Raw genomic sequence first — 69498 nt, 5'->3', positions numbered from 1 at the left:
TCAGTGGTCAGCCCTCGGCTTCTCTGGACAGCAAGGAGGCGACATGCGCCACCTGTGAGCAGTGGGCTGTCAGGGCGTCAGCCACTCGGCCCAGTGGACCCTGAAGTTTTCAGAGGGACCATAGGCCTCAGTGTCCCCGGGCGACCAGGACACCAGACCACAGAGGCGCCAACCCCTCCAGGCTTGTTTTGTTTTCGTTTCTTTGGCTATGCCACGTGGCTTGCAGGCTCTTAGTGCTCCAACCAGGGAATGAAGCCAGGCCCTGGGCAGCGAAGGTGCAGAGTCCTAACCACCGGGCCGTCGGGGAATTCCCCACCCCTCCTGTCTTAAGGCAGGAGCCACTGAAGTATGTTAGGTGCGAGTGGGGGTGACCAGGACGCCTGGTCTGGGGGCTGGGGTCTGGGGGCCTGGGCCCCCTGGCAGCCCGGGGAGAGGGGTGGGCTGGTGAGTCTGGGGTCTGCAGGGGTGGGCAGCGAGGAGGTTGTCAGCCAGGAGGTGACACTCCCCCTCTACTGAACTTCACATCTGTACTCAGCAGACTCACAAGTTCTCAACCACTGAACTCATGTTCACACACACACACGTGCACTCGCACTAGCACACACATGCACACACACAAACACACATGGGCACACATGCTCACGTACACACGTGCTCACACACGCACACACAGGTGTGAACACACACACACATGAACACACACGTTCACACCCAGGCACACAGGCACACACATGCATGTCCATGCGCGCGCGCACACACACACACGTGCATATATGCATGCGCATGCACACCCATGCAGTCCCAGCCCCAGGAAGGCGTGGGCAGTCCCCACATCTCAGGTCACCAGGGAGCCTCCTCGGACCTCCAGCTGGCACTGAGTCCCACACGCGGCCTCTGAGCCTCGCCGTCCAGAGGCAGGGAGGGAGCGCACCAAGCCCACTTCAGCCGGGCCTTGGGACCTGTCCTCACCGCTGCGGACACACACAGACACCTCCCGCCCGGAAGCCGTCAGAACCAAGGGGGCCACCCTCAGCTGACCCGTTGCCCGTGGCTGTCGGGAGGCAGTGAGTCCAAAGGGAGCGGGCGGCCCACCCACGGAACCAGCTGCTTGCCCTCGGGCTGCCCTCTCCAGCCACACTTACCTGCCCACAACAGGGGCTTCAGAAGTGGTCCTCAGTCACGCGTGGAAGGCCCATAGGCTTGGCACGGGGCCCAGCCCAGCCCTGTTCACAGATCCTGAGTCCCCAGCAGGCCACCTCCTCTCTGGAAGGCACAGGTCCCCTGACGTGACCCTGCAGAGTCACCAGGATTTGGGCTCTGACAGTCCAAGGGGGGCTCTGAGCAGACTACAGCTCAGCAGGGAGGGCCGGGGAGGTGACAGGTCCTGATGGGAACCGAGGGAGCTGGCGCCTGGCCCTTCCTGGCGGGAGTCCACATCCCAGAATGGTACGTACAGCTCTGGGCTGGGGACCCGGGGGCTGTGGTCTGCATCACACGCCCTCTCCTTGGGGACCAGCCTGGACCCTGTCTGGGTGAAGCCCCAAGGCGGTCTGTGTGCTCAGCAGCGTTGGGCCCAGCAAGGGCCCGTTTTTCCTGGGCAGACAGTCCAACCCCGAGTGCGAGGACCTGCTGGGTGCCGCTCGGTGCTGCTCAAACCTCACCTTGTTATCGCTTCAATTTTCAAAATACTCTCTTCTCCCCAACTTGTAGGTATGGAAACCAACGCCCAAGGGATCAAGCCCCTAATGTTGGTTTACATGATACAATGGCAGCCCTGTGATTTTATTTTTTATTTAAAATATATTTATTTTATGTATTTATTAGGCAATTTGGGGTCTTAATTGTATCATGCAGGGGCATTGCAGCACAGACTCTCCAGCTGTGGCGTGGAGATAGAGTTGCTTTGTGGCTTGAGGGATCTTAGTTCCCTGATCAGGGATCGAACCCACATGCCCTGCACTGTAAGGCAGATTCTAGCCACTGGACCATCAGGAAGTCCCAGCCTGTGATTTTAACCTTCTAATCCATGCTCATTGTTGTTGTTCAGTCGCTCGGTCGAGTCCAACTCTTTGCGACCCCATGGACTACAGCACGCCAGGCTTCCCTGTCCTTCACCATCTCCTGGAGCTTACTCAAACTAATGTCCATTGAGTTGGCGACACCATCCAACCGTCTCATCCTCTGTCGCCCCCTTCTCCTCCTGCCTTCAATCCTTCCCAGCATCAGGGTGAGTCAGCTCTTCAAATCATGTGACCAAAGTGTTGGAGCTTCAGCTTCAGCCTCAGTCCTTTCAATGAATATTCAGAGTTGATATCCTTTAGGACTGACTGGTTTGATCTCCTTGCTGTCCAAGGGGTTCTCAAGCCAGAGCGATTCCACTCAAACTCAAGGTTGACAGGAGGAGGGGACAGAGTCTGCCTGCCTCAGAGGGTCACCTGCAGCACTGGGGCTCTCACATGCCCCTGACTCCACCCTGAGTTGGGAGAGATGCCCACAGTCAGCTCCCTGAAGGGCCACAGGGATCAGGCGGGGGCTGGTGCAGAGGTGGGTGTTCCTGCAGGGGGATGGGAGAAGGTGCAGGGGATGGCCTGATGTTGCTCCCCCGATGAGGGCCCACTGCATGTCAGACCCTCCACATGGCATCCGTGGCCAGTTCTGCAGCACACAGACCCAGGAATAAGATTTCTGACACAAAGGTTTACCCCCCTCCCATCACAGTGCCCAGTGGCTCCACACTAGATGGAAGACAAAGCCAAGACTTACTCCTAAGATTTCTCTGGAGCACGAAATCGACTCCTATGACCACACGGGAAACCAAGCCGTGCGTCTGCCTGTTTGAAAGGTGCAGGAGTGAGGGCCCAGTGAGACTGTCCAAAATTACTTTACTTTCTAAAAATGACTTTATTTTCATTTCTGAATAAGTAATACAAGAAAGACTCTTGTAATACATCACCGACTCAATGGACGTGAGTTTGAGTCAACTCCAGGAGTTGATGATGGACAGGGAGGCGTGGCGTGCTGCAGTCCATGTGGTCACAGAGTCGGACATGACTGAGTTACCGAACTGAACTGAACTGAATACAAGAGGGAAAGGTCACACATAAAGAATTCGGAATCAGGATGGCTCTGGACTTGACAGTGGCTATGCTGGCAACCAAAAGATGATGGCAAAAGCCCTGCAAAATGGGCCTCTGTCCACCCACCCTTTCCTGTAGGAAAATGCTTTCCAAACTAGAATTTTATACCCAGTGCGATAGACAGACTGGATGCTGTTTGGGAGTGTCCCCTACCCCCAAATTCACACGCTGGAACCCTAACCTCCTGTGTGCCGGTGTGAGAGGTGGAGTCTCCGTGTGTCACCGGGTCATGAGCGTGGAGCCCCTGTGAGCAGGACTGGAGGTCTTATACAAAGAGACCCAGAGAGCTCACTCACCCCTGCTCCGCGTGAGGACACGGCAAGACAGCGGCCTCTGTGAAGCGGGAAGCTGGTCTCACTCGCCAGATGCTGAGTCTGCTGGGGCCTTGATCTTGGACTTCCAGCCTCCAAAACCATCAGAGATATGTGCCCGTTATTTCCAAGCCACCCGGGGGCATTCTGCTGCAGCAGCACAGACACTCTGGGACCACCAAACTCCTGGTCAAGTGTAGGATAGGATGAGGCTTTTCAGATAGTTGAACTCTCCCCAGCTCTCCTGTTGGAAAGCCTGCAGAGTACAAGCTCCTCAGAGAGGGAATAAATCCAGACCAAGGAGGACACACCCCGTGTGTCTGAGGCCTGGAGATTTAGACAAGAGGCAGAGGATTTGAAGTTGGATTAACAATAAGCACATAACAGGGAGGGGGGAAGAACAGAACAAACAATGTAGCCATGGATAACTGTAGGGGAAAAAGATAAGGCAGGACAAGTAGTCACAGTATATTACCTGGCTCTGCTGTCAGTTCCATTTACACAGTCATGTAAATCTAGCCACATTCTTTGCATTGCAGGGCTGGTGATGGGAAGGAGGTGGTGAGGGAGGGGGAGTGGATAAGAGAAATTTATGCCTCTCCCCCATAAGGCATGTCAGTAGATGCCACATAAGCTGATGAAAACGAGATTGAGAAATAGGAGAATGTTATTTAGGAATACAGACATAAATACCAAAAGAAATGCCTTTTTTTTTTTTTTTTGGAGAAAGGGGAAGTGGCTGCCTCTGGGGAAGAAAAACTGTGGTGGGGGGCAGGGGATGGCTGTTTTTATAAAAGCCCTGGGAATTACTTAGCTCATCAGATTATGCACACATACAACTCAGATTTTAAAGCCCGTAAAGACAAGGTGTTCCTGTGAACGGCAGAAGGGGCACTCACTGCGGCTAGAGAGCATTTGGCCCCCGGAGGTGGGTGCAGACCCCGCCTCACCTGAGCGGCAGGCGGGAGGGAGGTTCCCTGGTGGAGATGGAGGTCCCAGAGATCACCAGGCGGTGTGGGGGCACCTGCTCCGGGGGGAGTGTCCCCCTCCCATAGCAGCTCGGGAGAAGACCCTCGGCTGAGGGGCCCAGAGGCCTTCAAGGAGTCACAGCAAGACCGACCGTGAGGGATGGGACCCAGGTCTTCCCCCTCTGGTCCCGTCTGCCCTTCCGTCCTAACTGGAGACCCTCGGGGTCGGGGATGGGGGGTGACATGGGCCTGGGCAATTGCTGGCGTCCGTCGCTGAGCTGACTCGGCCACCCCCGGGGCCACGGGGACTCTGCCCTCCTGCTTCCACCAGATGCAAAGTCAACACTGGGTTGTTGCCCTTTGGAGGATACGGGAATGAGGGCCTAGGTGCCTTTGTATTCTGAGAAAAATACAATATCTGGTCCCTCTGTCCCGAGCGTGGGAACAAACAACCCTCGAAGCATGTGTGTGTGTGTGTGTGTGTGTCTGTGTGTCTGTGTGCACGCACACACAGAATCACACTCTAGGCCCCATCTGTCCTTCAGGCTTCGGGCTAGCTTCTGGCAAATCCTCCAGTTGTGACAACAGCTGTGAACATTCTGCTCATGCCCCGTGAACCCCGGGGCCTCACAAAGGGCTCCGTCCTGCCCCCAGCCCCGTGCCATGTACCAGGCAGGGCTGCGGAGCGTAAGGGGTGTGGCTCAAGGGCTCCACGTGCGGGACCCTCTGCTGGGCCCCCCGGGCCTGCTGCTCAGAGTGTGACCCGGGTCCAGGGCCACAGGCTCCGGGCCAGACAGGGACAGGGAGGCTGTGCAGCAGCCCAGCGGGCCCATGGAGGCAGAGCCCGGAGCCCTCCCAGAAGCAAGGCCCGGGGCCGGGGCAGAGGACCAGCCTTCACGGGAACGGCCCCAAACGTAGACCCGCGGGTCGGACGCTCTCGGGGCGGGGCTGCTCCCAGACCTGCCCAGTGGCGGGTGTCCCCTCCGCCATCGGGAAGCAAACTCAAGCCCTGCCACTTGTCCCAAGTCACAGGGTCCGAGGGCTGGGTTTGGGCCCATCAGAACCTGCCTCCCCGCCACCTTCAAAATCAATCTACCCACTCGGGCTCGGCGTTCAGGAGACTGGCCATCACCCCTCTTCCTCTGACCATCTCAAGCATCTGACCAACAAGTCCCAAAGGCTCCACCTCCAGCAGACCTAGAACCTGCCCACCTCCCTGGCGGCTTGGGGCCACCGTCAGCTGGTACCTGTCTCCCTGCTCCTGCCCTCGTGGCCCACAGCCCGGCCCCATCCTGCCTTTATTCTCCCCGGAGCACGCAGCCCGGTGGTCTGTGCTTCCTGTCTGTGTTTCAGTCGACCTCTCCCCATGGGACGTCAGCCCCCCAGGGGCAGTGTTCTCTGTTTCCTCCCTACGCATGCACGCCTTTTCCAGAAAGACATCAGAGGGCAGGCATGGGCAGGGAGGCCCACCCAGAGCGCGGTGTTCTGATGGAGAAAGGAAGGGCGCTGACCCAGGGGCCCAGGAGGGCTTCCTGGAGGAGGTGGCGCTCAGCTACGTGGGCTTGGTCGCCCACACTCAGTGGCTCATATTGGCAAGGGCTCTCAGGAAGGCGCCTCAGCTCTGCTCTTCAGGACGCAGCTTTGAAGGCACATCGGATGAGGCCCTGCTATGCGACCTTGGGCCTTGGGAGCTACAGGCATCCATGCAGTGAGGCGTCCATCCAGCAAGTATTGACAGGACCCTGTCGTATAGGTGTGAGGCTTGAGGGGCCTGGAGAGGGGACCACAGAGCCCACTTCTGCAACAGAGAATATCCGTGGAACACAGGCAGGCCACCTGGGATGCAGAGATGCGGTAAAGGTAGGTCTGGGGAAGAGAAGCTGCTGGGAGGACAATGAGGGGAACAGTGTTGGAGGCAGAGGGAACAGCCCGTGCAAAGGCTCTGAGCAGAAGGCTCCGGCTGCCCCTCTGTCCTCGGAGGGACGTGGTGGGATGATGGAGTGGACAGCAGTTCCAGTCAGAGGACACGAGTGTGTGCAGGGCCCTTTCAAGCAGACTTTCTCCAGCATAGCTGTTGGTGTTGCTCACGTGGCCGCCAGTGGCCTGGCAAACGTGCCGCTGAAACCCTGCTTCATTGTTTGGGTTTGGGCTTGTGTTTTCTTTTTAAGGAGAAACAGCTGGGAGGCCAGGAGAGCATGGACATTTGGAGAGATTCCTGAGGCCACGGGCCTGGCCAGCGCTGGTTCCCCCACCGACTCCCGCGGGCCTGGACACAGGGCTACCCGGGAGAGCTGGCCCGCTGCCCCACCAGGCAGGGTGACAGACCCGCCCACGCAGGCCTCAGACTCAGGCTGGCACGACACTGGCCTCAAAGCAAGGGTCTCCCTCCAGGCAGAGCCGCTTGGTGTGTCTCCCACACTCTTGGGAGCCCAGCTCAACCTGGCCAGGCTGAGCCCAGGTCTGAGTCCTCAGCTGCCCAACCCGGGGCTCCACCCTGAACATCTGTGGGGCCTGGGACCACCCTCCATGCCCCAGAGCCCCAGACAACACCATGCACCCCGCTGAGACCCTGCACAGCGGCGGCCGGTCACCGCCTCCTGGACATGTCCTAGGAGCCAGGCCCACTCACTCCCCTAGTCTTTACAGAAGCCGGGCCGGGTAGGCGGCGCTGCCCACTTTACAGGTGTGGCAACTGAGGCACCAGCAGTTTGTGTCGCTTGCCTGCACCCCGGAGAGGGGGTCGGCACCTCTGACGCCGATGCACAAGTTCTCTCCCCTCCGGGGTGTGGGTCCAGCCTAGACAAGGGGCAAGAAGCAGCAGGATTCAGGCAACAGTGCGGGCCTGGGAATGGAGGCTGGCATTGCCAGCCGGGCTCCCACATCAGTGCCCCCCAGAGAGGTTTAGGGTGGGGGCCCCACCTCCCTCCACACTCCACTTGCTGCCCTCCCACGCCCAGAGCAGGAAGGAGGGTCCCCACATGCCTCAGAGGTTAAGCAGAGCCTCCCTGGGTGGGGGAGGCAGGCGGTGCTGCAGAGAGGGTCCACGTAGAGCTGGCCAAGGGGGTGGTGAGTGTCCTGGGATGGCTGGTGCTGGGTGGGGGCAAGGGGGGGACAAGGTGAAGGGTGGGGGTCCACAGACTGCCATGAAGGGCCCTACACGCCAGTCCAAGGACCCTCCACCTGACCCGGAGGGCTGGGGAGCAGAACGCGGCCCCTGCCTCAGGCCCAGGTGATGAGTGCTGTTGGGGAGGGGTGTGGGTGGGCATGGCGAAGGGCCTTCCAAGGGAAGGGGCCCCCCAGGGCCTCGTCAGAACCAGGCCCTAGGGGCCAACAGTGACCCCGGGGTGTCTGGCTGGGGGTTCCCATGGCCGTGCCCTTTGCTGGAGGGAGACCTGGGGAACAGAGGGTAAACTGACCGCAGTCGCCGGGGCGGTGAGATGGGCACCCGGGCTGCCGGCTGCCCTGAGCTCTCTGCGTCCAGCCTACCTCCCCCGAGTCCTGGCTATGCCATGGGAACGAGGGTCGGTCACTAGAGAGTGCAGAATAAAACCTGCCTTCAGGGTGGATCCTCTGAGCCGCCAAGAAACAGAGCATGTTAGAGCCATGGTGGGGGGGCGGGGTGTGGCGGTTTGTCTCTTCCCACCTATTAAAGTTAAATGCCCTGAAGCAGCATCGCCCAGGCCGGGGAGTGAGCTGGCAGCCACATCCCCAAGCCTCACTGTTGACTTTACGGACTGGGGTAACGGGTGTGAAAAGCAAAGTCACACAAGCCATTAAAACATCAATCATGTGTGCCAACCTCAACCCAGACCTCCCACTCTGGGAGGGCACCCTAAAGAAATAATCCCAAACACTGAGGGGAGGACACGCACACAGCCTTGTCCACTCCTGTCCGGGCCAGCAGCTGCAGCAGGAACCAGGAAACAGCCTCCTGTCCGACCGCAGGGAAATGGCAATGGCGACCACAGCCCCCCTCGCTGGATGCAATACCATGCAGCTCTTTAAAAAGATGGATGTGGGTGCTGCATGGAGCCACGGGGAATACTGAGTATTGAATATTTACAGAGGAAATGAGGAAAAAATCAGGTGAGCCCAGGAGCATAACTATGTTCAGAAAATCAGGTGTGGAGTGGAACGTCCCATGATGAAGGATTTGCTGTTTGGAGGTGAATGACTAGGGCTCCAGGCGACTGACTCTTCCTTGAGCTGAAAATTTTATGCAATTTGTTTATATTGTATTTCTGATTTTAAAATCCCTAAGTGGAGAAAGATGACGTCAGCTGGAATGCTCAAGACGGAACTTTGAGTTCACACGTGCTTCCCAGGCACAGCTAGCTAATGCATGAGACACGGGTTCAATCCCTGGGTCAGGACGATCCCCTGGAGGAGGGCAGGGCAACCCGCTCCAGTATTCTTGCCTGGAGAATCCCATGGACAGAGGAGCCTGGCGGGCTGCAGTCCACGGGGTGGCGAAGAGCTGGACAGGACTGAAGTGAGTGAACACACACATATGGTCCCTGGGGAAGTTGGGGTGCAGAAGGCGAGGGGAGGTCCGCCAAGCCCAGGTGACCCCTGCTGGACCAGGGGCTGTGAGGGCTCCAGGGGGTCTGACTCCGAGGCAGGGACAGGGTCGGGGGGCGGACTAGGAGACAGCCCCCCAGGGTAGAGATGAGCGCTCCTGGGAACCTGCTCTCCACAACCTGGAGCCATGCACTTCCCCAGTACTAATGAAGCTAGAGACCTCCTCCTCCTCCAGCCCATCGCCACAGGCTGGGTCCTCCAGGGACCAAAGTCTACATCTTGAAATCCTTAAGGAAAGTGGGTCGAGTGCCCCAGTGCAGACACTGTCAGCCCGATGGGAAGAGCACAAAGGGCCATGGGACAGAACCGCTGCAGAGACCAGGACGCGGACAAGCGCTCCACATGGGCAGATGTCCCAACGGCCACACGCAGAGGCGCTGCCCCGCCCCTCTCCCTGGGGCCACCAGGGAGTGCAGACTGGACCCCCAGCCAGCCACTCCTCTGGACCACCGGGGGGCGGAGTGCAAGGACGGGGCTGTGCGTGGGTGAGGCTGTGCGAGCAGAAATCAGTCCAGCCATTCTGGAGACTGTCCAGCAGGGTCGCCTGCAGACGCTGGTCCCCTTGGTGAACATGCAGCAGATACGAGACACATTCAGAGCAGCTCTGCTCACAATGACCCCAGAGTGGACACAGCGCGGATGCCCGTCATCGGGAGCATGGACCAACCACATGATAACCACGTGACGGAAAAACAGCAGGGCAACAGGACGAGCCATCCACAACCAGGCACATCAGCAGGCGACGCTCAAATGCAGCACCTGGCGAAGGGGGCCGGGCACCAGGCACACTCCGTGTTTCCATTCCCATCGAGAGGAGACAGGCAAGCTCCATCTGTGCTGAGTGGTCCTGGGGCCCCTGGAGCAAAGGACCAGGCTGCAGTTCATCTCCTCAGTCCTGGAGGCTGCAGGTCTAAGATGCGGGCAGGGCTGTTCCTTCCAAGGCCTCTGTCCTCGGCCTGAAGACAGCCACCTTGCTCATGGCTCATCTCACAGTCCATGCCTGTGTGGTCATCTCTTCTTGAAAGGACACCAGTCATACTGGACGGAGGCTCATGCTCAGAACCTTGTTTTACCTTAATCACCTCTTTAGAGGCCCTAACCCCAAAAGCCAGGCACACTCCGAGGTACTGGGCTTAGGGGCTGAATTTGGGAACACCATCCAGCCCGTAACACACAGCCGCCCCTAGCTGCAAGGGAGGCTGGGAAAGCAGGCCGATCAGGCCCAGCCGCACAGAGGAGGAAACGGCTGCAGGCCACACACACGCGGGCCTGCCGCTTGCCCCGAGGCTGGTGAAGGAAGGTCACAGAGCCCCCAACCCCCGCACGGCCATGAGACCTTCCAGTTCTGACTGCTGACTTGTTTGGGCTGTTTCCTGCCGCTGTTTCAGCTGGACAATATGCACGTGCTCTGCCATGACAAGACGTTTGCACAAAGGTAGCAAGTTGGGAAAGCCCATCGGCTTCCTCCACGGCCGGGGCTTCTGAAGCTCTGCTGGCACTGACAGCACCCCTAGCGTGTGCCTGGCATGGCAGCAGTGCTGGGAGCACAGAGGAGGGTCCCTCGGAGTGACTTTCCTGTGGAGCCACTGTCCAGAGGGCAGAGGGAAGGGTGTCCCAGGAAGGGGAAGCCCCAGCCACCTGCAGATGGGCAGCAGGCGGCAGCAGATGGGGCTGGAAGCTCAGGTGTGGGCCGTGGGCAGGGGCAGCCCTGGGGAGGCAGGAGTGGGTGGGGGAGGGACAAGGTCTGAACGGAGGGGCTGTGGGGAGTGAAGGCCTGAGGCCGAGACCAGGGATACTAGGCAAGAACCGTGAGCAGCTGGAGTGAGATGGGGGGCAGGGATGACACACCCAGAGGACACGCCACTTACACGGGTGGCATCAGTGGGCACACAGTCATTGTTGCTTATATTTTTAAAAATTGCTTTAAGAGCCCCCCAGTTTGCCAGCCCAGCAGGGCAATGGACCTCCCCGCCCCTCACCCCCACAGTCCCCGTCCTGCCTGGGGCCCTCTGTCTGCTTCTGCAGGCTTTGGGGGTGGGGCGCACACCTGCCCACTCACCATGGTCATCCATCCTCCTCGTGCTCCCACATCACCCGGCTCTGCACACCACCCCTCCTCCACCCCAACCTGGCTCTGGACTGAGCGCCCACAGGTCTGCCCAGGCCACTGAAGGGGGCCCAAGAGAGTGGGTCAGACAGGACCCACTGCCTTGTCATGTGACCTGGGGTGAGGCTCATGACCTTGCTGAGCCCACCTTTCGAAATCTGGGGAAGCGGGAGATTCAACAGGTCATTAGCTGAGGGGCCTGGCCCAGCCTCAGGGTGCAGTATACAGTCGGCGCTCACCAAGAGGCAGACTGACTCCTGCAGCTCACCTGTGGACACTGAGCTCGGGGGAACCTGAATGGTTAATGTGCCGCCTGGTGAGAGGCAGGGAGTTTGCCAAAGGAGTGCTGTCAAGAGTTCACCAGGGGCTTTTTGTCCCAAGACGTTCTCCCATGGGCCTGGGCCGTCTCAGAAGCCCGCCTGCCTCCCAGGCCTGGGCCTGACTCACAAGCAGGCTGATTAACTGGACAGTCGTGGCCTCACAGGGCGGCTCCGCACAACGCCCAGGCTCGGTGATAAGGGACGGCCAGGGCCCTGCGTCTGGGACGGATCAGCCGCCGTGGAGAGTCGGCCCTGTTTGCGGGGGACAGCTGTGAGCTCCAGGACCACCAAGAGCAGGGCCTCAGAGATGAGCCGCCAGAGCGCGGGTGTGAGAAGTGCAGGGCCTGCGGGAGGTGGGGCGGGGGGCAGGAAGGCAGGCAGACCCGGCCTCCCCCGGGCGCCCAAGGTCAAGGGGTTCAGGAGCCGCTGGCGCTGGAGGGCACCACCCGCAGCAATGCAGGGGAGCCACGCACACAGCAGCAGCCTGCCCGGCCCTGGCGGCTCTGCTAGGCCCGGCCACCTGCTGGTGGCACTCAGACTGCTCTGCGTCCCAGATTGTCCCCACAGCGCCTGGGAGCGTGAGGACGGATGACGGGCTGCAGCCAAGAGCACCAGAGCGGCCAGCCCTCTCTCTGCGGGGCGGCTCTGGGTGCAGTGACCGGCCAGCACGCCCAGGTACTCACCTGTGCAGAGACCACACAGCAGAGGCTTAGTGCATGCCTGCGTGCTAAGTCGCTTCAGTCTTGTCTCTCTGCGACCCTATGGGTTACAGCCTGCCAGGCTCCTCCGTCCATGGGGTTTTCCAGGCCAGAACACTGGAGTGGGTAACTGCTCCCTTCTCCAGGGGATCTTCCCAACCCAGGGATCGAACTCAGGTCTCCCCTATTGCAGTCTTTACCAGCTGACCTACAAGCAAAGCCCAAAAAATGCTTAGTATGTGTTTGTTTAATAAGTGGTTGCTGGCGCAAGAGGCGGGACGGAGTGGTGAGGGCGGTGCTTGGAGTGGGACGAAGCTTTCATGGAAGTGGGGAGGGGCTGAGGGACTTGGGGGCGGGGCTAGGCAGGGCCGGCTGGTTGTGGGCGGGGCTGGGTGGAAATGGGGGCGGGGCTGAGTGAATTGGGGGCAGGGTGGGGAGGGGCTGGATGACTGTAGGCAGGGCTGGGTGGAGCCAGACAAAGGTGGGGGCTGGAGGATGGGGTGCTGGTCCTTTTCATGCCTCTCAGCTCAGTTCAGTTGCTCAGCCGCGTCCAACTCTTTGCGACCCCATGGACTGCAACACACCAGGCCTCCCTGTCCATCACCAACTCCCGGAGTTTACCCAAACTCATGTCCATTGAGTCGGTGATGCCATCAACCATCTCACTCTTTATCGTCGCCTTCTCCCGCCCTCAATCTTTCCCAGCATCAGGCTCTTTTCAAATGAGTCAATTCTTCGCATCAGGTGGCCAGCGTATTGGAGTTTCAGCTTCAGCATCAGTCCTTCCAATGAATATTCAGGACTGATTTCCTTCAGGATGGACTGGTTGGATCTCCTTGCGGTCCAAGGGACTCTCAAGAGAATTCTCCAACACAACAGTTCAAAAGTATCAATTCTTCAGTGTTCAGCTTTCTTTATAGCCCAGCTCTCACATCCCTATATGACTACTGGAAACACCAGAACTTTGACTAGACAGACCTTTATTGGCAAAGTAATGTCTCTGCTTTTCAATATGCTGTCTAGGTTGGTCATAACTTTCCAAGGAGTAAGCATCTTTTAATTTCAAGGCTGAAATCACCATCTGCAGTGATTTTCTTGCCTCTGAGACAGAGCTTATCACCCTGGAGTTTTCGAGGTTGCTTCAGGGAAGAGTGGCACTGGGTCCAAGGCTGAGGGTTGTTGAAACCCCTGTGGTCCCGGAGCGCAGTGGGGAGAGGAAACCCCTCCCCGGTGGCCGGACCGCGGTGGGGCGCTTCTGCAGCCTAGCTGTGGGAAGACATGGAGCAAACACAGACCAGACAGTGTCTGAGGCCAGGAGCTGGGCAGGACGCCCGCACCTGCTTCCCTCCCGTCCCCACAAAGGGCCCTGTGTCCCCCCAGCTGGACCCGTGTCACAGCTCTGAGCAGTGTTGTCTCTGGTGCCTGTGACCCCAGTGGGGTGGGATGGCCCAGTCTGCAGAGTGGTCACCGCCTTCGAGGCTGCACGTGGAGGTGAGTGAGGGTCCTGCAGAGGTGCCAGCAAGGCTGCAGTCCTCACCCCTCCAGGACATCCCTGGGACACAGGGTGCCTTCCTGGAAGAGCCCACCCTTTCTAGGAGGAAGCCTCAGTTCAGTTCAGTCGCTCAGTCGTGTCTGACTCTGTGCGACCCCGTGGACTATGGCACACCAGGCCTCCCTGTCCATCACCAGCTCCCAGAGCTTGCTCAAACTCATGTCCATCGTGTTGGTGATGCCATCCCTGGCCCCCAACCCGGGCTCCTGGGGAGACTCTCCCAACCTCGGGCCTGGAACATGCCCTGGGGGCCGGCCGGATGCCCGTGGTTCCTCGCGGTCCTGGGGAGGATTGTCACCCCAGCTTCTCGTCCTTTCCACTCCTAACACCCACCCATCTACCCACCCAGCGCTCTGGACAGCACCTCCACACTGGTGGAGGCCCTGCTGTCTCCATCACCTGGAGAGGGAGGAGAAAGGAAACTTCTGGAAAGATGATTTCACAGCAGACCACCCAGACAGAACACCAGGCAGCTGGTCTCCTCTCTCACACCCTTTTTAGCACACGGGCAGAGGGCCTGCGGTCTCCTTTGGACTTACAAACATTAGCTCTCAAGGGAGGGGCTCAGCCCCCAGCCGGGAACCTCCCCCCTCCCCCGGCGGGGGCTGTGGAAGCACCTGGGGCTGTAGGCGGGCCACCTGAGCTCTCAAGGAGCCACGTCCTCACCTGGAAAGTGGGGATAAACCACCCCTGGAATCAGGTGGCTGCGTTTCTCCCCAGAGGCAGCCCGGCACGCTGTGGACCAGGGGACCTGAGTCTGCACCCTCCTCGCTCTGGCCACCACCCCCACCCCCAGCTGCAGGCAGGGGATGCTGACTATAGATCGGGCACCACCTGGGCCCCGTCCCCAAGCAAGCCTCGCACACACCTCTTCCCGGCTCCCCTTTCAATGTCCCCATTGGCTGGCACCCACACACCCAGGAATTCCCTGGACACGCATCGTCCCTGTCCCCTCAGCCTCTTCCCTCTGGACAACGCTAACAGAAGTAGAAAACTGCACACTCTGGGTGCAGAGTGCCCGCCGTCAGAGGGACCTTGGGCCAGCCACCCAACCACCCTCTGAAATGGGTGGAACCACCTGGCCGCTGGCTGGGCTCACAGACATTGCGTGGGAATGGGTCCTGTGTGCTAGCTTGCCTGGGCTTCCAAACCACAGAGACTGACTCCCCACAGCCCTGGAGGCTCGAAGTCCAAGATCAAGGTGAGGATGTCTTCCGAGGCCTCTCTCGGTGTGTAGACAGCTGTCTTCTCCCAGGTCCTCATGCGGTCAACCCTCTGTGTGTGTCTGTGTCCTCATTCCCTCTTCTCAAGAGGACAGCGGTCTGAGCAGGACCACGTGTGTGACCTCATTTTACCTTAATCACCTCGGTAAAGGCTCATCTCCAAGTACGGTCACGTCTGAGTGCTGGGGTGGGGCTCTGGTGCATGGATTTGAGGGAGGGGTGCACAATTCACGCCTAACACCTTGTGTGGTCATTATTTTAGGGAAGTGAAACTGAAAGTGTTAGTCACTCACTCATGTCTGACTGTTTGTGACCCCGTGGACTGTAGCCCGCTAGGCTCTTCTGTCCATGGGATTCTCCAGGCAAGCATACTGGAGTGGGTTGCCATTCCCTTCTCCAGGGGATCTTCCCAACCCAGGGATCGAACTCAGATCTCCCACATTGCAGGTGGAGTCTTTACCATCTGAGCCACCAGGGAAATACAACTTTAGGAAAAAGAAAAGTGTTAAGTCACTCAGTCGTGTCCGACTCTTTGTGACCCCATGGACTGCAGCCCGCCAGGCTCCTCTGTCCATGGGATTCTCCAGGCAAGAATACTGGAGTGGGTTGCCCTTTCATTCTCCAGGGGATCTTCCCGACCCAGAGACCGAACCCAAGTCTCCTGCATTGCAGGCAGATTCTTTACAGTCTGAGCCACCAGGGAAGCCCTCCTCTAGGGAAAGAGGACATCAAATCCGAGGTGCAGGAGCATTCTGGCCGCAAGGGAGCCCCGGGACCCCAAGTCTTCCTTGACGAGCACCCCCCTCTTCAAAGGACACCGAGGACACTCCTCCCCACGTGCCGCCCTTCACACGCCAACTCCCTCCTGCATATCCCCTCCTGTAAGCTCCCATGGAAGGCCGGCATCTGCTCCCTGAATGGCCAGGGCTGAGCATGACCACCACGGCTTCCTTGGCCAAGGTCAGAGTTTCTGTTCACGAAGCCCGTATCCAGTGTTCTGTCGTTAGAGGCACGATTTTCTACATGGGAGTAGAAATGCACACCCTGAAAAAACCCTGTTACTAAGGCTGACAAGCGAGTAGCTCTGGAAACAGCATCTGTTCATTTAATAGGGCCAGAGGGGAGCAGCGGCTTTGGCTTTTCTTTCCTGTGTGATGATTTTTAAAGAATTTCAACCGCAAGGATATTGCAAGATGAAAAATGGATTTTACACTGGCAAGTGGGCTCTGTCACGCCATGCTGTATTCCAGCACTGTTCTCACGGTGGTTCACACACCCTGCCTGCTGTAGACAGGATGCTTTGGTCCTCAGTGTGAGGGACGTGTCCACTCCTCCACTCACCTCTCCCCCCCCGGAGCACCTCATGGGCAGGGCCCTGTGAGAAGCTGAGCTAGGAGACCATCCCTGGTCACATGGATCCAGGAGGGAGGCAGCCCCACCCAGGGTAGAAACCCCTGGCTCCTGCCGTGGAACGGGGCTGACCAGGAGCGGCACGCAGCCAGTAGCAGAGCTGGAAGGGCGGGTGGGGGTCGGCGTGGGCTCAGAGCAACAGCACAAGCCCAGGGTGGAGACAGGATGGATGGCCCACGTCTCATACAGGAAGGGGGAGCAGCCCCACTTGCTGGAGCGACAGGGACCACAGCTGTATACGCCACCACTGGGCACTGGCCCACAGGCCCTCCCTCAGCAGCAGCCAGAGCCACCCGAGTCCCCCTTGCGTCATTATTTCTTTTGTTCATTCATTCGTTCATCACGCAAGTCATTCACTCATTCATTCATCCATCTACCCACCCATCCCCCCACCCACCTACCCATCCCCCAGCCATCCATCCCCCACCCACCCACCCACCTACCCATCCCCCAGCCATCCATCCCCCACCCACCCACCCACCTACCCATCCCCCAGCCATCCATCCCCACCCACCCATCCACCCGTCCCCCACCCACCCACCCACCCACCTACCCATCCTCCACCCACCCACCCAGCCATCCATCCCCCACCCACCCACCCACCCACACACTCCCCCACCCACCATCCATACCTTCCCTCCAGGGCTTGCCAAACACGTCCCCTGTGTGTGGCCTTGAGCCGGAGCTGGAAACAGATGATTCAGACCTAGTCCCTGACCTCAAAGAGCTTCCAGACCAGTGGGAAGACTGTCTACAAACGAGTCAGTGTGTCCAGAGCCCTGGGCTATTCACGTGTGGACGGCAGTGTGTCCTGTAATGACTTCTGGCAGATGAGTGACAGTTCAACAGGGCGAGGGCCAGGCCATACACTCCTTAACCTTGACCTTAACCCTTAACCCTGGCACCCACTCGGACGCTCCTGGTGGGGGTGCGTGCACCCCTTTTCTGGGCATGAAGACTGAGGCCGGGAAGTTAAGGAACCACCCATGTAATTCCACCCATGTAATTCAGTCTTCAAAAGCCAATTCTTTTTTTTTTTTTTTTTTAAGGTTTTTTTTGATGTGGACTATTTTTAAAGTCTTTATTACATTTGTTAAGGAGTTTGGTGAAAAAGTAGCCGCAATTTTGAACCATGAATTTTAAGTCCTAACTAGGTTCAAACACATCTTAATTAATCATTAATGGGAACCATTACAATCAACATATTTTTGCCAATGAGAAATAAGGTTTTTAATTCCTGTAGCATAAAAATCCGTGCTTCAGGATTGGATGAACTCTTGGAAAGCATTCCTGCCTCCGGCTGGTTGTGGAAGTGTTTTCCCTGCAAAAAGTTGTCGAGGTGCTTGAAGAAGTGGAAGTGGGCTGGCGAGAGGCCAGGTGAATACGGCAGGTGAGGCAAGACTTCGTAGCCCAACTTGTTCAGCTTCCGAAGCCTTGGCTGTGCAATGTGCGGCCAGGCGTCGTCGTGGGGAGGACCTGGGCCCTTTCTGTTGACCAACGCCGGCTGCAGGCGCTGCAGTTTTCACAGATTCGCCGAGCGTACGTCTCAGATGTTTTTCACCAGGATTCAGAAAGCTGTAGTGGGTCAGGCCGGTAGCAGACCACCACACAGTGACCACCTTTTTTAGTTGTGAGTTTGGTTTAGGGAAGTGCTTTGGAGTTTCTTCTTGGTCCAACCACTTAAGCTGGTTGTCGCCGGTTGTATAAAATCCACTTTTCATCACATATCACAACCCAGTAGAGAAATGGTTCATTGTCGTTGCATAGAAAAGAGAAGACAACACCTCAAAACCTGTTTTTTTGATTTGCGGTCAGCTCACGAGGCACCCACTTACTGAGCTTTCTCACCTTTCCAATTTGCTTCCAGTGCCACGTGACCGTAGAACGGCGCTGAGTTGACACTGACATCGACTCACTGACACTGAGGTCTCCGAGAATGTCCCGTGTAGTTGCAACAGGATCCGCTCCAGTGAGTCAGACGTGACTTAGCGACTGAACACCACCACAACATTTTATTTAAGAATGTATTCCACTATCAAACAGCTGAGCTCAACAATGCAAAACCAGTTGCTTCTGCACCAACCTCAATACAATATGACCTTCGTTTTATGTTTTGGTTTTTTGGCTACGAGGCATGTGGGATCTTATCTCCCTGACCAGGGGCTGAACTTGTACCCGCTGCCCAGCATTGGAAGGTGAAGTCTTAACCACTGGACCACCACGGAAGGTCCCCCAAAATAATGCTTTCTCAGGCCCTTCAGTGCTCAGAGGTTTTTCTGGGCTCTTTTGGAAAATAAGAGCCACCTTTGTTCAGTACCAGTGTGCTCCGTGGGCACCACGGCAGGGTGGGGAGGGCACGGGGCTGCTGATGTCAGAGGTCCTGAACCTCCTGGAGAGATCGGAAGCTGAAGGGGAGCGGAGGACGAGACAGGGCGGAGAGTCAGAACCCACCCACCGGCCATCGTCCTGACCTGGGGCAAAGGAATCATGGGTGGAGATGGCCATCAGCCTCCTCCATCAGCCCCCGCTGTCCGCAGGGTGCTTGGGCCTGAGGGTGGACAGCGTGCAGAAGCGTGGGGCAAACCCCCCACGGGCCAGGCAGCCTGGGAGCTCCACTGCCTGTAGAAAGAAACTCTTTCAAGTAACAAAGTGACAACGTAATGTGCATACAACAGGGAGGTCAGGATGTAAGGATGACCAGATCTTCAAATCATTATGCATTTTTTATCCTTTGGAAACACTTCTTTGATGGAAACTTCTAGTTCCACACGAGAAAGTAATAAAACTGATTTTATTTTCCTTCAAAATCTTTAACTATGCCATTCGGGTGGTCCACGGTGCAAATTAGTAAAGTTACGATATGATTTGATGACGTGAGAAAGTCAAACTTGGGCGAACAAAGAATTGGACTGGCATCGTTCAGGGGTTAGTGACGCAAAGCCTTGGAAGAAATCTCAGATGAAGGCAAAAGATCACCCGGCCAGAAAAATCCCAAATTACAAGTAGTCAGCTTCATAATCAGCATATGAAAATAGAAGTATGCTAAAGCTCTAATTATCCAAAAGTGTTCAGTCTCTCAGGAAGATATGATTCTATGTATAAACTTTCTTTTCACCCAGAAATAGGGATGACCCAAAGCAGTCCTGCCCTTTGGACGTGACCCGTCCTGGTGGGACTTGGGGCGGGGGGCGGGGCCAGGCCAGGATAAGCTGCTCCAGCCCTGGACTCAACAGGACAAGCAGCCAGGTAGAACTGCGGGCCTGGGGCTTCCAGAAGTGAACTTGAGGTCCAGGTGTTCATGGCTTCGCCAGATTTAGCCGGTGCTATTACAGCTTTGGTTTCAAACTTCCTATGACGGGCTTGTTGACCGCAAATTCCGCCCACCAAGATGCCCGCTCCAGCACCTTATTTTCCTGAAGGACAGCAGTCCAGAGATTTTTATAGAGCTGTAAAAAATACATACATGATACACACAGATGGAATAAGAAAGACTCTGAGCGTGTCAATGCAACTGTGCATTACACAGGAAGCTCCATCACTTCCTGGAAGCATTTTAAGATGATTTAAATTCAATTTGCATAAGCCCTTTCTTTGTCAGTAGAGAAAAATTGGGAAAATACAAACTATTAAGGTCCCTAATGTACACTTATGATGAAAACATCCTGCTTGGCCTTCTCTTTGGAAATTCTCATGGAAGGTGGATTCTGCAAGTCGACATTGATCATTTGCTCTGAAATCTGTCCTTTCGCAGCCACGCGGCTGGTGGGTGGTGGCATGGCCAAGCAAGCAGGCTGGCGGCTGGTCCTCTGGGCCCCCAGGCCTGGGCAGGCCTGGTCCCCTCTCCGCCCACCCCGCCAGACTGAGCCCCCTAAACCAGCCAGCCGCTGCCTCTGGGCCCCCAGGCGGGACTGGTCTCATTAGTCATCCTAGAGGAAGGTCGTGAGCGTGCAGGCAGTCGCCTGACCCGTCCCTGCTCCCAGCACGGCCAGCGTCCAGGCCAAGGTCCGTGGAGGCAGGAAAGGGGCCAGTCTTGCATCTGGCTGACGTGGACAGATGTTACTTTCGAGAAGCTGCCCTCTCTGCACCTGCTAAGTGCGCTCAGTGGTTCCGCCCGTGTGCTGCTGTTCCTGGCTCCCAGGGAGACAGACAAGGCTCTCCCGGGTCATAAATCCGAGGCGACACCGCGTGACCTGGACGTGGCGCTTCCCTTAAAGACGGAGCCTCGGCCTCCGACAGCTGTTTGTCCGTCTAAGGTGGATTTCCTATCTCACACGGCACCCGGTGTGGGCTGTAGCCCGTAACACTGGGAGAGGCACGCGCCGCGTAAAGCCTTCTGCCGGGCGAGGCCCCGGGGTACTCTGGTCTCAGTGTGGAGTCTAGGGCCCCACCTCAGGCCAGGGCAGGATGGCACGGCCTCCCCTACTCCGCAGTCGCCCACCCGCCAGTGAGTCAGGGCTGCCGCCTGCAGAAGCACCCCGCCACCCGTACGGGGCTAGCGTTGCCGGGAGCCCGCGTCACAGAGGCCAGCTCCCCGCCCGGGGGCCGGTCAGCACGTCCTCCTCATGCTCCCGCTGGGCCCCGGCCACACCAGGGACCAAGGTTCATACTCTCCTGCCTTCCCTCCAAGGAGCCCATCTTTGTTACCTCCCAGCTGGGCCAACTCAGGCGAACCTGCCTGTTCCCTCCAGAGGCTGGGTCTCTCCCAGACGCCTGGCCCAGCTCGACAGCCAGAGGACAGCCAGCTGTCCCCAGACATGTGGTCCCTACCTTCCTGACTTGGTGGGGGGCTCTTCTGACCTGCCCACCCCAGCACCTGCACTTCCATCCCAACCCTGGCTGTGGCTTGGGCTGGGCAGAGGTCCAGGCACCTGTCCCCTGGACCGACGGCAGTGTCCCCTGAGGACAGAGGGCTCCTGTCCCCTTGGAATGTTCCCTGGGGACAGAGAAAAGGTGCCTGTCCCCCAGCGTTCAGTCTCCTGGGTCAGCAAGATAAGCCTCAGGAGAAACAACACGATGGCCATGGGCCCTCACCACGTGACTTTAACACTGAAATGCCACGTCTCCATGGAAACACAGGGACAACCACCCATGGGTGGTGTGGAGCCGGGGAGCAGTGAGCAGACCCATGGGCGTTGTCTCGCACAGGCCTCTCCACGTGGTGGAGGTCACACAGGGCTGCCTGTGGGCTCAGGAAGGAGTGCTGCGAGGGTCACACTGCAGGACAAAGTGGGGGACCCACCTGCCGGGGGGACAGGGGCGGCGCTTCACCTAGAAGCTGGAGGAGACCTCTTAGAAGAACGGCATTCCACTTAGAATGGAAGTGGGAATGCAGGTGCAAAGGCCCTGGGGTGGGAGTCAGCCCCGAACCACAGAGAGACGGAAGGACAGTGGGGCTGGAGTCTGCAGGGCGGGAGGGGGTATGCGGCCACCCTGGAGAACCAGGCAGAGGCCAGCCTGGCGGCGGGCGGGAGCGGGGAGGGATCTGGTACCACTTTGGTGTGGGGGACTTCAGGGCAGCTTTAGGAGCAGATCTACTTTAGAAGCAATCGTTCTGGAGCATGCGGAGGAGTGGGGGCAAGGGAGGAGCTTGGGAAGCCAGCTGGGGCCTGCCCCGGAAACCCAGGCAGAGGGGCGAGGGGGTCAGAAGGCCCAGGAGTGGGGCGGGCCCTCAGGAGAGTGTGCAAAGACCACAGCTTCGCACAGGCCCACGCTGACCTCGGCATCATGGCCTAAGAGAGTGGCAGGGCCACCCTGTCTCTCAGGGAAGGGCAGGCTGGGGGCGGCTGACCCGTCCACGACCACCCCAACTTCTCCCAGCCGCTCCCCCTCCCTGCCGCCCACGTGATGCTGGAGACGCCCCCCGCCCCCCCGCCTTGCCCCAAGCCCTGTCACCATCTCAGCTCTGCCACAACTGCCCCGGGGCCCGGAGCGCCTCCCACCACCCACGGGAGGAAAGCCGCTCTTCATACCTCGCCATCTGCTCTGCCAATCGGTGAGTCCAGGATGAAGTCCGGAGGGGCGATGACATCCACCAGGGCAACAGCATCATCTTTCAGCTGTTAGAAAACAAAGTCCGTACACTTGGCAACGCCCGGCATCTCCATGGCAACCACCGAGTAACAGAGCCTGCAAAACCCACAAGCAATGGTAACCCCAGCAGACGCAAGGCTCCATTCCTCAGGCACCATCTTTTCGTTGGCCTGGGTTACAGGTTCCCCAAGTGTGTGTCTGAATATTTCACCATGTTGCTATCCACTCAAGACTTCCAACGTTTTCTTTTTTTTCCAACAAGGCAGGGACTGCTCGTAAAACTGATGATTCTGTGGCTCACTAACTGGCAACTGTCTTCAGAGGTTTGTCTCTGAACCCTAACTGATCAGGGCAATGACTGTTCCAACAGAGGAAAATATGTCCAGGAAAAAAAAAATGTAAGAGAAAAAGCATTTATAAGCCCCTGGAAAAGCCATCACCCCAATGTGCTTTGGCTTGCGGTAGTTTTATTACTCTCCCACCCCGTTACACAAATTATTCTACAATATGACAAGTGGAATTTATATGAGTAGACTCCTAAGAATTTTCTTGAAATGCAAAAAAACATTTTTTACTTAAAATAATTGTGAGATGCCATACGCAGTATGTGTGCTTAGTCACCCAGCTGCGTCCGACTCCTTGTGACCCCGTGGACTAACAGCTCGCCAGGCTGCCCTGGCCCACAGAATTCTCCAGACAAGGATTCTGCAGTGGGTAGCCACTCCTCTCTCCAAGGGATCTTCTGGACCCAGGGATCGAACTGGGGTCTGCTGCATCACAGGTGAGCCACCGGGGAAGCCCAAAGATAAAACAGAGGACGGCATGCCTGAACGGGGGCTCGAACCCTGGAGCCTCAGGTTAAAAGTCTGGTGCTCCACCGACTGAACTATCCAGGCCCCATGGCTGAACCGAGCAGAACGCTGGAGCCAGGGCGACTGGAACAAGGTCAATTAAAGCGATCGCTGGGCAGAGAGTCACGAGAGGAGAGGAGCCCAGCTTCAGGGTTCAGGTGCTGCTCCACAGTCCCACACACCCTCGGCACCAAGGTCCCAGGGGGTCGCTTCAGGGAGAAACAACAGCAGAGGTGGGTCCTGCCCTAGATCGGGGGTCAGCCAGCGTTTCATTCAGGGGGGCCGCGGGAAAGAGCCTGTCTTTGCAGGCCGTGGGGGCCACTCAGCAGAGCTGAGCGTGAGACAGTGAGGACACCCCGATAGACGATGCTGCTCCAGGCCCGGACTGGAGCAGGGAAGGAGCCGGCACCCCCTGCCCCAGCCCCGAGGTGGGACCAGGACTCAGGTCCGCCAGGCAGCTTGGGCCCAGGTACTGCCCTCCACCTACCCCAGCCACCAGCTCCACAGTCCAAGCGTCACGCTGCACAGCAAGAGGAACGACGGCTGTTGTTTTTTATAAAGGCAACTCAGCCCCACAAAACGCAGGAGAGTAAACTCCCCTCCTGTTTAAGTTGACATGGCCCGAGCAGACAGAGCGACCCCAGAGACACCCTTACCCAGAACCCATGTGGGGAGAGAGAGGCACTTAGAAAGGAGCCTGCGGGGAGAGGGGCTTGATGCCAACAAGGACATCACCTGAGCTGCCTCAGCTCGGAAGCACGGGGAGGAGCCCAGCAGCCTCTCACCCGTAACTGAGACACTTGTGTACGTATATCTGCCATGTATACCACAGACAACACCACAGATGGAGTGCTGGGGGGGCTTTGGTTCATGTCTGATCATCCACAGCAGAGAAGTGCCTCCAACTGCACTGCTTAATACAGCAGCCAGGACACATGTGATGGCTGAATTAAAACTAAAGAAAACCCAAAATCCTTGGTCACGCCCGCTGCGGTTCTACCCCTGGCAGCCCCAGGTGGCCGGTGCTGACCGCACGGGACAGCTTGGCCCTGGAACCTGTCCCTCCCTGTACCAAGCTCCAGTGGACAGAGCACTTCCAGGACGGGACGTGGGGCCACCTGACTCCTCTGGGTGACGAGGGCAGAAGGACGTAATAAAAAAAAAAAAAAAAGAAAATGCCACGAAATGAATTTAAACTGGAGGCTAACTTGAAAGGCCGATGTTGCTGTAGAAAGCATCAGGTGAGCTGGGTGTGCACGAGTCCCTCAGAGTGGTGCTTCCTGACTGTTCCGACATAAGCACATTCTCTGTCGTTTTCTTGGGTGTGCTAACGGTGGCACCACTTTGGCTCAATGGACACGAGTTTGGGTAAACTCTGGGAGTTGGTGATGGACAGGAAGGACTGGCGTGCTGCAGTCCATGGGGTCACAAAGAGTCGGACACGGCTGAGCGACTGAGCTGAATGGTGGCACACACAGGAATGAGTGGGAAGCCGAGGTCACCAGATATTAACACACGTGTGATCACATGGAAGTCATATTCAGACAGAAGGGCTCACGACTCACCTGTGCACACAGGGCCAGGATGGCGCTCTCCAGCACTTTACCTGCATGCTCACCGGAGAAGTAGCCGCCTGAAAGCACAGGGGGGTGACTCTGGGGTCTGGTTCCCTCACCCCCAAGGGTCAGTTGCTCAGCCGTGCCCGACTCTTTGGACTGTAGCCCACCAGGCTCCTCTGTCCATGGAGTCCTCCAGCCAAGAACACTGGAGTGGGTTACAATTCCCATCTCCAGGTGATCTTCCCGACCCAGGATCGAACCCGGGTCTCCTGCACTGCAGGCGCATTCTTTACCATCTGAGCCACTGGGGAAGCCCAAACCCCCAAGTTACCCACAAATGGCACACACATCGTGTAACGGCCCATTCTGTGTGAAGATGTCTCGCTTCTGCGGCCAGGGTCCCGCTGCGACCCCTTTCCAGAAAGGTGAGGCCGGGCCTGGGGTCTGTGTCCTTCTCCCGGCCAGTTCACTGAGCAGGCGCTAGTGGGGGGGCGGGGGGCGGTCACGGCCGGGAGCTGGGGATGCTGAAGCCCAGGAAGGGCGGCCGCAGGGGGCCGGGGTGGAGGAGGAGGCAGGGCCGGCAGGCAGGAGTCCACGAGAGTGGACAAGACCCCAAGCAGAGCGCTGGGCGGGGAGGCTGGGCGGGGTGGCAGGGGCCTGCAGGCTCAAAGTGGTGTCGAGGGGCATGCGGGGGCGCCTGCAGCCACCAGGCGATGGGCTGGAGACCCACCCCCTTGGCCTCGCCTCCCACACCCAGGCAGGCGGTGCTGCGCTGTCTCATAGGTGTCTCACAGGAGGGAGCCCCGAGTCTGCTGCAGAACTGGCTGGTGTCTCATCTTTGCCATAGAGAACAGAGCCCGCTTCACTCACAGAGGGTGGGCTCCTTTCCCCGCACCCACCGCTCCCACCAGGGAGCCTTGTATACCTCAACTGGTAAAGAATCCACCTGCAGTGCAGGGGATGTGGGTTCGATCCCTGGGTTGGGAAGATCCCCTGGAGAAGGAAATGGCTACCCACTCCAGTATTCTGACCTGGAGAATTCCATGGACTGTACAGTCCATCGGGTTGCAAAGAGTCAGACATGACTGAGCGACTTAAAAAAAAATGGGGTGGGCAACACCAGCCCCAAGGAGGAAAATGTGGGTTCTTTGCAAGGGGAGGGGAAAATGTACTCCTCAGACAGCACAGACACACGCCTGGGGCATGAGCAGGTACCCAGGACAGCTCTAGTATTAACACGCCATGGGGATGCTTTGGGAAAACGTCTAAAAAATGCTCCTTAGAAGGATAATGAAGACAAAGTTTCAAAGAAACTCAGGTTTATCCTGTTTCCACCCATCTTCCAGGAATCAGCCCTTCATCACCTCCTCCAGGAAGCCCTCCTGGGTTGCCCACCATGGCTCAGCCCTACGGGCACCATCCTGGCGCTGCTGTGCCCCTGGTGGTTCCCCCCCCTACCCATGGCCTCTGGGCTCATCTGCTCCCCGTGACGAGCGCTCAGTGAGCCGCGTGGAAGGAGCGCACCACGCGGCTCCGGGGTGGGGTCTCACCTCGGTAGAGCAGGGCGGTGTGCTGGCTCAGGGACCACAGGGCGTAGAGGGCGCTGAGACGCCGGAGCACGGCCCGCAGCGGGGGTGGCACGCGGGGCTGGTGCGTGTGCTCGTGGAACCTGCGCACGACCGTGAGCTCCAGGAACGCCAGGGCCAAGGGCCGGCAGTGGTACACCTGCAATGGCGTGGTGCGCGCGTTCGGGGAGGGCACACGGGGGTGTGCGTGCCGGCAGCGCCCGGGTGAGAGGGCACAGCCAGCCGTGGCTGGGCAGCGCCTCTGGGGAAGGCCGGCAGGAACACAAGCCCGCCTGCAGCAGCTGCTCTGGACCTCGGGCCCAGCGACCCCGCTCAGCTCAGCGCTACCTGGGACCTGTGTGACCCCACAGCTGACACAGCCACCAGGGGCTCGCCCGGGTCGTCCTGGCCCTAGGGACGGGGGCGTCCCCTGGGAGGTGGGCTCCCGAGGGCACAAGGTCGCTTCTCTTGCACTGGGAACCACAGAGGTTTTCCACACGATCCCCAGACTCACCTGAAAGCAACGGCAGCCCCTCCTGGGGCCCGGCCCCGCCCCGCCCCCCAACTTTCTCAAGGAAACAGCCCCTCTCTCCCACTCCCATCACGTCCGAAACGGAGGGAACGGCTCCACGGAGGGCCAGCCGGGTTGCACTCGCGTGTGAGTCCCGATGCTGGCTCGGTTTGTGGAAGCAGGAAGTCACCACAGGTCTTCTAGCCCCCGCTTTTTCTTTTTTAACCAATAGCCAACACATCTGCTCATCATTAGCTTTGCTTGCCAGCTTTTCTTTCCCCTTCTCTAGTTTATCAGTTTACTGGGTTTGGTTTTTTTTAAATTAGAACAATTACACATGCATTTCTAATTTGTTATAATGAGCATGGTTGCTTTTGAAATTAAATCATCCAGCAAAGAGGTGACCCGGGATTGGGGAGGAAAGAGACCCCTATTCAATGCCTGTATGACTTTGCCCCAGAATTCCTTGGTGGCTCAGACAGTAAAGAATCCGCCTGCAGTGCAGGAGACCTGGGCTCAATCCTTGAGTTGGGAAGATCCCCTGGAGAAGGGAATGGCCACCCACTCCAGTATTCTTGCCTGGAGAACCCCATGGACAGAGGAGCCTGGTGGGCTACAGTCCATGGGGTCGCAAAGGGTCGGACACGACGAAGCAGCTGAGCACACATGTGCATCAGCCAGAATCCAAAGAACAGGGTCCAGAATATGGTCCGGGGAGGCCGTGAGTCGTGGTCGCCAAGGAGGCACGGCTCTGGGCTCAAGGCCTCCTCTGGACTTTCAGGGCAAGCAGTGGGTCCTCACTTCTGAGGCCAAGGCTCTCCCAGGGACTGCCTGAGAACCAGGCACCCTCGGGAGGGAATTCAGGGGAGGATGTTCCCCAGGCCAGTCTGCCTGGTCTGATCCGAAGACCCCACTGCGCCTCCGACGCCACCAGGTCACATGGCCTGTGTCCGTGTGTCCTGCCTGCAGAGCTAGCCGGGCCTTCAGGGCAGCTGCCCTCTCGTGCACACCATGTCGTGGGTACCCTTGACTTTGGAGGGAGAGACGCAGAGAGGGGAGCATGCTCACAGGAGGGAAGCTGACGAAGCTGACCCGGGCCAGGCACGAAGCTAAGAGCCCCCCAGGGCATCACCTCAGTCCGCCCTGGACCCCGAGGGTGAAAGAAGGTCAGGCCGTTGGCGACTGGTGGAGACACACTTGGCGCAGGGAGGCCAGCCCCCGTGTGCGCCCTCAACCTCTGCGAGAGCGGGCGTCCCTGAATTAATGCCCACCCCCCGATGCGCTCACATGCCATGGGCTCGTCTCCACTTGGGGAGATTCTCCCAGCAAGTCCCAGCCGAGGACTGAGTCCAAACTCTGCCCTCCTCTACTCGCTCCTTCAGCTCTTGGGAGTCAATGGGCCAGCTTCCAAATCCACTTGGCTTTTACGAGCATGTGCGCACAGGCAAGTGGCTCCCATCCGGGGCAGAGCATCTTGGTCTGTGAAGAGGGAACATGAGGCAGCCGGCCCGCGGGCGCTGCCGTGAGGAGCAGCGACTGACCTCATGGGTCCAGTGCCTGCACCGTGCCCCACGAGCTCCTCTCCCCGGTCTCAATCCCTGGAATCGGACACGAAACAGGCTGCTGTGTGTTCCTTCTGGGAGAAGTTCAGAGGCCATCAGCCGCCTGGGGACGCGGGCCCTGGGGGTCTGCCCTCCATGACCTCCTTGCCCAGGCCAGGACCATGCTCCGGTGTAGACCGTGTCCACAGCTGACCCCAGTGACGGCACCATGGCCAGGCTGGACGGCTCGCCTGGCTTCTCATCGGGCCGCCAAGCTGCTGTCTGAGAATCCCAATGAACAGCTGTGGAGGACATGGTGCGTGGGCAGCGCATGGGGGCCCTGGACGGCCCAGGACAGGGACCCAGGAAGGTGGGGCGTGGGGGCCTAGAGGGTCATAGGGATGCAGGAAGGCGGGGCGTGGGGGCCTAGAGGGTCATAGGGACGCAGGAAGGCGGGGCGTGGGGGCCTAGAGGGTCATAGGGACCCAGGAAGGCGGGACACGAGGGCCTGGACGGTCACAGGGACCCAGGAAAGCGGAGCGTGGGGGGCATGGAGGGTCACAGGGACCCAGGAAGGCAGCCACACTGGGCCAGGGGCACGCAGGAAGTGTCTGAAGGGAGACGCGTTAGAACAGAGATTCCCAGAGCCACAGAGTGGACCTGCTCCCCGGACTGGAGGCCCCACTGGCTCAGGGGTTCTTGGTCAGGCCCAGTTTGCCCCTCCAGGGTATCTGGCACCATCAGGAGATAGTCTGGGGTCGTCACAATTCAGGGGTGTTGTTGGCATCTTAGTGAGCAGAGGCCTGGGTGCTGCTGGGGCCCCCCAAATCACACAGCTCTAACAGCCACAGGGGAGAGCCTTGTTCCAGCTCCTGCACCCTCTGCTTCCCTCCCGAATCCTCACACTCAGCGCCCACCCTTAACTTCTCCTGGACGACCTTCCTTGCCATCAGAGATCTGCCCACAGTATTAACAGACCTGGGCCAGCGCCCGTGAGGGGTCCTATGAGGTGCCTGTGCTGGGGCCGTGGTGGGGGGCACAGAACAGAAACTCTCGGGGGCAGTCCTAGCCTGCACAGCCCAAGCTGCTCCATAACCAGTGTTTCTGCCACTCCGTGATCATGAAGAACTCCCAAGAGATGCCGGCAGCTGGACGCTGCAGGCCAGGAAGGCCCGCTCCCCGCTTCCCGAACGGGTTCCTCTCTCACAAATCGTCATCCCCGATAAACCTCCAGGCCCAGGAAAAACATTCCGACCCAGGTATCAATTTCTGGTGTGCTCTGATTTCCAAGTATGTTTGCGTTTTAACAAGTTATGAATAAGCGTCAGTAGCTCAGTAGTGTCCGACTCTTTGCGACCCCATGTACTGTAACCCACCAGGGCCCTCTGTCCACGGAATTCTCCAGGCCAGAATACTGGAGTGAGTTAGCCTTTCCCTTCTCCAGGGGATCCTCCCGACCCAGGGATCGAACCTGGTCTCCCGCCTTGCAGGCAGATTCTTTACCAGCTTAGCCACCAGGGAAGCCTAAGTTATGAATACTTCAGGCAGAGACGAGCTCTGAGCTGTCCAAGTCTGGACACCAGCCACACAGGGTAGGGGAAAGGGATGGGCTCAGGGCTCAGCTGTATTGCTGGTCCCGGCAGCAGAGGCCCGAGAGAATGCGGCGGTGCGGGAATCAGGAGCAACTCCTGAGAAAAGCAACTTCCGAGACAAACACGTACCTGACAGTCGTTTATGGCTTCGAAGTCGCTTTTCCCTGAGCGCTTCTCTCGACTGAGCTTCTGGTGGCTCTCACGGAGCAGGTAGCAGACCAGCCACTCGTATGCCGCCAGCGGGACTTCAGAGTGAGAGACGGAGAGACCCGTGAGTGCAGGGCGTCTCCCCCTGCCGCGGCCCAGCCTCATGCTGAGTGAGAGGGGTCCCACCCGCCTCCCACCCCTCCGTGGTGGTCAGGCTGAGACAGGCAAAGGGGGAGGGCGTTTCCTGGCTCTGCTGTGAGGCCGGCCCTAGTTCTACACGGTTCTAGCAACCGCAGAGTCCACGAGTCATGGAGCCCCTTCTGGGGTTGTTGCTGTTCAGTCAGTAAGTTGTGTCTAATTCTTTGCATCCCCATGGCTCCTCCATCCTCCACTGTCTCCCGGAGTTGACTCAAACTCATGTCCATCCAGTCGGTGATGCCATCCAACCATCTCATCCTCTGTCACCCACTTCTCCTCCTGCCTTCCATCTTTCCCAGCATCAGGGTCTTTTCAAATTAGTCAGCTCTTTGCATCAGGTGGCCAATGTATTGGAGCTTCAACTTCAGCATCAGTCCTTCCAATGAAAATTCAGGACTGATCTCCTTTAGGACGGACTGGTTGGATCTCCTTGGTGTGCAAGGGACTCTCAAGAGTCTTCTCCAGCACCACAGTTAAAAAGCAGCAATTCTTCGACGCTCAGCCTTCTTTGTGGTCCTTTGAGGGTAACCACCTCATCCACCATGAGGATGCAGAGTCCAGATGAAACTCAGACCTGCACAATATCAGGGCGACTTTCTGGCAGGTGGTGGACGAGTGGCGCCCCGTCCACCTGGGGGGCCAGGCCCCGGGCCCTGGGCCACACCTCAGGCCTCCTCCTCCGGCTCTTAAGGGGAGAGGAGAGGAAGCTGCTGACAGGGGTGTGGATGGACAGGGACCGGCTGGAAGGGGCTGGAGGGAGACCCCCATCTTCCCAGCCCGGCCCAGTGCTGTGCCTGCATCTGTGGGTCCTTCTGTCTTCACATCTCACTGGTTCCGAGGGCTTGGGTGACTGAGAACACCCAGCCCGGCAGGGCTGTTCCTGCGTCCTCCAGTGAGGACCAGGAGACAAGGAGGCACGCAGGCACACATCGAGGGAGCAGGGGGTGGGGGTGGGGTCTGAGCTGGCTGCGAGGCTCTGGGTCCACACTCTCATCCCCTCCCCAGGCAGAGGGCCCATGCCTGAGGGACCTACAGCTGCTCTGGGCTCTGGACCCCCAGGACCGACCTGGGGGCACTGGGCCTGGACCCAGAGGCTGGACACAGGGGCCCTGGGATTTCCCTCCGTGTGGCACAGCCTGTTCCCTGGGAGGACATCCCATGGTACCCACTGCTGCAGACTTCCAACCGCTTCGTGCTGCCGTATCTGTTAACAAACCGCGCAGCACAGCTGAGCTCTTCATTAACGAGCACACGCTCCATCTCAGGCCTGAGGAGTCAAGGGCTCAGAGGCTGCAAGCAGCCTGACCAGCTCACACAGCACGTGTGAGCCTAGCAAGGCAGGCTGGGGGTGCGGAAGCTGACACAGGGCACCCCTCCCAGAGTTCTGCCAAGTATGGTGGCTGGAATGGGGCCCTCAAAGTCACGTCCATGTCCCGACCCCCTGAACCTGTGAACGTGCTCTCACTTGGACAAAGTGTCTTTGCAGAGAGGGCTGCTGCTGCTGCTGCTAAGTCGCTTCAGTCGTGTCCGACTCTGTGCGACCCCATAGACAGCAGCCCACCAGGCTCCCCCGTCCCTGGGATTCTCCAGGCAAGAACACTGGAGTGGGTTGCCATTTCCTTCTCCAATGCATGAAAGTGAAAAGTGAAAGTGAAGTCGCTCAGTAGTGTCCAACTCTTCGCAACCCCATGGACGGCAGCCCACCAGGGTCCTCTGTCCATGGGATTTTCCAGGCAAGAGTACTGGAGTGGGGTGCCATTGCCTTCTGCAGAGAGGGCACTTCCTCCTAATACCATACGGGGAAATGGAGGATCAGAGAGGGTAAGCATCTAGTCCGAAGTCACACAGCTGACTCCAGAGCCTGAGCCGTTTCTCTGAACACAAGATGCAACGCACCCCCGACTGCCCTGTGACCCTCTGACCCACACAGCGGTCAGAGCAGCCAGCCCACTGAGTGTTAGTGGCTCAGTGGTGTCCGACTCTTTGCGACCCCATAGACTGTGGCCCACCAGGCTCCTCTGTCCATGGGGATTCTTCAGGCAAGCATGCTGCAGTGGGTTGCCATTTCCTTCTCCAGGGGCTCTTCCCAACCCAGGGATTGGACCCCAGTCTTCGGAATTGTAGGCAGATTCTTCACCGTCTTAGCCCCCAGGAGAGCCCAGCCAACCCACTGCACTCCAATTATCTAATATTTTTGTGAGTGAGGAGCCAACGAAAGGAAAGAACTGGGTCTCATGTGATCACGTGATGTGCGGCTCCCCAGCGCTCAGGCCCATTTGTTAAACGCATCCTCGGCACACACGCACCCACAGCACATAAATCAGGCAGCGGGCGGAGAGCCGCCCTGCCCCTCCCGCTCCAAATAAACCTTCTAATTCCTGAAGGGAAAAAAAAAAAATCTCCTGACCTTGCAAACAGGCCTCGCTCAACCCTGGAAAGGTCCCGAGTGTCCCGTCCTGCAGAGCCCCAGGGTCACACGTCACTCGTGGGACTTCTACCAAAGATGCAGCTGAGGCCCGGCCCCGAGGTCTTGGGTTTAAATGATCAAGCACCCTGAGGATGAAGGGAGGGCCATGAGCTTCGGGCTCCCTTCTCCCCGTGGAGAACGTCGTCAGGGTTGCTTCCACGCCAAGCCTCTTCTGCCAGATGAGTTTTGCTTGTGCTCTTCCCTCCAGAAGATGTTTTCACTTGGTTGGAACGAGTGAAAATTAGAGCACTCGCAGGAAAAACAGATGACGCTGCCCTGGCACCCTTCCTGCTGCTGTGCACACAGCAGCTTCTGCGTTCACAGTGCCGGTGAGAAGGGCGGGGGGCGGGTGTGTGTGGCAGGCCTGGGTGGGGGTGGGGGGTGGACACAGCAGGCCCGGGGGCACAGCAGGCCCCGTGACACGTCCAAGAGCTGGCCGACCACGTGTTTATGCTCTGATTTTACCATGGGGGACGGCTTTGAGGAGGGGGGACATTCCGGTGGGGTGGACGTTACTAGAATGATGAGGTCATTTCCTGGGCTTCCTAGAGCAACATCTGGGGGCTCCAGAACCATCAGAAAGACCTTTGGGGGTGTCCCAGCATCATCCCAGCTCTTTAAAAAGAGAGGTGAAGAAGGTGTACTGTCAGAAAAGCTGTAGCAAAGGGTGGTGAGGGAGCCGAAGCAGCGACGAGCAGAAGCGCCTCTGCTTGAAGCTGTCGATGAAAATGGAGGAACGACCCGCTGGCAAGTGGGCCCAGTCCGGGTCCGACGCTCTCTCTGGCCACGGGCGTGGACTGGGCGGCCAAAGCTCCTCTCCTGGAGACCTGGGCAGCGGCGCGGCTTGGCAGGGCCACACACACACCCCCACAGCCCACAGCCGGGGATGCTGTGCTGGGTCACGTGCCCTTCAGGTGCGTGGAGGCGGCTCCTTCGTCCAGAGGACCGCGGGGGATGAGCACACTCTAAGCCAGGTGCCCTCCCGCCACGCCGAAGGCTCTTTGCTAACAGTGTTTGGGGGTGCGTAACGGCGTCTCGACAGTGATTTCTGTGATGAAAACTGCGGCTGGCACAGGGTGGGGTGCCCGCATGTTGCGGGCTGGTCCCGAGCCCCGCGCGGAGCCGAGCGCTGTGCCGGTTACACCCACGTGTCCCCACCCGCCTCACCAGCCAGCACAGGCGGTGCTGTCCCAGTCCGCGGCGAGGCAGGACGATGGGGGACGCGCCCAAAGCCCCGCAGCTGGTGCGGGTCCAGCAACAGGCCCAGCACCCTCCATCTCTGGCAGCTGGGCTGCCTTTCCAGCTCCTGGGTGACCGGCCAGAGGGTCAGCTTCTGCCCACCTATGGGGGAGGGAGGGCAGCGTGTGCCTGGGGGTTGGGTAGGACCACAGAAGAGGGCCCCGAGGTGCTTGGCCACAGGGGTTCTGGGGGGGCAGAGGGACACACGCTCACTGAATCCCACAAAGCGGACGGTGAGGACTTTGCAGGGCTCTGCTGTGGCGTGAAGCTGCTATTGTGGACACAGGATTTGACAGAAAGACGCGTGGGCCCTTGGGGGAGGAAGGTGCATCCTTCAGACATCATTAACTTGCAGTAGGGAGGGGAGGGGCTGTAACCACCCCTGCTCTTTCTGTGACCTCTCTCCTTGACCACTCACTGTGAAGCCGGGAGAGGGGGGCAGGTGGGAGCCGGGACTCCAGGGAGGGGGGAGCAAGCTCCCTTCTCTCCATTGCTGGCGTCAGCACCTGACACAGGGAGGTGTCCGCGGATGAATCATCATTGAATGAATGAGGTGGCAAAGCAACAGGCTGCTTCCCGCCAGGCACAGCGCACCTGGAGACAGGGAAGGGCGTGTATTTACCTGAGGAGTCCAACAAGTCCTCGGGGCTGGAGCCCTCGAACCTCCTGCCAAGGATGTCTGCATAGCCATCCAGAAAGTCCACGGTCTTCAGGGGGCTCTCGATGCGGGCACCACCTAGGGGCACAGCCGGTGACTCCAGGGAGAGCCAGGGACCCCCCACCCCAGGGCGTGTCTGGAAGACGAATCCCCCTCCCCCACACCGCCACCTGCCCCGGCCCGTCACTTCAGAAGCTGGTCCAGCCCCATCTGATCAATGTTTCCTGCCCGTAAACACAGACTCCACCCTGGCGGAAGAGCCGGCTCGGGGGCCCGGGGACGCCCCCAGGCCGCAGGCCGCAGGGCCGGCCGCCTCACCGGGGCCCCGGCGGGCCAGCAGGCCGAGCAGGTAGCGGCTGGTCTGCTGCAGCAGGACGTTGTTGTCGCCTTCGTACGTGCAGTTGGGGTCGTTGTCGTCTCTGAGGTCGCCCAGACGGTTCACTGCGAGGGGGTGTGCGCATCACTGGGGTGCGGGCGGGACAGATGCCCCCAGCCCTGCCATCTGGGACTCTGAGGCCAGGTCCCAGGCCCGGCCTGACTGGACGAAGCACTTCCTGCCCTCTCCAGGTGCAGCTCCACCCCCCGCCAGCGGCGTGCCCTACCCGTCCGGCTGCTCCCTCTTCAAGGACAGACTGGGAGCACCCCAAGTTTCCCGGGAAGCCCTGTGCTGCACTCAGGAAGCACCCACTGCCACCCGCGACGCATCACCCCCACGAGCCTCACGGATCACCTGCAAAGCTCCCTCTGGGAGGCCACCGACAGAGCGGGCCGTCTGGGAGGGTGCCCGCCTTCCTCGTACAACTAAAGGCACCCTTCTCTGTACACAAGACGTCAAATATCTGAAGACAACGCTTCTTTTTCTCTTGCCTTTCCTACCAGTGAAATAACCCAATTCCTTCGCAGATTTCATAAAGGATTCTTCCCAGACCCTCCCCACCTAGGTCTTTGGTGTACTAATAGAATGTTCTCCAGATGTGAGGCTGAGATGGGAGAATGGGTAGGACCCCTAACTTCTCACACTCTCATACTGCTGTGAACAGCCCAAGAGGGTGTGAAGGTGCTCTGTAGCAGGTATGAGGCTTGTGGTCGCCTATGACACCCTGACCGTCTTCCACTGACTGGCTGCCCCATGCCACAGTTAGAGCACTGAACGTGAATACCTGAAAGCGACCTTAGAGAGACAACTAGAAACTGATATTTAAATCTAGATTAAAGGGCTTTACATTTATCCCTGAGTTTGGCCCCACTGGCTTCAGCCCAGAAGGAATTATGTGATGATACTTGATTCAGTCATTTCTGCTGTCTGCGGGCTGCATGATTCAAGCTCCTCATTCTAAACTATTTATAGCGTCTCTATGAGCTATAACAACAAACAAAAACTACAAAGAACAGTGCACAGAAGACAAAACACACGGGTGAGGAACTTCTGTGGCGCCGTGGTTACACACACGTCAGAACAGAGAGCGGAGAAGCTGAGGGCCCCCCCCCACACGAGGAGGAACCGGGATGCATCTTCACCAAAAGCTCACGGCTATCTACAGAGTGTCGCCGAGATGCTCAGACTCAACCAGGGGCTACAAGGCTGCAGAGGAATAAGCTGTCAGGGCAGGTCTCTGCCAATTCCACTGGCATCTCGCCTGAGTCACCAGACTTTACCCATCGGTGACTGAAGGTCAGCACATGGGAAGTTAGGCAGGTGAGCTGCAAATAATAAGCAGGACTATAATAATAACGGGTTTTTCTGATGGCTCAGACGGCAAAGAAACTGCCTGCCATGCAGGAGACCGGGTTTGATCCCTGCATCGGGAAAACCCCCTGGAGAAGAGCATGGAAACCCACTCCGGTATTCTTGCCTGGAGAATCCCATGGACAGAGGAGCCTGGCAGGCTCCAGTCCAAGAGCTGGACACGACGGGTTGACTAACACTTTCACTCTCATAATAATAATAATAGACCAGAGTAACGGGGCACAGGCCGCCTGCCCCACATTGTCTAAAGCCTTCAAGCGTATTCATTCACTCGCTGCAAGAACCTCTGTCGTGCCATGCTCTCATCAGCCCCATCTTATGGAGAAGAACACCAAGGAGCGGTGTGCGGGGGCAGCTTGCCCTCAGATACGCAACCAGCGGCCAGCAGAGGCAGAGACAGAGGACACAGGATCTGGGCCTGGCCTGTGGGTCACCTGCCCTGTGCACCACCCACCAGCTGCTCAAACAGCCGCCGGTGCCAACAGAAGTGAACGCCAAGTCTCAGAGTGCTTCATGGGAACAAAACGTGCCAGGGTACTGCCAAGTCATCAACCAGAAAGTTCCAACTCAGACGAATGCACGATAAGCTCCCTTCCGTTCTGGTTTCCAGTCTCCACGCTGCCTCGTGACCCCCAGGTTTCGGCCAAGGAGCATCAGGTGGCAGGGAACCGAGGGATGAGACGAGGGCAGGGCCCGGCCAACCTGCTCTGGAAAGTTCCAGACGGTAAATGTTTTAGGCTCTGCCGAGACATCTCAGCTCTGCAGGGGGAGCAGGAACACGGCCACAGGAAGTGTGTAAACGAGTGGTCACAGCCGGGCGCCGATAAATCACTATTTGCAAAAATCTTTATCCACAGAAAAAGCCTTTGGCCCAAAGGCTGTTGTGTGCTGACCCCTGGCCGTGTGCTGACCCCTGGTCGTGTGTTGATCCTGGTCGTGTGCTGACCCCTGGCCGTGAGTTGACCCCTGGTTGGTTGTGCGCTGACCCCTGGTCGTGTGCTGACCCCTGATCTTGAGTTGACCCCTGTTGGTAGTGCATTGACCCCTGGCCATGTGCTAAACCCTGGTCGTGCGCTAACTCCTGGCCGTGTGCTGACCCCTGGTTGGTCGTACGCTGACCCCTGGTTGGTCGTACGCTGACCCCTGGCCATGCGCTGATCCCAGTCATATGCTGACCCCTGGTTGTGCGCTGACCCCTGGTTGGTCCTGTGCTGACCCTTGGCCGTGCGCTGACCCCTGGTCATGCGCTGATACCTGGTTGGTCGTGCGCTGACCCCTTGTCATGTGCTGACCCCTGGCTGTGCACTGATCCAGGTCATATGCTGACCCCTGGCTGTGTGCTGACCCCTGGCTGTGTGCTGATCCCTGGCCGGTCATGCGCTGACCCCTGGCTGTGTGCTGACCCCTGGTTGGTCGTCCGCTGACCCCTGGTCGTGCGCTGATCCCTGGTTGGTCATGCGTTGACCCCTGGCTGTGTGCTGACCCCTGGCCGTGCACTGATCCCGGTCATACGCTGACCCCTGGTCGTGCCCTGATCCCTGGCCGGTCATGCGCTAACCCCTGGCCGTGTGCTGACCCCTGGTTGGTCGTGCGCTGACCCCTGGCCATGTGCTGACCCCTGGTCTTGAGTTGACCCCTGTTGGTCGTGCATTGACCCCTGGCCATGTGCTAAACCCTGGTCGTGCGCTAACTCCTGGCCGTGTGCTGACCCCTGGTTGGTCGTACGCTGACCCCGGGCCGTGCGCTGATCCCAGTCATATGCTGACCCCTGGTCGTGCGCTGACCCCTGGTTGGTCCTGTGCTGACCCCTGGCCGTGCGCTGACCCCTGGCCGTGCGCTGATCCCTGGTTGGATGTGCGCTGACCCCTTGTCATGTGGTGACCCCTGGCTGTGCACTGATCCAGGTCATATGCTGACCCCTGGCTGTGCGCTGACCCCTGGCCGTGTGCTGACCCCTGGTTGGTCGTCCGCTGACCCCTGGCCGTGTGCTGATCCCTGGCCGGTCATGCGCTGACCCCTGGCTGTGTGCTGACCCCTGGTTGGTCGTGCGCTGACCCCTAAGTCACATGGTAGGGATCAGGACAGAAACCAGCTCACGTATCTCTGAGACCTACTGGCCAGGTAGCCGTGTCCTCCACATGCCTCGCGGCACTCCTGGATCCCCCGCTGGGCCGTCCACGAGGCCAGGGGCTTGCCGGCAGATGACAAGGCGTGGATCTCGCGTCCCAGCTCGGCCTTGGGAGGGAGAGAAGCCAACAAGATCAGGGGAAGAGAGGCTCCGACCCCGGAGGGCAGGGGACAGTCCAAGCTCAGCCTCAAAGACCTACACCCCTCCAGTCTGACCCCAGGTGGCTGATAACTGCAATAGCAGGAACCCAGTTTTAGCTTAAGAAACAGGATTCATCTACACATGCATACCCTGCGGTCTAGCCACACAGCTTCCTCGCACTGAAGATAAACCACCGCGGCAGCTCAGTGGGTGAACCCTGGTGGGGAGGCTGATTTGGGAGGAACACGCGTCATGACTCCGTTTATATGAAGTTCACAGCGCGAGCCTGAGCAACAGCTGTTTAAGCTCCCGTCGTTCATGGGGAGACGAGGAGGAACCCCAAGGGATGGGACTGACACGGCGCCGACACGCTGCCCACACGCTGCCCCCAGGGGAGAGGGTGGGGGGCAGCCCCAGAGGGCTACAAAGCCCTGGCCATTCAGGGCCCCCTGTGCAGGCCCGGCTCAGGGTCCCTAGCTTTAACACATCTAGTAAGCATTCTTTCTCTTCAACATGATCCTCAGTAACAACAGTTACAATACAGACACGCCGGCACACACACCTGTTGCATAGGGTGATGTGCTTTTGCAGCATTTTCAGCTTCACAGAAGCGCTACCTTGTAACCCATGCCTGGGTTGAACTACTTTTTCTGAGCTTCAGGAAAAAAAAAATAGATCATGGTGACACTTGAAAACATTGTTAACAGGACAATTCCATTGTCAGCTGGCAAAACTTCAGTGACTCATGTTTGAGGGAAAAAAAAATGCATTAGCTCCACATTCCTGATGAAACGGTCCTTGGGGTCACGTCAGCCTGACTGTGCGGCTGGCTGTGCACCCTGCCAGCCCCCCACCCCTTCACCCTCCGCCTCCTGACGCCTGGGTGTCTATGCTGGATATTCCAAAATGTGCTAATTCGATACAGGCTTTTCAGGGCGTGGTTGGTAAGCCCGCCCTCTGTAGCATTTCTGATGAATTTTCAGATGCACTTGCGCTGTGACTTTTCGCAATGCCCAGGAGGCAGAGTGAAGCAGAAAAAAAATCAACACGTGAGGCGTCCACACACAGAAATGAGCAGAAGACCCTTTCTGTGCACAGGGGCTGATCTCAGCAGGTCTGCACGCTCGCATCTGGCACAAAGCCACGCCTGTCAGCTCACATCCAGTCAGCTGGACGCAGACCTTTTGTGGGGTTGTTTACCAAAGGATCAGAACCGTGAAATCCACGGAGGGGGCCGGTAATGTGGATTTTGCAAAAGCATCCTGTTCTCCAGAAGAGAACAACAGCTGAACTCACAGACAGGAACCAGGAGCCGTGTCAGCATGTCCTTGAGAATGGGGGATGCGGACACGTGCCGAAAAGGCCCCCGTCCCCTCGACGGGCTCGGGAGGACACGGCCCAGGGGTCAAGTCGGACGAGCCTGCGTCATCCCTGCAGATCCACACCCCCATGTTGTTTTGAAAGAAAGGCTGAGCCCGCCCTGTTCAAACCCAGTGAGATTTAAATGAGGATGAACGCTGCAGAGAAAAAGCAGGGGGCTCTCACCTGCCTGACGCTCCGGTCTTTCCCCAGGAGGCCTTGCTGAAGCTCCCCCAGATCCAGGAAGAGCGATTTGAAAAAGTGGTCCAAGGCGTAGGCAGCGGCCAGGTACGGCAGTAAGCGCCATTGCTGAAATGGACAAATCCCCGCCTGAACACTCCGTGTCCTCAGCAGGGCGGGGGCGGCTGGAACCCACCCCCACGGTCCCGTTAGTGCACAAGGCCCTTCACCTCTCCCGGACGCCCCACCCCCCCACCACGGCACCTGCCCCCTGATGCCCGGCCACCCCGACAGGCCCGCTCAAGGAGAGGCGCCCACGGGCACTGCCCTGCACTGCTCTCTCTGCTGTCTTGGCCATGTGATCCCTCAGCCAGAGTAAACACTGAACCAGAATACAACTGAGACAGCCAGGTCACCGTGCCCGAGCACGGGGCCAACCTGGCAATGCCTTGCCCTTTGTGAGCCTAGGAGGAAGACAGCGATTGCCCCTGGGCCAGAAGGGGAAACAGGCTCCCGGAGGCTGAGGGAGCACGTCCATTTCAGCAGCGCATGTCTGCTGCCGCGAGGATGGAGGGGGAGGCTGAGAGGGCCCAGAGCAGTCACCACCACCACCGCCAGCGACCCCTGCGTGTGGTCACCGTGCCGCCGCCCTAACGTGGCTCGGCCTTGCAACCACCCACAGCGGGGTGTGATCGCCGCTCCAACGTGCAAAGGAGAAAACCAGAGCGCAGAGAGGCTTAGTGCCTTGCCCAGGGGCGCACAGCAAGGGCGGCTGGACTGGGGCTAGAAGCCCACGCGTGGGGCTCGGGTGGGCTCAGCTGACCGCTGAGGCCAGGCCTCAAGCCCAGGCAGCGGGGCATGCTGTGACCTCACGAGGACCACGGGGCCCAGCGGTGTGGTGGACGCTGCGTGTCGGCCAGGCACAAACTAGGCACGAGGCTCTTCCTCGCTTGCTCATTTGGTGTTAAACCAGGTTCGTGGTCCTAAGGGTTAAACACATTCGATCCAGTTACAACGTCCTGAAACTCTCACTCAAATGCGCCTTTGCTCACACATCAGTGGGCCCAAGACTGGGGCTCGTCTACCTGCTGCCTCTGGGGCCCCACCTGTGACCTGGGGACCACCAGCCCACCTGGTGCGCAGGGCAGCTGCGTGGTGGGCATGGAAGTGCTGGGGATGCAGAGACGCTGGTGGAGGCATACTGTGATCCAACGCCACGCCCAGCCCCACCCCGGCCAGCTGACCAGGTGATGCTCGGCTTGGGGCACACCCCCTGCCACTCGAGGCTGCCTTGACCGTGGAGGGCCTGGAGAGGGGAGTGTCCCCTCTGCTAAAAGACGCCACCATGAACACCGCTGCCCACTCAGCCACGGTGTCCCAGGATGAAGGGATGTGCCAGAGCACAGCCTGGATGTGCAGGGCCCCAGAGACAGGGTGAGCGTGCACACCTGGCCCCCGCCCCGCCTCACCAGAGCGCATCCTCCAGGCCCCTCATTTCAAGTAAAGACCATCGTGGAGCCCATCTGTGGCCTGCGAGGTTGCGCCCCTTCCCGGGGCCTGGCGTCACACTGTAACTCCAGAAGAGGCCCGGTCAGCTCCCCGTGACCCAGCTGTAGAGACCCGAGAGAGGCGGTGTGTTTGCACATGGATGGAAAGCCAGTGAACCCACGCCCGCAGACGCTCTACCTGCATCGGGTACTGCAGCACCGGGACTTCCTCCTTGTCCGTCGGCCCAAACTGACGCCTGGTGGCCGAGAAACGCAGAGCAATGGACACGGCCAGCTTCAGGTTCACGACGGACGTGCCCACGATGGCGACCCGGCCAGACGACAGGCTACCCAGGGACTCGCTGAAGTGCTGCCCCACGTCCTGTGGGAGGAGAGCAGATGGCAGAGGACCCGGGACCGTGGGCCACCTCAGGGATGGGCACAGGGCTGGAGGGGCGTGCCTGTCCTCGTTCAACACCCCAGGCCCAGCCCCCAGGGCACCCCAGACACAGGGTCCTGGAGCCAGGAGGGCTGAGTAGCAGGGGGCCAGTGTGCCCGTCAACGGACAGTATGGGGGACACCCAGCCCACACGAGGGAAGGGGCCCTGGGCAGACACACCATCTGTGCAGACCTACGAGCTGCCACATGGAGGCAGGAAGCCCTGCTCTCGACCTCACTGAGGACCAGATGCGGCTGTGCCGAGAGCAGGGCTGGAGGTGAGGGCAGAGAACAGAGCTGGCACCAACGTCTTGTTCATAAAAAGGGCGCCATCCCCCCAGAATCCGGGATTCCTGCCTCCCTGTTGAGCCACCATCCCAAGGGCTGTGATGGTCATCGGAATGGTCATCCGTCGCTCTCTGTGATCTTTTGTTGTTGCTGTTAAGTCTCTTAGTCGTGTCCGACTCTGTGGCCCCATGGACTGCAGCACGCCAGGCCCCCCTGTCCATCATCAACTCCCAGAGTTTACTCAAACTCAAGTCCATTGAGACAGTGATGCCATCCAACCATCTCATCCTCCATCGGCCCCTTCTCCTCCTGCCCTCAATCTTTCCCAGCACCAGGGTGTAAAACTAGGTAACTGCCTGTGTGCCTCTGTTTCCAGTCTGTTGTAAGTTCCAAGGTGCTTACCACGGTCCCCAGCAGCAGCTCGGCTTCCAGGCCCAGGGGCGGCGCTCGGGTACATCGGCCGACAGTCTTGCCAAGTGACGCGATCACGTGCGCCTCCCTCACCCCTGCTGCTTCTCCCGCTTCATTTATTTTATTATTCAGGCTTTTCTTCCAAAACGATGTCCTCTCTGGTGTTTGTGCGGCCGCCTTCCAGGCCCCTGGCCATGAATATTTCCTGTGTTCTCGCGCACGAGTGGCGTCTTAGCTGTGCTTGGAAAAAGCACGTGTACAGTCGTTTTCCATCCGTGGTAAGAAACGTCCTTTCCCTGACTGCTTTCGGGCAGCGCCGTGCGGGGAAAATCGGAGGTAAAGGGGCTTGGATCCCATGGGAGCTGCTCTGCCTCCTGTCCCGGGGGGGCTCAGGGTCTTCTCTCTGAGATTCTGGTATTTCTCGACAGTGAGCCTGGGGAAACAGCCCCTGACCCACTGTGTGGGGCCCCCCGAGTCGAGGCAGTCTTCCTTCTGTAATTTAGAGACCTCTGTCTCCGCTGTTTCTACAAACCGTCTCTGGGCTCTCTCCATCCCCACATGCCGCTTGCTTCACTGATATTCAACCCTGCTGGATCGACCCCCTCCGCCGGGTTCTCTCATCTACCTCCGTACTCCTGGGTTTCATATCACTGTTTCCTTTTCTGAATGGCCTCCTCTGTCACCTCCAGCCTCTCTCCTGATCGGAAGGCACTTGACACATTTGTTGAAGCCCTGCTCTCGGCTCCAAGCAGCCTACGTGTGGCATTGGGTCATCCTGGCTGTGGGTTCAGGACCGGGAGGGCTCAGCCACCCTGACCTTGCCAGGCCTGGAAAGGGCCCAGGGCCAGGCCCCTACATGTCCACCCTCAGTGAACTTCCGGGCAAGGTTAAGTCCCAGATGCGGAGGACATGGTCGCCCCGTGGGTGCCCGGCCCAGCAACCCTTTCCTCTCCCTGCTGTGGGGGACAGCGCTGGTAGGGGCAGCCTCCCCATCTGTAACCCCAGGGGGCTGGTGAGGACTGGGGAGGGGGGATGTCATTCCTGGGCCCCCAGGGGTGTGGTGGACCCAGGCACCCCCTTCCTTGGTGGAGGCTCCAGAACCTGATCCTGGAGAGGTTCGCATAGGCCTCTGGCTCCCCTGGCAACTCTCCTTCCCCCACGGCGGGGTGCATGTCCTGCGGACCTGGAGGGGACGGCTTCCTCACCCACAGACACCCCCTGCCCTGGAGGCTCCGGTACCTTGACGTGGGTGACGTAGGCGCCCTCAGGGGTGACGTCTCCTGAGCGGTTCAGCAGGTCCTGGCGGGGAATCCTGACCTTGTGGAACATGGCGAACCTGTGTGGGGACACAGCTTCTGGTTAAACCGCGGGGACGGCCCTGGGGCTCACCTCCCACTCCCGAAACCTGGTCAAATCAAAGCAGGGGACAGCTCAGAAGGGGAAGTAATCCCCTAGAGACTGGAAAACCCCGAGAGCAGACGCAGGAGGGAAGACCGTGGGAGACGGGGCATCTCAGCACACCCTCCCACCTGTGAAAGCGGGCTTTATTCACTGCTTTGTTTTTGCGTTTGTTGTTGCTGCTGTTTGCTGCACTGCGTGGCTTGAGTGATCTTACTTCCTGGACCAGGGGTTGAACCCACCAGGCCTTCAGCAGTGAGAACGTGGAGTCCTAACCACTGGACAGCCTAGCCTGCCCAGAGAAAGCTTAAACAAAAGATGTGGTGCCAGTGGTGGGTTCTGCGTGAAACAAATCGGTCGCCATCTATTGGTAATGTTGGAGACCCCGCCCCCCACTGCCCCCCAGGCTCAGGCCTCAGGGCTGCACACAGGCTCCTCCTACGCTGGGAGGGAATGCCCTCGAAGTGGCCGGACAAGCCCAGATGAGGTCCCAGCAGGAAACGCGGACCTTCTTCCTAAACGTGAGGATCTCTGACTCTTACACTTGGACCCCGCACCAGAGTCTCCCACATGGGGCGACAGGGCCAGCAAACTGGGCCTCAGACCTCCCAAGTCAAGCAGGAGGACGAGCCGTCCCATCGGGGCTCCAGACGCAGGGGTCAGCCCCCCTGAGCAGCTGGAGAACACGCCTGCCCACACATCCCCAGGGATCGTGCGCATGTGTCAGTGATCAAAGGTGTTTTCTATGGTTGTCGGGAAGGAAACTCTAACTCACAGGAGTCCGGGGACAAGGCTGTACAAAGTACCAGGTGGTGCAGAAACTGCCAAACAAAAACCCCAAACCATCGATGTCAACAGTTGCTAGAGCACCGAGGGCTTCCCAAGTGGCGTGAGTGGGAAAGAACGTGCCTCCAAGAAAGTGAAGCCACTCAGTCATGTCCGACTCCGCAACCCCATGGACTGTGGCCTACCAGGCTTCTCCGTCCATGGGATTCTTCAGGTAAGAATACTGGAGTGCATTGCCATTTCCTTCTCCAGGGGATCTTCCCGACCCAGGGATCGAACTCAGGTCTCCCGCACTGCAGGCGGATGCTTTACCTCTGAGCCACCAGGGGAGCCCAGAGTGATCTAGGAAATTGAAAGTCACTCATTCGTGCTGGACTCTTTGCGATCCTATGGACGCCATGGAATTCTCCAGGCCAGAAGACTGGAGTGGGTAGCCTTTCCCTTCTCCAGGGGATCTTCCCAACCCAGGGATCGAACCCAGGTCTCCTACATTGCAGGTGGGTTCTTTACCAGCTGAGCCACATGGGAAGCCCAAATATACTTAGCATCATTGACCACTGTGAAGTGAAAGTCACTCAGTCATGTCCAACTCTTTACAACCCCATGGACTGTACAGTCCATGGAATTCTCCAGGCGGTGATACTGGAGTGGGTAGCCTTTCCCTTCTCCAGGGGATCTTCCCAACCCAGGAATCGAACCCAGGTCTTCCGCATTGCGGGCAGATTCTTTATCGAACCCAACCCATTGCAGGTGGGTTCTTTACCAGGTGAGCCACAAGGGAAGCCCAATACAGGACTCATAAAAGACACAGGCTTGATCCCTGGGTTGGGAAGATCCCCTGGAGGAGGGCATGGCTACCCACTGCAGTATTCTTGCCTGGAGAATCCCATGGACCAAGGAGCCTGGCGGGCTGCAGTCCACGGCGTCACAAAAAGCTGGATGTGACTAAAGTGGACACGACTTAAGGCACTCAAGCATAGAGCCTTATCGGGTTTCTAAGCATTTTCAGCGCCATGTGGAACCTTTCTTACTAAACCACAGGAAGCAGCTCTGTGAGGGACAGCAGCGCCCTTCAGAGAAGGGGGACGGCTCCTCGTCCCCAGCTCACCCCCGGCCCCTCCCCGGATCCCCAGGCCGCGCTCGGCACCCACCACCGTCCAGAGTCAGCACGCTCACCTCCACCTCCGACCCAGCGTCCTCACGGTCTGTGCCTCTTCTGATTTCCTCAACAGTCTCCGCCTTGGTCTCTCCAAACCCCACCTTGTCCCCCCTCCACCGCCCCCTGTCCTGCACACAGGGGCAGAGGCCTCGGCACACTTCAGCTCTGAATGGTCACGCCTGGCACGAGAACTCTGGATCCCAGGGACCAGCAGAATTGAAACCCGCAGGAGGATGCAGTAAGCCCTCCGACGGGACGACTGCCTGCTCCTCGAGGCTCCCCACTATGTAGCATCTGCCTGCAACCTTCAAGCTGGCCACGCCCTCTCCAGACTGGCAGGTGGCTCCTCTGAGCACTGCCACCTCCTCTGAGAGGCCTGCCATGCCTCCCCGCCCCTCCCCGTGACAAGCACCGGGTGGTCCCGTCCACGTCGCTCGCTGAGTCATCCTGCCTCTCAATGGGAGCTAAGCCATCCTGTTATAATAAGGGGCGTGTGCCCGGAACCGAGCAGACAGGGCCATGGATGAGCCAGCCAGGAGTGAGACTTCGTCCCCTGGGAGCTGGTACAGTCTGCACGGACCCCCAAGTCCAGGGACAGCCTGGGGCTGACACAGCCGGTGCCACTGGGGAAGAGTCGAGGCCCAGGGGAGGGGCAACTGGAGGCCGCTCCCAGATGCCTCGGAATCGACTAGGATTCTGCACGTCAGGCCTCGAGGCCTCCACCAGCGTCCAGGCCAGGGGTCTCCCTCCGGTGTACAAAACACAGGTCAGGTCTGAGCGTCTGAAAGCGGGGGTGCCGACGCCCCCCGTGTGGTCCAGCCCGTGACTGGAAGGCCGCGGGATGCTCTTCCAAGTATGCTGCTGTAGACATGGAGCACCCTTTTTAAGGAGTGGAAAATCTTCACCCGCCCCTGCCACACAGGGGACGGAACCAAGCTGAAAACGTATTTATACTTGGAAAAGTAGTCGCTTGGGGTTTAACCGAAATCAGAATTTCACACATTCTTTTCTGAGTCACCGACAGTGAATGCCGCCCGGCCTGCAGGCCAGAATCCCGGGTCCGTGGAGGACACAGGTGTGTGTGTGTGTGCGCCTACGTGTGCTGGGGGGCACCGGGTGTGACACGGGGATGTGAACAGGCAGTGTGTCTGGCTCCCGGCCCTGCACCCCTTCCCTCCTGGGCCCCCCACGTCAGGTCCTAACAATTTCCTTGCTCCTTCCCAGCCCCACCTGGGACCAAAGACACCCAGCAGGTCTCAGCACACACCTCCGCCCCGCCCACCACCAGACGCTTCCCAAGGGGCCACTGAGCAGGCGCGAGGATGCCTGCAGCCCATCTTGAAGGTGAGGCTCAACAGCTCACCCGAGGGCTCTTTACTATCTTGCTTTCAGAGTTATTTGACTAAAAGTAATCCACGTAATTTACACCTGCCTCTGATTTCTAGACGGGCTTGCCTGGTGGCTCAGCTGGTAAAGAATCCGCCTGCAATGCGGGAGACCCCAGTTCGGTTCCTGGGTCGGGAAGATCCCCTGGCGAAGGGATAGGCTACCCCCTCCAGTATTCTTGGGCTTCTGTTGTGGCTCAGCTGGTAAAGAAGCCACCTGCATTTGAGTCAGTTGTAATGATGCGGATGAAACTGGAGCCTGTTATACAGAGTGAAGTAAGCCAGAAAGAGAAACACCAATACAGTATATTAACGCATATCTATGGAATTTAGAAAGAGGGTAATGATGACCCTACATGCAAGATCGCAAAAGAGACACAGATGTAAAGAACAGACTTTTGGACTCTGTGGGAGAAGGGGAGGGTGGGATGATTTGAGAGAATAGCATTGAAACATATATATTACCATATGCGAAATAGATTGCCAGTCCAAGTTCGATGCATGGAAACAGGGCACTCAAAGCCGGTGCACTGGGACGACCCAGAGGGATGGGATAGGGAGGGAGATGGGTGGGGTTCAGGATGGGGGACACATGTACACCCATGGCTGATTCATGTCAATGTGTAGCAAAAACCACAATATTGTAATTAGCCTCCAACTAAAATAAGTAAATAAATTAAAAAAAAAAAAAAAAAAGAATCCACCTGCAATGCTGGAGACCTGGGTTCGATCTCTGGGTTGGGAAGATCCCCCGGAGAAGAGAAAGGCTACCCACTCCAGTATTCTGGCCTGGAGAATCACCATGGACTCTATAGTCCATGAGGTTGCAAAGAGTCGGACACAAATGAGCAAATTTCACTTCGATGATTTCTAAACAGCCTTCCTGCAGACTCAGGTGCTCCTGTGATCTACTTACAAATTGTTACTGGTTTTTTTAAAATACAAGAGGTCTCTGGACAAAAAGTCACTCCATCACAACACTGCCCTGCAGGCAGCAGGCAAGTGGGGGAAGCAGGGACTCAAATCCATCCCGGGCGCCCTCTGCTGGGCATGTGCCCCGCGACCAGCAGGGACAGCGGCATGTCCAGCAAGGCGGGCCCCTGGCCCCTATCCGAGCCCCAGCCTGGGACAGGGGGCGGAGGGGCCCCAGGCACTACAGAACCTTCAAAGGCTCAGGGACCTAGTGAGGCTGCTTCCACGTCCCGTCCATCGAGCATCCCCTCAGAACAGTGCCTCTGATCTCGGGGGCCACTCTGGGCCTGGCTTCAGGGTGGTCACCATGCTGCCCCCTGGCGGTTCCCCAGGCTGGCACGGCGGAGACTTACAAGAGCTGTGCTCCCCCCACGGGACACGCTTACTTGCAGGAGGGCCTTAGTGGCCCAGAGAAGCTTCTGCCTGTAGTGTGGGACACCAGAGCTCAGTCCCTGGGTCGGGAAGATCCCCTGGACGACGGCACAGCGACCCACTCCAGTATTCTTGCCTGGAGAATCCCATGGACAGAGGAGCCTGGTGAGCTACAGGCCATGGGGTCGCAAAGAGTCGGACCCGACTGAGCAACTAACACTTGCACTTTTTTTTGCTATGTTGGCGTGACTGTGTCTCCTGGGCGGGGCGTTGTAGTTAGACACAGTACTCAGTCTTTAAAACAGGAGCTGACTGGAGGGGGGAACCAAGTGCAGAGCCTTTCACTGATGTCCCAAAACAAAGTTAAAGGTTCTAACTTGTAAAAACCAAAACGTATGAGGACTGGGAACTCGTGAGCCCGCCTGATGCCGTCCGCAGACTGCAGTGACCCGGTAGCACTTGTTCACGGCTGGAGGGTCACCAGCCTCCAGGCTGCACGTGGGCTCGCAGACCCAGCATAGACATAGCCGTCACACACAAGCTTTCTGGGCCCCATGCTAGGGCACGCAGACCTAAAAAGGCGACAGGGCCTTCCACCCGCAGCGCTCTCATGGCCCCTGCGATGCCGCCGACTGCCCAGAGGACCAGGGGCCCCACGCACCCGCACCAAGCCACGATGGACGGAACTACGCCCCCTCCCCACCAGGTAACTAACAGGTCTTCTCACAGGCCAGCAAGAGGGGCACTCAGAACTCTCGACGGCTATTAGTTAGGAGGCTTGTGCGTGTGCAGGCCTGGTTTTGCTTTTTAACAACGTCCTGCCGTCTTCTCCTCAAGCTACAGAGTAAAAAAATTGATGGTTCTCCCCTTCTCGGGCACAGGCTGGGGCCTCACCTGTTCTGAGGGTCTGAGCAGAGATTTGAGACACTCTACAGGCCACCAGCTCCCCAACTTATGGGGAGGGACAGCGGAAAGGACCCTCCGGGTGCTGGGAGGCCGACCGCCTACTCCGGCTTCTGTCTCAGAGAAGACCTGCCTCCTGATTTATTTATTTATTTATTTTTCTGCCTCCTGATTTATATTCAAAACGACCAAAGTCAGCGTAACCAGAGGGTTCCAACTACGGCCGGGCATGCTTCTCCCTGCAAAGCGGCAGGTACACAGACGTTCCTAAGATGCAGTGTGAGATACAGGACTAAGGAACCTCCCAGCTCTGCTTCCCCACATGGGAAGCATCTCAGGAGAACAGAGGGGCGCCAAGCGTCTCAGCCAGAATTTCTGGGAGACGGCAGGTGAGTCCTGCCCGAACGCTCAGGTGAGGGGGCACCGACGGGTGGCTCACAGCTGGGGAGACACGCCCAGCCCCCAGGCAGGGCTATGTGAGGGGCCCACCGTGGGGACATCGCCGACGAGCAGACAGGCGAGGGGACAGGCTGGGAAAGCTGCCGAAGTTCAGACCAAGAGACAGGGCTGGACCCGGGATCTGAACCCAAACCGTCTCACTCCCAAATCTGTGCCCTGAGTGAGCCGGAGAATCCCTCCTGGAGGCTGCAAGGCCCCTCCTAACGTGGCTGTCCTGCCCACCTGCCCCCTCCAGCTCCCCAGGCCCAGGTCTCATCTCACACCACACTGCCTCCACTACCCAGACCCCAGCTTCACCCACAGAACGGTGTGGGCGTGGGCTGAGTGCCTGAGCTCCAGTCCAGGGGAGCACGCCGGGGTCTCGGGCTGAGGACCCAGGGGCTCAGCCCCTGATTCTGGGCTGAGAGCTGGAGTGGCCACCTGCCAGGGACAAGTTTGCTGCTCAGCACGCAGGGCCACTTAACAGCTCCTGAGGCTGGGCTTGGAGCAGAATCCGCCCTTCCCAACAGGGTCCTGCGTGTGGAGGTGCGGCGCATCTTGCAGGGCGCGGGGTGGCACTGAGGGGCCCAGTGGGCTCCAGGGTGGGCAATGCTGAGTGGGCAGCCTTGCAGTATGGGCCCCAGAGGAGCGACCATCAAGTTCAAGGGCTGGACTCACCCGTTGTCCAGGCCGTTCTGCCCCAGCTTCTTCCCAATGTCGCCGACCATCACCCCCGGCATGGGAAGAAGGGTCTTCGGGTCCCGAATCTGCACAGACCACAAAAAAAAAAAAAGACAGACGGCAGCAGTGAGGGCCACATGGAAAAGCAGATGAAAAGGTCCAAGACCCCCACCCTGCGACCAAGCCATAGGGTCCCTGCGTGCAGCTGCTGTGGGTTAAACTGACCTCCTGAAACATGGCCCTGTTGGGAGGCAGGGTCCTTGCAGATACTGACTGAGGATCTGGAGGGGAGACCGCCCTAGTTACCCGCAGGGGCCTGAATCCCATGGCCCGCGTCCTCCGAGGGTCAGAGGAGGAGAAGACATGGGGAGAGGGGGCCACGGGCGGACGGAGGTGGGGACTGGTCGGAATTGGCCACAGCGCAGCATCGGGGGTCAGCGGAAGCTGGCAGAGGCAGGAGGGACCCTCCCTTGCAGCCTCTGGGCAGCGTGTGGCCTTTCTGCCACCTTGACTGGGCCCCTAGCCTGTGGTACTGTGGTTGGTCACCGGGGCCCCAGGACACTGGTCAGTGTGTGTCAGGACACCAGGCACCTCCTATTCACACTTTAGATGCAGGACTTTCCGCTGGGTGTTAAGGCAACGACAAAAGGGCCGTGCACATGTGTGTGCGGATTATTTTTGTAAATTTCCGCTGCCCCAAAGGTGAAAGTCGCTCAATGATGCCCAACTCTTTGCAACCCCATGGACTAATCAGTCCATGGAATTCTCCAGGCCAGAATACTGGTGTGGGTAACCTTTCCCTTTGCCAGGGGATCTTTCCAACCCAGGGACTGAACCCAGGTCTCCCACACTGCAGGCGGATTCTTTACCAGCTAGGCCACCAGGGAAGCCCAAGAATACTGGAGTGGGTAGCCTTTCCCTTCTCCAATGGATCTTCCTGACCCAAGAATCAAACCGGGGTCTCCTGCATTGCAGGCAGATTCTTTACCAACTGAGCTACCAGGGAAGCCCCAAATGAGCTGCCAACAAAGACAGTTACTGAAACATACAGAGATGGCTAGCCGGTCAGTCCTCACTGCGTGACCTTTCTGCGGACGGGATGCAACGTCCTTCTCAGAGACCCTTGGTGATTCCCAACCAGGCCCGACTCCATCACCCTCCCCTCCCGACCAAGGGCCATCAGCCAGCGTTTCTGGCTGTCACAAGTGGGGTTACCACAGAAGCTACTGGGTGAAGGCCGGCAACACCGCCCACACCTCACAGGGCACAGGACAGCCCCGCAGTGTGGAGTTAACCTGTTCCCAATGTCAAAAGCACCAAGGCTGGGAAAAAACCTGCATTAAAGCAGCACTGAATTTGTACTGTTTGGAGTTTAGCTATTTGTATGAATTGCTAGTTTTTGTTGACTTCAGCGGAACAGTTAGTTATCTTCCTTGAACTTTATAATCCTGATAATTAAAATGAAATAGAATGCTAGTGACAAACAATAAGGCTCAGTAAAGATTCAGATAAAAACTCTTAAAAAATCTTGGGAATTCCCTGGGGGTACAATGCTGGGACGCTACGCTCTCACGGGACAGGGCATGGGTTATATCCCTGGTTGGGGAATTAAGGGCAAACAGTGCAGACAGCTAAAAAAAAAAAGAAAAAAATAATAAAAAGATAAAAATTATTTTTAAAACCCTTATAAGGTAGACAATAGTTTTAAAAAGATAGAGACCGAATTTTAAAAACCAGTCACTGATTTTTAAGGAATCAAGCAGAAAACTACTGCGGATGCTGGTTTTCAGTTCATCTACAAAGAAATAACAAAGTCCTTACAGACTTCATGCTAACCTCCGGAACCAAGGACAGGATCCTCACTAAAGTCAAAAGCAGAATTAGGTAACTGTATCCTCCTCTCAAACATATTTAATTGTATCAATGCACATATATTTAACTTATATGCAGAGTACATCATGAGAAACGCTGGGCTGGAGGAAGCACAAGCTGGAATCAAGATTGCCGGGAGAAATATCAATAACCTCAGATATGCAGATGACACCACCCTTATGGCAGAAAGTGAAGAAGACTTAAAGAGCCTCTTGATGAAAGTGAAAGAGGAGAGTGAAAAAGTTGGCTTAAAGCTCAACATTCAGAAAACGAAGATCATGGCATCTGGTCCCATCACTTCATGGCAAACAGATGGGGAAACAGTGGACACAGTGTCAGACTTTATTTTTCTGGGCTCCAAAATCACTGCAGATACTGATTGCAGCCATGCAATTAAAAGACATTTACTCCTTGGAAGCAAAGTTATGACCAACCTAGACAGCATATTCAAAAGCAAAGACATTACTTTGCTAACAAAAGTTTGTCTAGTCAAGGCTATGGTTTTTCCAGTGGTCACATATGGATGTGAGAGTTGGACTGTGAAGAAAGCTGAGTGCTGAAGAATTGATGCTTTTGAACTGTGGTGTTGGAGAAGACTCTTGAGAATCCCTTAGACTGCAAGGAGATCCAAGCACTCCTAAAAGAGATCAGTCCTGGGTGTTCATTGGAAGGACTGATGTTGAAGCTGAAACTACAATACTTTGGCCACCTGATGCAAAGAGCTGACTCATTTGAAAGGGCCCTGATGCTGGGAAAGATTGAGGGCCGGAGGAGAAGGGGATGGAAGAGGATGAGATGGTTGGATGGCATCACTGACTCGATGGACATGGGTTTGGGCAGACTCCGGGAGTTACTGATGGACAGGAAGGCATGGCATGCTGCAGTTCATGGGGTGCAAAGAGTTGGACACGACTGAGCGACTGAACTGAACTGATGTATATATAACGTTTCCCACAATAACTGGAGACTGTCAATCTCATAAGATACAACATCCCTGCAGTAAAGTATGCCCTCGGGTACACGCTGCTCCATAGAAAGTACACAGACTACAGAGAGACACCGCACAGCACAGGGCACAGAGCCAATGTTTTATAATAACTTTGTGAAAGTCGCTCAGTCGTGTCTGACTCTTCAAGACCCCATGGACTATACATAAGTCCACGGGAATCTCCGGGCCAGAATACTGGAGCGGGTATCCTTTCCCTTCTCCAGGGGATCTTCACAACCCAGGATCGAACCCAGGTCTCCCTCATTTGCAGGCGGATTCTTTACCAGCTGAGCCACCAGGGAAGTCCAAGAATCCTGGGGTGGGCAGCCTATCCCTTCTCCAGCGGATCTTCCTGACCCAGGAATCGAACCCAGGTGTCCTGCATTGTGGGTGGATTCTTTACCAGCTGAGCTATCTAGGAAGCCCACGACATTGAATAACTTTAAATGGAGGATAATCTATAATTTTGAACCACTGTGTCATACACGGAAACTAACATGGCTGTAACAATAAAACACTGTAAATGGATTAACCTCAATTTAAAATGTCTTTTTTAATGAAAGAAAAAGAAGCGTTGTGGCAGTGGTGCTCGTGGAGGCAGCTGGTGTGCAGGGCTCCCCTGAGCAGTGGGTCAAGATGACCACAGCCATCCCCTGCAGGGGGGACAGCGGGGTGTACCACCTTATTCCCACGGACCATGACCACCAGGGGAGAAGACTCTGTGTACGAGACTTCTGGAGCCATTGCTGCTGCCATCGTGGTGGCCTGTCATCATCGCCACTGAGGTTCTGATCCTGCCGAAGAGGTATAGCAGGACAACGAGGGCGAGACGGGAGCTGGAGGCCCTGGGCCCCGAGCCAGCCGCCCCTCGTGCCCTGGGCCCAAAAAGCCACAGCAGCCGGCACCCACTGCTGCAACCTTGAGCCCTGCAGACATCCAGGTGGGGACTCGGGCCCACCCGGTCCACGATGCTGTCTGGGTCACTGTCCAAACAGCTTTTGGTCAAGACTGAGCACAGTCCTCCTCTGGCTGTTTCTCTGTAAGCTCCTTCCAGTTAGGTCCAGGGAGGGCATCTCTTTCACAAACCCACCCCCCAGCCCCACCCTGCCTGGCCCCACCCCTGCTTTGTCCATATTCCCTGCCACCACCCTTCCAGAAAGCTGTGCTATGTTGGGAATCCACTGATGTGGGTTTGACTGTCTCCCCCAAACACAACAGCTAGACAGACGGGTAGGCAGGCAGGCAGACAGCCGGGGAGCCTCCTGGTCAGGAGTCAGGGGTCAAGGCAGGCTCCTGAGAGGGGCTGCCCTGGGTGACCACAGAGGGAGGGCCACATCCACAGTTCACAGAGCAAAACGTTCAACCCCACAGTCAGGCACGGGGGAACTCTACTGGACTACTAACCAAAGACCTGACTTGTTGCCTTATGACTTGTTCCAGCACTAAGTGACCGCTAGCTGGCTCATGACAATGCATCAGAGCCTTTCTCCCTCTTTAAGAAAGGCTTTGGGAAAAACTCAATTGTTCTCCAAAGGCGTCTACTTCTTTAGCAGAGTCAAAGTCAAAGACATGGGATGACCTTGAGGAAGACACAGGATGGCTTCTAGGATGAAAGCTTGCGCAGCGTCCGCGGGCCTGGAAGGAGCCTGGTGGCTGGTGCCCACACCCCGCCCCCAGCAAGGGGCTGGGTTAAGCTTGACTCAGCCTCGTTTCTTGGCTCCCCTCTCTCTGAACGTTGAGTAACCCTCTATCCAGTTACCATCTTAGCACGAAGGCCTAGTATCTGAAGGCTGATCAGATGACAACTCTATGTTACCACTGCCCTTCCTGGTTCCCCTGCCAAGAGTCAGGATATACTCCAAGTATTACAGGCACAAACCGTTCTTCCAGAGAGAACTCACCTCTGAATCCTTAGCCTGCAGAACAAGCTATTGACAGGGGAAAGCATTTTGGAATTCAGAGGACCTGCCTTCCCAGCCCTGCTTCCTGACTGTGTGGCCTCGGGAGAGTGACTGGACCCGTCCCCATTCCATTTCCTAACGTGAACTGGGACTAACGTCTGCCTCTGGGGGAGCCAACAGTCAGGGGCTTAGTGAAACAGCTCAGGAGGGGCCTGGCACCCAGCAGAGGCTTTACAAGTGGGAACCAGCACTATCGTGACGGATTTCCTCCACTGTAAGACATACACTCGCTCCCACTTTAATCAATCAGAATATGTCTTAAAACTGATGGGTCCATTAACGAGGCTGCTTCCCCCCTCTCTCAAAAAGCTGTTTTCTAACCAACTGTGTATTTTACAATTGATGACATCTTGGACATAAGGTAATAAATCTGTCTCCTGCTACAGAAAAAAGAAAAGAAGAGAAACGAGTGTTAGTACCTGGAGAGTGTAAGTCACTACAGCGCGTTAAACTAATTGTTACATTTTCAACAAATTACACTCCTCCATCTATCACCTAATGACATACAGCGTGTGTGTGCGCGGGGGGGTGTGTGTTGAGTCTCTCAGTCGTGTCCAACTCTGCCAGCGCGTGGGCTGTAGCCCGCCAGGCTCCTCTGTCCATGGGACTCTCCAGGCGGGAACAGTGAGTGGGTTGCCACGCCCTCCTCCAGGGGACCCTTCCCGACCCAGGGATCGAACCGTGTCTCCTACATCTCCTGCGCTGGCAGGCGGGTTCTTTACCGTCAGCACCGTTTTTTTGATGACTTGTTCCCACCTCTCTTTCCCAGTAGACGGTGAACTCCACGAGCACAGGACTCATGCTGCCCTCAGGGCCGCACAGGAGACACGCTAGGTACACAGAGAGCACGGGCCGGATGGAGGGGCGACAATGCCCACTGAGGGTTTGGAGAGCAACGCGTAAGGGAACACAGAACATCACGCGCAGCTCCACAGTCTAGAGACAGAAACGCCGGAAGACGCCGCCTTCGGGTCCAGTTTCCAGGTACAAATCTATACTCCAGAAGCAGGATATGGTGGCCTCAGGTATCAAAAAATACACATGGTCTGCCGGTGATCACTGTAAATTGGAAACTAAGAACACGAAGGAATTCCCTGGTGGTGCAGTGGTTACGACTGCACATTCACTGCTGAGGGACGGGGTTCAATCCCCGGTCAGGGAACTGAGATTCCACAATCCATGTGGTGTGGCCAAAATAAACTGAAAATAAGGGCATGAGCATCGGAGGAAATGGATCAACTGGACGTCATGGAATTCAAACCCTAGTGCACAGAAGATGATACTGAGAAAGTGAAGATACTTACAGAATGAGAGGAAACATTTGCACATCATCTGTCTGAGAAGGCTGAATGTGCATAAAGAACCCTCGTGACTCAACAACAACAAAAATGCCCAACCTAGGAATGAACTAAGAGACTCAATGCACACACGGACAATGATCAGACCACGAGGAAAAGCAGCACTCTGACCTTCAACCCACAGCAGAGCCCAGGGAGCTGCACAGCAAGGCCCGGACAACTGGCCAGGACTCATAACTGATGGCCTCCCTAATTGTTGTCCTGCTTCCAACACAGAATCAATCGGAGAAGGCCCCACCTGACCAGTCACCCAGGATACCCCTTCTTCTGGCAGCCGTGCCCAGCTCTCACTGGGTCCCCAACCCCCACCAGGCACCCTGAGCCACCCTCTGCTCCACTAGGAAGCTCGTGCAGTCCTCCGCCTGCCTCTGAGCCTCTGCCAAGCACAAGTTCAGCCAGCTCTGAGCAAACAGCCTTTGCTTTCACCATCCCTGCTTGGTTCCAGAGGACAAAGGATTTGAACAGACATTTCTACCAAAAAGATACAGAAATGGCCAATTGGAACATGAAAATATGGTCCACACTGTTGGTTATTAAGGAAATGCAAATCAAAACCACAACCGGATACTGCTTCATAACCTCTAGGGTGGTTACGGAAAAAAAAAAAAGAAAATTGATAATAACCTGTGCTGGTGAGGATGCGGGAAAACTAGACCCCTCAGCCCTGCTGGTGGGTTGTTTAAAATGCTAGCAACCAGTATGGGATTCAATAAAAAGTTCAACACAGGGTGACCATAAGACCGTGCAATTCTTCTCCTGGGTACAAACAGCCCCCCAAAAAACTGAGGACCCACGTACAGACAGACAGTGCTCATGAACGCTGACGGTAACACCACGCCCAACAGCCCAAAGGTGAAGTGCACCCAACGTCCAGCAGAGGAGGAACGGATACACGAACTGTGGACCAGCCACAGTGGGTCATTCGGCCTCAGAAAGGAAGGGGGCTCTGGGACCGGCCACCACGTGGATGAACTTCAAACACAGGCGAAGGGGACGAGGTCGGACAGAAAGGGTCACGTAGCGCGTGACTCCTTTCATGCAGAACGTCCGGCGGAGGCAGAGGCAGAGGCAGAAGGCAGCCAGGCGACTGCCAGGCCTGGGCAGGGGGCGGCAGGGAGGGCGTGTGGCATGGGCGTGGGCGTCTCCTAAAGAGGAGACGCTCTGAAACCAGAACAGTAGGACGTGGAGAACGCGCTCAGTGCCCTGAATGGTTCACTTTCACGTGGCTAGCCGTGCGCGCTGAGTCGTGTCCGACTCTTTGCGACCCCACGGACCGTATAGCCTGCAGGCCTCCTCTATGCTTGGAATTTTCCAGCCAAGAATAATGGAGTGGGTTGCCATTTCTTCCCGACCCAGGGATCCAACCCGCGTCTCCTGCGTCTCCGGCACTGGCAGACGGACCCCTTACTGCTGCACCGCCTGCGAAGCCTTTGTACGTGACGCGAATTCTCCTCTCGCGAGAGCCTCCCCACCTCTTTTCTCGCGAGAGCCTCCCCACCGTCAGAGCAGTCTCAGAGAATAGACATGTCAGAACGGGTTTGGGGATGGCGGGAGCCGGGTTTCATTCGGTATCCAGTCAACCCAGGCCTGTGGACGCTGCAGCCGCCCTGGGCAGCGGGGGACAGGCCAGCCGGCTGTCCCAGGCACCCCCAACAGCCACGGCTCTATTTGTGACCTGGGAGGGGGCTACACGAAAACCCCCAAGTCAGACTTCATCTCGGAACTTCTGCAGCCCCTCAGACCGCTGCTAGAGCCTGGGCATTGCCATCCAGCAGGATGGAGGCTCTCCCCGAGATGAGCTTGGAGTTGGGGTTTCTCAGAGGCAGCACCTCACATATGGGGCTGATCGGTCTTCCTGGGGGCGGGGGGGCGGGTGTCCTGTGCGCTCCAGGGTGTTGACCTGTATGCACCATGCGTCTGCACCCCGAAATGCCAGAAGCGCCCCTGTCCCCAGCTGTGATAAAAACATCTCTGGACGTGGCCAGACCTCCCCACCCCAGGGGTGAAACCTGCCCCTACCTGGACGAGAAAGGGGTGCAGCCCGTGGCACTGGCCCCCCGGCGTGTACAGCTGAGCAAACACCACTGCGTGGGTAGCGGTCTTGCCCATGTTGCCAACCCAGAATTTGGCAGCTTCAAAATCGGGGGAATGAATGATGAATTCCTGCACGAGGGAAAAAATGGACGTTAGAGACTGCCGCACACTAGAGTCTTCATCTCTTTGACACGTTCAGTCTTCTCTGTTCGAAACCTTGGAGGTATAGGTAAGAGCTGATGGAAGGTTATTTCCGTGTGGCAAAGGGAACCCCATTTAAAAAAAAAAAGCATATGCTGGGCCTTATGGCTTAAAGAAGAGCCTCCCTGTGGAAGACGATGACCAACATGCGAATAGTAAAGCACACATAAAGCTCCAAGCTGCCAACGCCCTAGTCGAGTTCACCGTTCAGCGAGCCTTCCCCAAGCACAGATTGGAGCGGGGGTCCCCTCCTTGGCTTCACGCCTGCCTACATCCCCCACCCACTGCCAATTCGCCAAGTTTGGCTCCTTTGCCCACCCTGTCTGTCCCCCAACAAGCTCCCCGGGAGTCCAGGAGCACAGGGTGGATGCACACAGGAATTAAAGAAGGAACAGACAGGAGGGGACAGGTCCCCTGAGGACACAGCCCGGGGCTTGGGGAGGCAGCAGGGAGCAGAGGGAAGCAGGGCTGAGGCCTGCTCCCAGGGAGGTCCCACCTGCTTGTGGGCGTCACCCAGCCAGCTGGCTCCCTCGAGCGCACACCACTGCTCTCTCCTCCCCATCGAGACGCTGCATCTCCTACTTGTCACTCAACAGAAGTGACATCGGGTAGTGACACTCCCAGGTGGGATGGGTCATGCCGGTCCCATCCCATCCCTGCCCCACAGCCCCTGGCCCAGCCAGTTTCTCCCCGCTGGTGACAGGACTGTGTCTCCCCTCCAGCATAAAAGTTCCGTGCTGCTGACAGGACTGCGTCTCCCCTCCAGCATAAGAGTCCCACCGGCATGTTAGTGGCCAGGAGCTGTCTCTAGCAGCAGTGTTGAGTACACAGTAGGGTGCTCAGCAAACAGCCTGCGGGAGGCTCGGGGCTCCTAACCTCAGCTGATCTTCATTTAAGGACCAACGCCAAGAGGAGGAGAGTCAGAAGCAACAGCCTCGCAGGTAACTGAGTTTCACCCAGGCCCCGAGGCCATGGAGGTACCACCCTCCCTCTGCAGAGTCAGGAAGGGCCTCCCCATCCCCTAGCCCAGCACTGAGAGCCCAGGGACACCAGCGAGCTGAGCGAAAAGAAAGGCTGAGAGCCAGAAAGACCCGGGTGCATATAAAGATATCTCATGGCTTAAACAACAGTCCCTTGGACTGCAAGGAGATCAAGGCTGCTGGGCTACTGCTGCTAAGTCACTTCAGTCGTGTCAGACTCTGTATGACCCCATAGAAGGCAGCCCACCAGGCTGCCCCGTCCCAGGGATTCTCCAGTCAAGAATACTGGAGTGGGTTGCCATTTCTTTCTCCAGTGCACGAAAGCGAAAAGTAACAGTGAAGTCGCTCAGTCATGTCCGACTCTTGGCGACCCTTTGAACTGCATGCAGCCTACCAGGCTCCTCCATCCACGGGGTTTTCCAGGCAAGAGTACTGGAGTGGGGTGCCATTGCCTTCTCCGGAGATCAAGGCAGTGAACCCTAAAGGAAATCAACCCTGAATACTCATTGGAAGGACTGATACTGAAGCTGAAGCTCCAATACTTTGGCAGCCTGATGCGAAGAGCTGACTTGCTGGAAAAGACTCTGATGCTGGGAAAGATTCAAGGCAGGAGGAGAAGGGGACGACAGAGGATGAGATGGTTGGATGGCATCACTGACTCAATGGACATGAGTTTGAGCATGCTCCGGGAGTTGGTGATGGACAGGGAGGCCGGGCGTGCTGCAGTCCGTGGGGTCACAGAGTCGGACACGACTGAGCGACTGAACAACAAGGATACCAAGAGGCCACACACCTCGCTCTCAGCCCCTGGGGTGTGGCGGACCCCCGCCTCTGCTCCCAGGCACCCCCAGCAGCCTGGAGGGCGCACACTGCGACCCACGCCCCCACCGCCCCTGTTCTTCCAGGGGCTTCTCCGGTTCATCCTCTTGAGCCCCCTGCCCACAGTGCCCCCAGTACACACAGCCCACCTGTCCCATGAATAAACTCATGGTGAGCAGACACACGGGGCAAGGCTTCACCCTGCTGCATGCAACTCGGCAAAACCACATGGACCAGTTGGGGGAAGGGCCGCAGACACTGGACCCGTGAGGAAGGGGCAGGAGGATGTGGCCATTTGGGAGAGGTGGGGGCCAAGGAGCCCGACGCCAGTGATGGGAGAGGGGCCGCAGGACGGGGAGTGGCAGAAGCCACAGGTCCCCCGCACGCCCCACCCTCTCCCCCGCCCCCCGCTGCCCTCCACAGCACAGACCAGCTGACATACCACGCTCCTGTCTGCTCACAGAATACGTGTTCCCTCCCCGAGGACTGCCAGGTCCGATGGACGGGCCTCCTCTAGAGCACCCTCCCCGAGGACTGCCGGGTCCCCACGGCACTAAGGAGCGAGCCTGCACAGAGCAGCCTTCAGTGCACAGCGCAGGGAGGGGGGCCAACCACACAGGTACCACGGAGAGCCCACGGGTGCAGGAGTGGCCCCAGGACCAGAGGGGCTGGGCTGCTGTCCAGAGAGCCTGGCACCAGACAGGCTGCTAGAGACGGACGAGGGTCAAGTCGAACCTTCCTTGTTTGTCCTATAAAACGAGAGCAGCGGGCACCGCTCCCTAATTGCACGCAAACAAACCTGGTAAACAAACAGATTTTATAGAAAGACAGCTGCGCCCTCACGCTTCCATGTCCTAGCCCAATCCAAACCTCAGCGGCTTCTAGGTATGACCAGGTTTCACCGCTCACAGCCTTTATCTCCTACGCTCTACTGTTCATAGCGTGATGGATCTCGGTGTGCACTTAGGCAAGAGCCAGGCTTCTTGGTCTAATTATGTGACAACACCATGTTTCACATGCTCGAAGCCTGGAGACAGAAGGGCGAGTATCACCTACCTGGGTGCTGGGGTCGTAGTGAGCAGTCGTGCGTATGCCCTTGGTGTTACTCCCATGACTCACTTCCGTCAGAGCAAAACATCCAAAAATCTAGCATGGAAACACAAAATGAGGTCAGGTGAAAAGGTCCTCTCTGCACCTTCCTGGAGGGACCCTGCCACCGGGCTTCCTTTACGGCCTAGACCACCGAGCAAAGCCCCAAGTCTCCATTTCCTGCCTGATGCCCAGCGGGCTCACTGAGCCAGCCTGCTGTGCGAGATGCTGGCTGCAGCTCCCGCCCGGGAGGGCAGCTGGCAGGTGGGCTGCTGGGGTCTCTCTAAGTCAGCACAGTGGCTAAGAGCAGCTCTCAGGCGTCAGAAGAAAAGGAAGGCGCTTCCTCGATAAGAAAAAGCTCAGCTCCTATCGTGCTGGGAATCCAGCACACCCCAGTTTGGGAAAGAACAGCATGAACTATTTGGTGAGCAGCCCCAGAACAGCATGAGAGGAGGAGCGGCCCCCCACCTGGAGACCCTCTGCGGCAGGGTGCCCTCTCCACACATCTCCAGGAAGAACACATAACAGGACCCGAGGACCCACGAGCACCAGCTAACCTCCAAACTGAAGATCTTTGGAAGGTACTTGAGGTGCCGTTCAGAACCAGAGCTGTAAATGGCCGATCCAAAAGTCTGAAAATACAACATCACCATGGAAACAGGGGGAAGCTAAGGCTGCTGCCACCCTGGGACTTTACCCCACTCCCCACCCCGACACACACACACACACACACACACACACACAAACACCACACCCCGGCACCACACCAGCCCCCAGCAAGAGCTCCAGCTTCCAAGACAAAGCAGCACTGGGGTCCACGGCCCAGGACAGCCCCTGGACTCAGCTGCCTGGCCTTGGGCTCACGGAGTCACAAGACCCAGGTCCTCGTTGCAAGCCATTAACACGCGCTGAACAGGACCAGGAGATAGTCCGTGAACAGCAAGGAGGTGGGAGTTGGGTGGGGGGCGAGAGTGTGGGATGGGCAAGGTGAGCCCACCTTTCCTTCAGACAGCATGTAGACGACACCACCTTCCCAAGTTCATCTCCACCCGCATATCGAAGAGGCGGAAACACAGGCCTCACCTTTGACCTATTTTCCCTCCTTCCCTTCCTTCCATTTATAAAAGTCCCAGAGCTGCTATTTCTATGGAGTTTTAACCGCAGTGCGTCATTCAAGGACTGACGTGTGCAAGTCTGCATAAACAGCTGAGAAAAACTGGGCTTCTCATTACAAGTCACGAGGTCTACCTACGTATTTTCATCTCTGCTTTTGTTTTGCATAAAATTTCTTTTTTCTCTCTCTCTTTTTCTTTCTTTATTTCGGTGCAGCACGCAAACTCTTAGTTGCGGCTTGCGGGAATCTAGTTTCTGACCAGCCATGAGACTCAGGGCCCCATGCACTGAGAACGCGGAGTCTTAGCCACTGGACCAGCAGGGAAGTCCCTCTGTCTCGTTTCCTTTATCATTTTCTAGAAATCTCTTTAAATGAACACTTCCCAAATGCATTAAGTCTCACAAAGCGGGCAAACGCTGCCAACCAGGAACCACAAAGGCAACTCCCAAGTGTATCTCAGGTTCAGAGGACAGAGCACTGTTCAGCCCCGGGGCACGGGGTGAGAGCGGCCCCCTCTCCACTCCTCCCCTCTCCCGGGATGACTCACCAGCACATGCAGGAAGAACTTGACGGCCAGGGACCAGTCGTACATGCCCAGGCATTCGATCAGTGCCAGGACCCTCGGCAGGCTGTCCAGCATGTCCCCGACGGGGAGGAAGTCGTACTCGAAGACCCTCTTACAGCGCAGGAAGTTCAGCTCCTGGTACTTCTCCACCGAGAGCCGGCTGCCACGGGGATGGGCGAAGAGGGGGTCGTTCTCCAAAGCCGAGAAGATGGCTTTCTGGAAATGCGGCAGGCGGGGAATAGCGGATTTGGAGGCAAAATACAGAATTTTTTCACTAAGCTCTGACTTATATGGTTTCCTCAAGGCCACGGGCTGCCTCTGGTGGGCAGTCTAACCCAGAAACACAGGGACAGAGATGAGAGGGCTTCTCAGGGGAGAGCAGAGAGCACCAGGCTTAGGAAGCCCAGCCTGTGTCCATTCATTCCGGGCTCCATCTTTCTGCAGATGAACCAGAAGCCCAGCAGAGCCCCCTCCCCGCGTGCCAGCGAGGCGCCCAGCGGCCACCAGCCCAGCCTCACCTTGAAGCGCAGCGTGTCTTCGCCCTCCCAGAACAGCGCCAGCTCCTTCCAGGGGAATGAAGCGCGGGCGCGGGCCACGTGCAGGGGCCCCTGGGGCGGGTCCGGCAGCACGGGGTCACCGCTGCTCTCCCTGAGGGGCGCCATCACTCCCAGCCACCACCTGTGCAGACACGCAACCCAAGTCAGTGCGTGTCCTTCTCACGCCATCACCAACAAGGGCAGACACGCCGCGAGATGTGACAGACAGACAGACAAGCTCTGATCATAAAGGGAGGGCAGTTGGAACGGCCCTGCACAGCTGGCGTCCACTCTCCCAGGAGGGGGAGTGAGGCGCATGCTCTGGGTTCCGCTCCTGCACTGAGGTGACCAGGAGTCAGACGGGGGCAAAGGGCAGCCCTGTGGCCGGGGCTGTGAAGCTCTCAGCATGGCCAGAGGACGCCTCACCGGCCCAGGGCCACCAGCCCCGCAGCCTGGGAAGCCTCACCCCGGAGTCCAGCCAGTGCTGGCCGGCCTGCTCCAGCCACACCCCTGGAGTCCCCTTGAGCCCACCTGGGCGGGGGACGTCTGCAGAGTCTGTCACTCTGCTTGACACAGAAGCATCTGGATTCCCACTAACAAAGCAACCTAGCTCTCTTGGCCAAAGGATCATTCTGGAATTCACTGAGCAGACTAGCTCCTTTACAAGTGTCTGGGTCAATGAAGGCAGGGATGGGAGGGGCTTGTGAACAAAGAGACCTAGAGAGACACCCGGAGAGCAGAGTCCTGGCTTGGACCCCCAGGGCAACTCTTTAAGGTTCATGAGAACATTTACATCCCGTAGTTAAACATTAGGATAGTCTGGGAGGTCGAACTCTGAGCATGATGGTCAACACTGTTGGCACACGATGGAAAAGTGGTCCCTCTTGCTGGTGAGACCCTTGTGTCTTCTGGGCGAGAGGGGAAAGATCCGCAGGGCACATTTGAAGACCTGCATGTGTGTCAGAGGGCTTCCCTGGTGGCTCAGAGAATAAAGAATCCACCTGCAGTGCAAGAGACCTGGGTTCGATCCCTGGGCTAGAAAGATCCCCTGGAGAAGGGAATGGATTCCAACCCTGGGTTGGGAAGATCACCTGGAGGAGGGAATGGCCACCCACTCCAGTATTCTGGCCTAGAGAACTCCATCTGAAGCCTGGCGGGCGACAGTCCATGAAATCGCAAAGAGTTGGACACGACTGAGCGACTTTTTCATTTTGTGTGAAAGTGACTGTGCCCTCAACAGACAGAAGCTTATTTCATCCCTTAAACTGTGGGCCGAGAACTATTGTCCCTCTCAAAAGATGCAAGAACCCCAGTTCAGAGAAGCTCGCTGTCTTTTGCAAGCTCCCACCACTGAGAAGTGGCAGAAGAGGGATCTGAACTCTGCAGAACACAAGCCCTGGGCAAGCTCTTTAGCAACCACTTTAAGATGCTGAGAGAGCTTCCCTGGCGGTCCAGTGGCTAAGACTCCGTGCTCCTGGTGTAAGGAAAATGGGTTCAATTCCCAGTCAGGGAGCTAGATCCCAAATGCCGCAACTAAGAGACGCACAACCAAAAACGAGTATATATATATATATTTTAAAAAAGATGCTGAGAAAGAACCACAGACTAAATCCAGAGCAAGCAGAAAGGAAACAGACAAAAGATTAGAGCAAAGTGTATGGACTAGAAATCAGAAAATGGACAAAAACAAACGTTGGTTCATTGAAAAGACTGACAAGATTGACAGACTTTTAGCTTGATTGACCCAGTAAAAAAAAAAGAGGGAAAACACAAATTATTAACTTGAGGGACCAAAGATGGACTATTACTACCAACCTTAAAGAAATAAAAAGGATTCTAAGGGAATACTATGAACTGTATGCCAATAAGTTAGATAACTTCCGTGAAACTGACAAGTTCCCAGAAAGACACAATCTACCAAAACTGACTCATGGAGAAATGGAACACGTGATCGGATCCATAAAGACGACACTGAAGGAGAAACAGAATACGTGATCGGATCCATGAAGATGAGACTGAATTAGGAATCAACACCCACAAAGAAAAGCCAGAGGGCTTCCAATGTGAATTCTACCAAATATTTAAAGAAGAAAAATTAAAATTTATGCACTCTTACAAAAAAAAAAAAAATAGAAGAGGAGGGAACACACCTATAAAGTGCTCCATTAAGCCAGCATTACATTGAAACCAAACCAAAGGTATGACAAGAAAACTGCAGACTAATATCCCTCGTGAATATAAAAGTAAAAATCCTCAAAAAACCTTGCAAAGTGAATCCAGCAACATATTAAAAGATTATATATCACCACCACGTGAAATATATCCCAGGAATGTAAGGTTGACTCAACATTTGAAAATCAGTTCATGTAATACAGCATATCAACAAAACAGATAGACAAAAAGTACATGATCATATCAACAGATGAAGAAAAGCATGAGACAGAACCAGGCACCCTTTCATGATAAAAACTCAACAAACTAGAAATACTTTGATAAAACTATTGAACCTGATAAAAAACATCTACGAAAACCCTCTAGCTATCCTTGTCCTTAAATATAAAAGATTGAATGCCTTTCCCCTAAAATTAGGAACAAGACAAGGATGTCCACTCTACCACTTCCAGTCAACACTGTACCGGAGGTGCTAGCCAATGCAATTAAGCAAGAAATGATATAAAAGGCATCCAGATTAGAAACCTATCTCTCTCTGCAGATGACATGATTTTGTACAGAAATTCCTAAGGAATCCACTAAAAAACTATTAGAATTAATAAATCAGTCTAGCCAGTTTGCAGGGGACAAGATCAGGGAGCAAAACTCAGCTGATTTCTATACACTAACGGTAAACAACTCAAAAATGAAATTAAGAAAACAATTCTATCTATAACAGCATCAAAAATAATAAAAATACTTGGAAATAAATTCAACAAAAGAAGTGTAAAACTTATACTCAGAAAACTATAAAACATTTTTTATACAGTTAGTTGATGTATAAACCCAAGTGCCAGCCCTCAAGTTCTCTCCCCACCCCATCCCCCCCGCCCCCCGCCCTGTCCCAGAAACCAGTTAGTTACCAAGCCCCTCTCTCACTGCTCCTCTCTAATACTGAACAAATCCTATCCTTTCTCTTTGAGCCCAAGAAATCTTACAACAACCTCCAGGTATTGAGCAAATACTGAGTGTGGGTGGAGTAGCGGACTCCCAGATGCTAGGAACCCCAGCACAATCTGTACTCTCACTTTCCAGGTGTAAAGGTCAATGTGTCAGTTGATTGTGCAGGGCCTTAACGACCTCGGTCCAAACTCCAGAATCCTAAGCCTTCAAAGGCCACCTGCAGCCGCCGACATCACTGCATGATCCTACACACAGGCATCTGAAGCCAGACGCCTGGCGCCAGATCCCAGCTACAGAGCTTAGGCGTGGCGCCAACTCGGCAAAGTCACTGCACCTGCCTGGGGTGGTGAAACACGGGCAAAGCTGATCCTGCATGGCCAGAAGGCTGTTACCACTCACCGGGGCACCTAGAGCAGTTCCAGGCACGGAGGGAACGTCTATACCATTTGGGGCGGGGGAGGCATCTATACCATTTGGGGGGCGCAACAGTCGCTTTCAGACAATTTCAGAAGGGGCCCTAACATGCAGACCCGACCATGCTCCCGCCGCTAGGTGACAGCTGTCCCCTGACCTCAGGGGACAAGTGTCTGAACTCCTTGATACATCTCGCGGGTTTACCCCCCCGGCCGCCGACCCTCGCAGCCTCTGCGCCCAGCAGTTCAGCAAGAAGACGCGGTTGGGCCCCCACCCCACCCCAACCATTGCACGCGCCGCCCCCGCGTACCCTCTGGGCAAAGGCGGACTGGACCTTCAGATGTCGCCAGACTCTACGATCACGGCCACCGCAGGGCCCAGCGAACACACCACAGGCTCCCAACGTTGGTCCGGTGGAGATCCACCCAGATCCTAGAGGCAGGAGAGGGCGCGCGCGCGCGCAGCCGCAGACAGGCCTTCCGGGTCGTCCCCGGGCCTGACGTCATCGCGGCCCCCGCTGCGCCCTGTTACGCAGGAAACGCAGGACGCCTGGGCGAGCCCAGGCTGCTGGAAAATGAAACTGAAAGTCGCTCAGTCCTTTCCGACTCTTTGCAACCAGGCCAGAATTCTCCGGGCCAGAATACTGGAGTGGGTAGCCTTTCCCTTTTCCAGGGGATTTTCCCAACCCAGGGATGGAACCCAGCTCTCCCGCTTTGCAGGAGGATTCTTTACCAGCTGAGCCAGCAGGGAAACCCAAGAAGCCTGGAGGAGCTGGTAGCCTTTCCCTTCTCCAGGAATTCTCTGGAATTCTCCAGGCCAGAATACTGAAGTGGGTCAGTCACTCAGTCATTTCAGTCGCTCAGTCCTGTCCCACTCTTTGTGACCCCATGGACTGCAGCACACCAGGCCTCCTTGTGCATCACCAACTCCTGGAGTTTACTCAAGCTCATGTCCATTGAGTCCGTGATGCCATCCAGCCATCTCATCCTCTGTCATCCCCTTCTCCTCTGACCCCAATCCCTCCCAGAATCAGGGTCTTTTCAAATGAGTCAACTCTTCGCATGAGGTGGCCAAAGTATTGGAGTTTCAGTTTCAATATCAGTCCTTCCAATGAATATTCAGGACTGATTTCCTTTAGGATGGACTGGTTGGATCTCCTTGCAGTCCAAGGGACTCTCAAGAGTCTTCTCCAACACCACAGTTCAAAAGCATCAATTCTTTGGCTCTCACCTTTCTTCACAGTCCAACTCTCACATCCATACATGACCACTGGGAAAACCATAGCCTTGACTATATGGACCTTTGTTGGCAAAGTAATGTCTCTGCTTTTGAATATGCTGTCTAGGTTGGTCATAACTTTCCTTCCAAGGAGTAAGCGTCTTTTAATTTCATGGCTGCAATCACCATCTGCAGTGATTTTGGAGCCCAGAAAAATACAGTATGCCACTGTTTCCACTGTTTCCCCATCTATTTCCCATAAAGTGATGGGACCAGATGCCATGATCTTCGTTTTC

General features: G+C 57.1%; 1 protein-coding gene and 2 long non-coding RNA genes across 21 annotated transcripts; all 3 read right to left on the bottom strand.

Moving 5' to 3' along the window:
- Positions 1 to 2881: 2881 nt before the first annotated feature.
- Positions 2882 to 4193, bottom strand: LOC147370199 (uncharacterized). Its single transcript, XR_015166069.1, has 2 exons — positions 3434 to 4193; positions 2882 to 3074 (listed from the first exon to the last, which is right to left on the bottom strand). It is a non-coding gene; the product is annotated as an uncharacterized LOC147370199 (long non-coding RNA).
- Positions 4194 to 12351: 8158 nt separating this feature from the next.
- On the bottom strand, positions 12352 to 18059 carry LOC147370198 (uncharacterized). Its single transcript, XR_015166068.1, has 2 exons — positions 16940 to 18059; positions 12352 to 13388 (listed from the first exon to the last, which is right to left on the bottom strand). It is a non-coding gene; the product is annotated as an uncharacterized LOC147370198 (long non-coding RNA).
- A 1024-nt stretch (positions 18060 to 19083) lies between these two features.
- ACOX3 (acyl-CoA oxidase 3, pristanoyl) lies at positions 19084 to 68403 on the bottom strand. Of its 19 annotated transcripts, XR_015166060.1 has the most exons (20): positions 68295 to 68403; positions 64439 to 64598; positions 63903 to 64136; positions 62799 to 62873; positions 62209 to 62298; positions 59138 to 59281; positions 50937 to 51025; positions 44085 to 44181; positions 41907 to 42089; positions 40227 to 40349; positions 38527 to 38647; positions 34984 to 35106; positions 34630 to 34743; positions 34426 to 34513; positions 32709 to 34109; positions 30086 to 30201; positions 26298 to 26472; positions 24754 to 24821; positions 22277 to 22363; positions 19084 to 19753 (listed from the first exon to the last, which is right to left on the bottom strand). XR_015166060.1 is itself a non-coding variant. In XM_086407427.1 (19 exons), exons 10-19 carry the CDS (start codon positions 40345 to 40347, stop codon positions 19634 to 19636), a joined length of 1191 nt encoding a protein of 396 aa, XP_086263553.1. In that variant the 5' UTR covers positions 40348 to 40349; positions 41907 to 42089; positions 44085 to 44181; positions 50937 to 51025; positions 59138 to 59281; positions 62209 to 62298; positions 62710 to 62873; positions 63903 to 64136; positions 64439 to 64598; positions 68295 to 68403; the 3' UTR covers positions 19084 to 19633. The 19 variants fall into 19 exon arrangements, 9 of the variants coding, with proteins under 9 accessions (XP_086263553.1, XP_086263552.1, XP_086263554.1 ...); XR_015166067.1 differs by lacking the exon at positions 34426 to 34513 and having other exon boundaries at positions 22277 to 22433; positions 32709 to 32854; positions 62710 to 62873; XR_015166061.1 differs by lacking the exon at positions 34426 to 34513.
- Positions 68404 to 69498: the final 1095 nt, after the last annotated feature.

This window comes from Bos grunniens, chromosome 6 (genome assembly GCF_055505025.1).
Source record: "Bos grunniens cultivar Pamir isolate PY7600 chromosome 6, Bosgru_T2T1.0, whole genome shotgun sequence".
In the NCBI taxonomy this organism is placed as follows: domain Eukaryota; kingdom Metazoa; phylum Chordata; class Mammalia; order Artiodactyla; family Bovidae; genus Bos; species Bos grunniens.
This window is presented reverse-complemented; position numbering and strand designations above follow the sequence as displayed.

Coding starts and splice junctions, on each gene's coding strand:
- ACOX3 (XM_086407419.1), bottom strand. CDS start 64,582: ATGGCGCCCCTCAGGGAGAGCAGCGGTGACCCCGTGCTGCCGGACCCG. Junction 38,648..40,226: donor AAGACCGGAGCGTCAGGCAG/GTGAGAGCCCCC, acceptor CTCCCTCCCAAG/GCCGAGCTGGGACGCGAGAT. Junction 26,473..30,085: donor AAGCCATAAACGACTGTCAG/GTACGTGTTTGT, acceptor ACGCCATTGCAG/GTGTACCACTGCCGGCCCTT.